Source organism: Myodes glareolus, chromosome 7, assembly GCF_982192425.1.
Source record: "Myodes glareolus chromosome 7, mMyoGla1.1, whole genome shotgun sequence".
Taxonomy (NCBI): domain Eukaryota; kingdom Metazoa; phylum Chordata; class Mammalia; order Rodentia; family Cricetidae; genus Myodes; species Myodes glareolus.
The window spans coordinates 97,534,551-97,606,639 of record NC_142032.1 but is presented as its reverse complement, the minus strand read 5'-3'; the positions used below and the strand labels follow the sequence as shown (position 1 = coordinate 97,606,639).

The following is a 72,089-nucleotide window of genomic DNA, read 5'->3' as shown; positions in this document are numbered from 1 at the left end:
AATTTATTGTTCTGATAAATAAACATGGCATCTGTGTATTGGTTAAAATTATGATTTTAAAAATCCATGCATTGATCTACAACTTCAACCTGCTGCAATTTCAACTATGATGAATTAAAATGAAAAAATGCATTTTGCTATTAACATGCATTATATAAAATAATGGATCTCATGACCCTTTTCCTACATGCATGAAACATGTTTTATCATACACACCCATTATTTTCTCCTGCACTGTACTCACCCTCCCTTTTCCTGCTCCCTCCTCTAACATTCTCCTTTCCACTCCTTTCTCTAGATAGCATACGAATGCCATTGCTACTTTTCTTTCTGGATCTGGTTATTTTATTCCATTTTTCTGCAAACAGAAAAATTCCATTTTACTCTATTCACAAATAATATTCCATTCTTCATACACACCACACTTTCTGTCTTTTTATCCACTCACAGACACCTAAACTGAGTACTTACCTGTCTATTATGAAGTGTATCAATATTTTTAAGTCATCATTAACAACATTTCTGGGGCTTTTCTTCCTATCTTATTCTAAAAGATGGCTAATTTGTGTTTTCCTTTATCCATAATTTACTAAACATTTGTCTTGGGTAATAATTGGTAATAATTTTAGTAGCTTCATTACACAAGCTTGACAGCAACTTTGAAAAGCTTCCTCTTCTTGGCTTCAAGAATATTAACTGAAACTGTAGTGCCATCCTGTGGCTGGAAAGTTTATTGAAATTTTGGTTTGATTTGGTTTTGAATTTTTGATTTTGTTTTGTTTTGTTTCCTTTGAGCTTTTTCTCATCTTTTAGTTAGTATACAAAGTAAAGGGCTTTATAATCTCTTTTCCACGGACATTAACAGGACCTCCAGCTTCAGCATAGATCACAGACATCAACATGGTCTTCTGTGACAGCTCTGATCAACAAAGTCTCCCGAGGCTACTAGATCATGCATAACTTCATGTTTCCCCAAGGGACAACATGTCCATGTCTGTGATTGCAACTGCTACAGGAGACCATGTTAATGTCTGTGGTCTCTGATGCCTCCAGAAGACGTGCTGATGTCCATGATCCATATTGGGACCCTGTGGGTTGTTGCCATTCTGTGTAGCCATGGAAAGCCATGTGGAAGTCCATGTTCCGTACTGACACTAAACATTACACCTGCAAGGAAGCATCTGTCACAGTGTTATAGACAACTCCGTACTCATAGGAGAGACTTTGAAGATTTCTGCGATAACTACCCCCCTCCTCAACAAAATAGAAACAAACAGTCTAGACAGGTTGCCACTGAGGAGAGAGTCCTTTAAAAGTGTAATAAAGATGCTGAAGTGTAGCCCTTCACAAATGTTGGCTTCTGACTGGAGGTGGGAAAAGTATAAGTTATCTGTAAGGGACTGGCCACTGAGAGTCTGACAATGCTCCAATGAGTATATGGGAAACACAAATTTTACTTGGTGTATTTTGGGGAGTGGTTTGGGACAATTGTCTATATTTTGTTAATTATGCTTTAAATAAATGCTGATTGGCCAGTAGCCAGGCAGGAAGTATAACCGTGACAACCAGACAGGATGTAGAGGCAGATAAAGAAGAACACCAGAATTCTGGAAAGAGGGAAGCTCCCTCTGCAGTCCCGTCCAGACACAGAAGAAGTAAGATGTCACTATGCCACTGAAAAAGGTAATGAGCCATGTGGCTAACACAGATAAGAATAATGAGCTAATGTAAGTTATAAGTTCATAAGAAGTTCATAAGAAGCCTGAGCTAATGGGCCAATCATTTTATGATTAATGTAGACCTCTGTGTGATTTCTTTGGGACTTAATGACTGTGGGAACTGGGCAGGACAGAAAACTCAGTCAACAAATGGTGCCCAGCAGGAAGTATAGGTAGGACAACCAGACAGGAAATAAAGGTGGGTCACGGAGAACAGCAGAATTCTGGGAAAAGGGAAGCTCCCTCTGCAATCCTGTCCAGACACAGAAGAAGCAAGATGTCACTATGCCACTGAAAAAGATAATGAGCCATGTGGCTAACACAGATAAGAATAATGGGCTAATGTAAGTTATAAGAGTTAAAAGAAGACTGAGTTAATAGTCTAATCATTTTATGATTAATGTAGAACTCTGTGTGATTTCTTTGGGACTTAATGACTATGGGAACCAGACAAGACAGAAAACTCAGTCAACAAATGGTGCCCACATGGACAACTGCATCCACATAAAGCCTGACAGAGCTTGGGAAGTAATTCTAGGCAAAAAAAATAGAGTTAAGCACAGCTTATTGATAGCAGCATTTTCTCACATGGGCTTTGTTTGCTACAGGCAACTGTATCTTATTTAAAAGAGTCTTCCTGACTCAGCTTTAGCTGTAAAACCTTACAGCTCTTTTAAGAGGTTCTGCCACAAAACACTTAAATGGTGTTGATGAAAAGCTGACTGCTTACTTTTTGCTTTTCAGCCATAGCAGGAAAAAAGCCATGCTGTTTTAAAATGTCAGCTTTCTGTGCCATCCTGCCAGCACAAACTCTGACTCTTTCAGGCAGGAGGTCCAACTAGAGAGCATTTGAGTGTGGTTTGTGAGTAGACTTCTGCAACTTGCTTGCTGGCAGGGACCTTGAAACACCATAGTATTGTGGCAGTAAACATGGCTACAGCCAGTGCCTCAGCCATGAGTCTGAAATCTCAGAAAGCTAAGGAATGGGCTGGATCCAGCCGTCAAAGCTACAGCTTTAGTCCTACCCATATTGCTTAGCAAATTAAAGACTCATGTGGTCAGAAAAAGAGACAGATATGCAGTAAAGATAGATTCAAAGATTTTAAAAAACAACCTTTAAATGGTTTACTGTATGTTAAAAATATATGCTGACTTGGGAGAGAAAAGAAAATAGCTGAAGTCCTTAAAATAAAAAGAGAAAGAGAATAATTGGGTGTGGTAGTACACACCTTTACTCCCAACATTTGGGAAACAGAGGTAGACAGATCTCTGTAACTTCAAAGTGTGGTGGCACATGCCTTCAATCTCGACATTGGCAGACAGAGGCAGAGAGAACTCTGTGAGTTCAAGATGTGGTAACATACAACTTTAATCCCAGTACTTGGGAGGCAGAGGCAGGTGGATATCTGTAAGTTCAATGATAGCCTGATCTACAGAGGAAGTTCCAGGACAAAGACACGAAGAAACCCTCTCTCAAAAAAACAAAAATTAAAAATAGAAGAAATAGAGATTAAAATAAAGCCACATAAAGATAAAAAATACACAGAGAATCTTGATGCTGTATGTTATTATGCTCTCTTTGAATTGTTTGAATGCTGAGGAAGTAGCAACAGCTGCTAAAAGATATTTGCTTATAAATGTTGCTGAATTAATTCAAGATAGGTATTTTAAAAATACCTTGACTCCAAAGTTGAAGTCAAAAGGTATGTTACTTTGAAGAAAACATTTTATTTTGTTTCCACAGGAAATGAGAGGCTGTGGCTTCAATCTGAGTTAAGAAAAATTAGGTTTGATCAAGGAAGACCACCTGAGAAATCTCTGGTAGGAACAGATGACCTGGATGTCTGAGTTCTATATCCAGAACAGATTCAATATACTTCCTGAGATGATCAAGTCCCACAGGATACTTCAATCAGGACTTGATCGTAACTCTAAATTTTCTTTAGGTTCCCATAAGATTATCAGCAACCCTAACCAGCAGGAAGTAGCCTGGAATACTACACCCACATTCCCCAAAAAATGGACCATGGATGTTCTTGCTTTTTTTAAAAAAAAAAAGAAAGAAAGAAAAGGGGGGAGTGGTGCAGCACAATTCTCTATATTCTGTCTATTATGCTTTAAATAAATGCAGATTGGCCAGTAGCCAGGCAGGAAGTATAGTTGGGACAACCAGACAAGAAGTAGAGGCAGGTCAAGGAGAACAGCAGGATTCTGGAAAGAGGGAAACTCCTTCTGCAATCCTGTCCAGACACAGAAGAAGCCTGAGCTTATGGGCCAATCAGTTTATGATTAATGTAGACCTCTGTGTGATTTCTTTGGAACTCAATAACTGCAGGAACTACGCAGGACAGAAAACTCAGTCAACAGGGGAAGACAAGAATAAGAGGTTGAACCTGGTCAAATGGGAAGTGAGTGTGATCTGCATGTATAGCATGCAATTCCCAAATAATCAATAATAATATTATGTTGGGCAAACAAACAATTCTCATTTCATGTACACTTTGTCTCTGTTGAACTGTCAGGCGTGAAGGGCATTCTCTGTAAGTTCTGTTTACATTTCCTTATGGCCAACATGGTAAATACTTTTCATATCTTTTGCCTTCATATCCTTCTTTTGGGAACTCTGTCCATCACTTGCCAACTTACTGAAAGATTGGCTACTTAGCTATCAACATTTTTGGTTTGTTATTAACTCTGGATATTAACCTTCTCCTGGAAAATGACTACCAGAGATTGTCTCCCATCTTCTGGACTCTCTTCTGCTGTTTCCTTTGCCCTTGAGAAGCTTTGGAATATCCTGTAATACTACTTGTGGCTTCTTGCTGTTACTTCCTCGGTTGTGCTGTATTTCAGAGTGTTCCCTCCGCTTTATCTTCTAGTACTTTCAGATTTTCATGTGTTTACATTAAGGGTGTTGACTTTTACAGGATGAGACAGAGAACTCTAGTTTAACTTTTCTACATGAGGACAAGACATTGTCTTCTCTTCAACACAGGTATTTCTATAACTTTTACACCTTTATTGGAAACCAGATGCATTTTGTTGTTACAAATTTCTGGGTTCTATAATCTACTTGTGTGTGTGTGTCTGTTATTATGCCAAACCACACAGACATTTCTTACTAGACATCGCAGTGTATTTTGAAACCAAATGTTTTGACCTGTCTAACGTTGTTGTTGTTGTTGTTGTTGTTGTTGTTGTTATTGTTATTGCTGCTGCTGCTGCTCAGGAATACTTAAGATATTTGGGTTTTTTAGAGTGGGTTCTGTATGGATAATTTTCTCTATTTCTGCAAAAATTGTAGTCTTATGGGAATTTCATTGAATTTGTAATTTAGTTTTAGTAACATAGCCATTATAACTATGCTAATTAATTATGCAAACTTTGAATGGAAAGTCATTCGTTATGAACAATATAAAGACAGATGGAGGGTTGAATTTAGCTCATTAGATATTGTTTTCAAATACCCCAAGAACATTAATCCAAAACTAAAATGCCTAGTCTTTGGTACTGATCTTGTCATTATTCAGTTCTATAGTGCTAGGAAATTTGCTTGGAATCTCTTGTAGTTTGTTCTCTTCTTCCACAAAGAATGACAATCATATCCCTACTTAAGAGTTTCATTAGGAGAATTCTTGAGTCAGCGTGTGCAAATCAGTTTAAAAAATGATTCTAGGCACATTATAATTTCAATAGAAATGTAAGTCGTTATGGTGACATGATTACATGGTATTCCAATTAGTAGGGCCATAGAAAAGAAAACTTGATGATGATGAAGATGGAGAGGTATCAAGAAAACAGATATTGAAAAGATTATATGCCAACTTGTTTGAAAACCATATGTTTAACTATAATAAATTAATTTAGGATGTTATGACAAAGAAATAGATCTCCATATTTAGAAATATCACCTTGCCAGTCACAAAATGCATAGATAACAAGGGAAAATAGCCTGTAAGACAGATAAATCAAAAGAATTCTGTAATGGAACAGAAATAGGTGAGGAGAGTCACTTCTTTATCTCAGAAGTTGAAGTCTCTCATCAATACAAGTCATCAGAGTTGGTACAAAGCAAATCTGGGCACCCAAAGGAAATCCACTACTGTTCTGGACAGCAGCCATTCCTTAAACATGCAGACAGTGGGGGCTTGTGATTTGGAGGTGGCCTCTTGCCAAGGTAAGCTAATCAGGAGATATATTTCTGTTGTCTGTGCCATTAGCCTCTCCAGATCTGATCCTATCTATACACCTAAAGGTCCCCCAGGTCCCATTGTAGGCCACTGGGAGCCTCTGTCAATTGCTCTCCCTGTGCAACAGAGTAGCTCATTAACAACTTTTTAATGAGGTCACAGATAGTGACTGTTCATTAATAAATTGAGTAGTCTGCAGCCCCAGAGACTAAAGAAACTGAGAACAGAAGTCAGTAACAACAGTGCTCAGCTGAAGAGTAGCTGGGTCAGAGAGAAAAGAAAAATAAACTTCTCTTGGAGGCCTCCAGACTTTTACTATTAGACCTTTAGGGTCCTTGACAGCTCCCAGAGACTGTAATTCTGAAAATACAGACCTGCAGGTACAGGACTTTGGTGGCATAAAGGGAAAACAGAGTCCTGTGATCCCAGGCTTGCAGCAACTCTTCCTCTAGAAAGACACTTGAGGAAGTCAGGTGCTCTTCATGCTTCGTGGGATGCTGGGGAAAAAAAGATTTTTATCTCAGAACTATTTAATGTTCTGTCTTCTATATCTATAGATGCTCTTGCTGTTTCCCCTTCATATCCAAGCACAGAGTCCTTTTTTCCTAAGCTATTTTAGTCAGTGTACTAGGGATCCAATAGCCTTCGTTCCTCTCTTGTTTGCATCTCTCAGACATCCCAGTCGTTCTCAGGGTTGGAATGAATCATTCCTATGGAGAAAAATCTCAGGCGTTGCTTTGTACTCCCTACAAGGATCAAGAGTGGAGCATGCTAGTTGGCCTGGCTGCCTTCAGTAATGATGCAAGTTTACAAATCCTTTAATCTTCTCTCCTTATCTACCCTTGAATGCTTTCTAAATTTGCATATATCAGTCATTATCGTGCATAAACTCATTTCCACTCTCTTCAAAATAACTGATGTTCTTAGTCTGCCATATAGGCTTGCATTTCAGTTCTAGTTTCTTTACAACTATATTTCTTATTACATTCATTCATTAGGTGAATGAGAAATCAATTATTATCATGCCACAATTGCAGCATCAATGATTTATCAGGTCTCTTCCTTTATCAAGGGAATACTATTGATTAAAGGTACTAACTTGTAATTGATGCCTCAATATGGACTATATAAACATAATGCTATTTTGGGGTATGAACAAAAAGTACAGAAGATGACAAAGTAATGACTGCAATAGCCTAGATTGAAATCCATGAATACCTACTCCCAAATCCTGTGTTCTTTTCAATATAGCTTATTCTACTCTAATATACAAACACTAACAGGAAGGAAGAACGAAAATAATAGTGTCTGATACGGGATGTCAAAATCTACAGGTGTGTCAGAAGGAGAAAAATGAATCAAAGTCATTAAATACAAATAGATGAACTATTGATGTATACAAAGAACTATTTCTCTGAGGTCATGGAACCTAATATGTATGTATGTATGTATGTATATGTATGTAAGTATATATATGTGTGTGTGTGTTAAGGATAACACTACTTGGAGGAGTGTGGGTCTTCAAAAGAAAGCATATTTTATTATCACATTTTTGTGTCTTTTCTCACTTTTTTGACTACAGTCTATCCCATCTGCCCTATTCCAAGATGACTCTAACATCATTTAAGATTCAGCTCTAAGTTTTCCTTTTTATGACTGCAATTGCACTCGACAAATCTAAAGTCGCCCTCCTTTATGCACATCCTTTTTCATCCTTGTATGGATGGGTAGTAAGTATTAATTACATTGTTCTGTGTTTCAGAGATACCGAAGATACAGTGAGGGCAACTTAAATTTTGTGTCTTTATTTCTAAGATGAAATCTCATATACCTCCAACTTCAGAGGATCTGATACTCCCTTCCAGCCACTATGAATACTACACTCACATATGCACATAAATATGTGTTTATAAACAAAAACCTTTGTTGAAAGTAAATTTCTCTTTCAACACTTTGTGATTCTCTTCCAAGGACAACAGCTACTAACTTTTTATAGATTACATCTGAAATTTCCTAATAACAACTTTTAGATTGATTATTTTCTTTTTATACAATATACACATGAGTGCTGTATCTATGTCTACACTATTCTTCACCTTTATCCTTTACATTTTTACATACTGGTGCTCTTCTCAGTATATGGTGTGGTTTGGGAGCACATGAATGTCATGACATACATGCCAAAGTCAAAGAATAATTTTATGGAGGTGAATCTCTCCATCCATCCACTTTTACATGGTTTCTGGAGATTGAACTTAGTTCATACAGCTTCCCCAGAAGATGCTTTTACCCCTGAATCAAATCGCTCACCCATTTTCTTTACTTTTTAAAAATGAAGATTTAAAAGAAATTACAAGTTGTAGACTTTCAGGAATGGTTCAGTAGCACAACAAATTGTATCAACATAGATGGCCCTGTTGATCACACCTATGTTAACTGAAGTCACTAGTTTAGTCCTATATCCTTAGCTTTCATGACATATTTTCTATTCCAGGATCACATCTAAGATACCCATTCATATGAAGGGGTTCTCTTGGCTGTGCCAGTTTCTCACACATCGCATGAGTAATTCTAGGCAGTTATTTTGAAAAGTATCCATGCTCAGTATTTGTTCTGCAGTCTTTTCTATAACAAGACTGGGTTTATGACTTAAGAGAAGAATTACAAGATTAAAGTGTCACTGTCATGGCATCCGTCAAGGACACCTTATCCACATCTTAGGACTATTGATCAGTGAGTGGAAGCAGTGTTTGTCTGGTGTCTGTTATAGTCTCTCTCTCTCTCTCTCTCTCTCTCTCTCTCTCTCTCTCTCTCTCTCTCTCTCACACACACACACACACACACACACACACACTTGTGTTCACATATACACACATGCACACACTCACACTTCCATACTCCACTGTTTATGGGAAAGTCACTGTTCTGAGTCTCCAGTCAAAAGGTGGGGGATTTGGCTGAAAAGGTGCCTGGGTAAAGCTTTTGTTACAAAAACTTGAAGACTTCAGTTCCAATCACCAGGACCCATGTAAGGCATGGTAGCATGGGGCTCTTCTGTGATCTCCTACTGTGTAATGTAAGGTGGAGTCAGGAGATCCCTAGAGACTGGAAGGCCAGTCTGCCTCTCATACATAGCAGAGAACAACAAAGAGACCTTGCCTCATACAATGAAAAAAAAAATTCCAACACCTGAGGTTGTCCTATGATCTTCTCATATGCATCATGGCACTATACATCTGTACACACTATGCATGTGCATATCATATGCACATACATACACACAGAGGACAAAACCCAAAATGTGAGATATTATATTCTAACACTTGTGTCAACATAAATTCCTTGAATCTTTCTGCAGAAGAAATGTGTTGATTGTCCTCATTTTATTTTTTTCTCACCCGATCATGTGTTAACAGTTTGTTCCAATACTGACGGGACCTAAGAGGTGAGTCAGCAGCCACATGGTCAGACGCCCCACTCTCTAGGACCTGTCCAGTGGAACAAAACCCAGGGGTCCTTCCCAATTCTCTTGGCTTTTCTAGCCAACCAGCAGGGAGTTTTCCTGTACCTAGGCTACCCCCAAACCACCCAGCTCCAAAATCAACCTATTCGCCTGCAAGCTCCATGGAACCCTGTGTTTATATCAATATACACTCATGCAATTTTAATCATTATTATTATCTATTACTACTTTGATTTTCCCCAGAATTATTACAGCTATGGCTATTGAAAGTTCTTTGGGGGGAAGAGGTGGTACTTGCTTAAGAGTTCTTGAGTGGTTAAGAGTACTTGCTGCTCTTCTCAGAGACCCATGTTCATTTCCCAGCACCCACATTAAGCATCTCACAACTGTTCCAGGTCTCTAATTTCTTTCACCTCTATTAGAACCTACATTCATGTACACATGCACAAACACATAAACATACAATCTTACAAATAATAAAGAGAATCTTTTAAAATGCTATCATTTAAAGCTCTTGAAAACCTGGCATCTGTGCCTCTTTGACATGACTCAACAGTGACCTCTTTTTTATTTTAGTACTTTAAGTTATTGATTCCTTAATAATTCCGTGCATGTATATAATATATTTGATCATATTCATATTCAGCTTTCCTTATCCCCTCTACTTAGCTTTTGTTGTGAAATAGTTAACTAATTAAATATTTAACAAAGATGTGCTGCATTTGTTTAACCATGTAAAGATGTGTTACATTTATTTAATTATGTAAAGATGTGTTGCTATTTTACCTTGCCTGCCTAAGGCACCTGATGGGTTTTTAAAAATGTAGAATGGACAATAGAAAGGGAGGAGGTATAGGTGGTACTTCTAGGCAGAGAGAGTAAGTAGGAGGAGGAATTTAGACTCAAGAAAAGAAAGAAATAAAAAAATTAAAGGAAATGACAGGGGCAGCCAAACAGATACAGAGGAAGTAGGAAAGTAGGACATGCAGAATGAAAGAAAGGTAAAAAGCCCGTATGCAAAACATAGATAAATATAAACTGGTTAAATTAAGATAAAAGCACTAGTGAGATAAGCCTAAGTTAAGGCTGAGGATTCATATTTAATAAGTCTCCACATCTTTATTTGGGAGCTGACTGGTAGTCCAAAGAAAATTCCAAATACAGGTTCGCTCTCACTCCTTCTAGATGCCTTCTTATTCCCAATAAGTCTCTTTCTACATTTTTAATGACACACTTACTTTATATAGAGTGGCTTATACAATCATAAATGCAAGGTTACTCATAGGAACATAGGCAACTTACCAACAGATACAACACTAAAGAAAATTGTTCCTACTTCTTCCAGCAGCTGTTAGCACCCAATAGCTCCTAAGCTTGGATGTAGCTTGATAAGTTCCCTATTGCCTATTCTGCAATCTTGAGAGGCTCAATATTATATTGTACAGACATCAGACTCTAAGTTCATGAATGTTGTGGCTGTGTTGTAATGAGGAGACAGCATTTCACCACACTTCTCCACAGTCTCTACCTCTTATATTCTTTCTACTTCTGTTTTCATAATGTCCTCTAAGCCTTGGTGAGAGGATATAGATGTCACATTTAAGGACGAGAACGAAACAGTCACTTATTCTTCATACTTCAATCAGGCATGGATCTCTACATTTCTATCTACTGAAAAAAAGAAATTTATCTGGCTACACCTGAGAGCTGTAGTGATCTACTAGTATAAGCATAAGCATTAACTACAGAGGTGGTTCAGCACTTAAAAGCATATATTGTTCTTGTGGTAGACCCAAGTTCTGTTCCCAACACCCACACAGTGGGTCACAACTGTCTGTAATTCTAGTTCCAGAGAACTTGATGCCCTCGTCTCTCTTCCAAGGATTATAGACATGCACATAAAACCTATCTACTAGCAGGCAAAACATTCTCACACATTAAAAAATTAAAATAAAAGGAGTATTTAAAAAGAAGTTTCATATGTCCACTTAACAAAACAGCACTAGTTGGTGTCCCTATTAGGACCAGAGGTATTTTCCCCAGCCATGTCCCTTTGAAGAGGTTTACAGTAACAAGAACAAATTCCTATCTGTAGATTGGGAGGACTCAAATCCAAACAGACTATGGTTGGTTACTCCCAACACAATTGTACCACTACTTTGTCTGTGGGCACATCTTACCTGGAAGGTCTGTATTGTAGCATGAACTTCTTCCAGTAACTGCACAGCACTTTACAACACCATGAAACATAATAGTCAGGTGGAAGATTCCAGTTAAGTTTCAGTTTGATTTATCTGTGTTCTTTTATTAAAGTGTGGAGAGTCTTCATAAATAATATGTTACTGTCTATGGTGGTTTGAAAGACAATTGCCCCCAAATGGCGTTCCACTATTAGGAAGAGTGGCCTTAGAGAGTAGGTAGGGTCTTGTTGGAGGAAGTGTGTCACTGTGGGGGCTTGCTTTGAGGTCTCTATTGCTCAAGCTTCACTCAATGTGAGACTGAGACCATTTACAGTTGCCTTCTGATGTAGCCAGCACCAAGTCTGCCTGCATGCTGCCACGTACTGCCATGATGATAATGAACTCAACCTCTGGAACTGTGAGCAAGTCATCTCAATTCATTGTTTTTGTAATTGTTGTCATGGTCATGGCGATTTTTCCCAGCAACAGAAACCCTAACTAAACACTGTCTAACTATGGTGGGCAACCAGGAGCATTATCAGTAGTCTGTTTCCTTTGGGGTGCCTCTAGAGCCTCCTCAACAATTCATAAAAAGATATCCCACTCCTGGCCTTATTTTTGCTTAATATCTTATGGCTTCTGGGAGTAATTTGAGAATCCTTTTTTAATTAATTTTTATAAGCACACAAAGTAGTGGTGTTCCTTATGATATTTCATTTCTCCTTAATGATAGCTAACCTAGTTTCTGCCCTCTCTTCTCCTCCATATCCTAATCTCCCTGCTTAGACTTTTCCACCCCCAGGTTCTGACCCCCACTTTCACATAAAATATTTCATTTTATTTTATTTTATTTTATTATATTTCATTTTATTTCCTTTTAGCATTTGCTCTCTGGACCATCAGGGGATCCAAGTTTATATCACAATTTCTAATCAATCCTGAAAACAGCCAGTACTTCAAAGAACACTAATTCTTTTCTTGGAAAGAAGAAGATATTAGACAATTTTGAATATTAGGTTGTGGAGTGTGAATAAGAATGATGCTCATAAACTCATATATTTGAATGCTTAGTCACCAGAGAATAGAACTTTCTGAAAGGATTAGAAGGATAAGGAGGTGTGGTCTTGTTAAAGGAGCTGTGGTGTTGGTGGTAGAAGTGTATTATGAGGGGTAGGCTTTGAGGTTTCAAAAGCCCATAAAAAGCTTTTCCTTTGCCTGATGCTGATGGATCAGGATGAAGTTCTCAGCTACTGCTCTAGGACCACATGTGCCATCATGTTCCCATCATGATGATAACAGACCAACCCTCTGAAACTCTAAACAAGCCCCAAATTAAATGTTTTCTTTCATAAGAGCTGCCTTGAACATGGTGTCTCTTTGAAACAATAAAACAGTGACTAAGATCTAGATCTTCATCTTAATTTTAACATTAATATATATTTACGGTTATAAACTTATAATTTATAAATGTTCCTATTGGTGAATTTAAGATAATTTCTATATTATTTTCAAATTTAATGGCGCATTTATATGATACTGAAATTTAAAACACAATTAGGATTTTTTGCTATGTGCAGTAAAATGACTTTGAAAGCCTCAAAGTCTTAATTCTGCCTTACTTGGTAAACAACAAACAACAGATGACAAACAGGTGTTGCCCCCAAAGAATCAGGAGGGACAGTGGCCTCCACAAAGGCCTTCTGGGCCATGTTCAGTATCTATTTCTGGCCAGGAAGAGAATGATGGTGAAGGCCACAGACAAGGAATGGATCCCAACCAAGCTTATCCACGCAGACGAGAACATGAAGCTCAAGTCCTTGCCCTCTGTGCCCATCAAGGAATCTGAGATTATTGGCTTTTTCTTGTGGGTCTCCCTCCAGGATGAGATTTTGAATATTACACCAGTGCAGAAGAAGATCAGGTTCAATGCCTTTGTTGCTAAGGAGATTACAAGGTTCACACTGAATATTATGTGTTTCAAGGAGGTCATCATCTCCATGTGGAGGATCGTCACCTTGACCAAGTTCTCAATGTCCCTGTGCAAAAGTTAGTAAGGGGAAAATGTAAACATGTACCACACTAACCTATAAATGGTGCCAATCCACTGTAGCTCTGTACAGATAAAAAATATCCAAGATCTAAAGGCACTGGCAACTCAGATGATGCTAATGGCCAGTACTGACGATGCCACACTTCAGCCAGGGACTATATTTCCTCACTGGACAACTTGATCAAGACTCTTATGCCATCTTCATGACCTATAGCTACCTGACCCCTGACCTTGGGAAACAAGGTAATCAAAGTTTCCTGTCAGGAAGTCACCTACCATCTTCTAAAACCCACCCCAGGGTCTCTGAGCACAGGAGACTATATGTCCAGCTATAGCTACAATATAAGATTTTTATACAAGAAAAAAATAAGGTTGCTTAAATATTAATTTAATTCCATTCTATTTCTGTCTTGATCTGTTGACTAGCTCCTTCAAAATCTAATAGCCTCCAGTCACCTGAACACTTAGGGACAAATGTCTCCTCTGTATACATTTTTCCTGGAGAATGATCAGCATAGAACAAGAAAAATAAAAACAAAAAACCTAAGACTAAGATCTATGTATTTAGACCCTCAATGCCCCTACAGGTGAGAAGAAAGCCAATCGGGTCCTTAGGCCCAGACTTGCAGAAAGAAAGACGGGGCCCTCTTATCATTTTAATTAAAAATGGGGCAGAGAAACAGGAGAGATAGAGAAGTAGAATGGTTTATATACCATGGAAAGACACATAAAGCAAGAAATGTAGACAAAGGAGTGCACATATATTGGAGGCCAGCTTGGCACCTGGGTCCATGGTGATAGTGGTGAGGAGTAGACTGCCAAGGAATATCTGCTTGCCACCTGGGACCATGATGTCCAGATCAGACTGCTGCCAAGGACCATGTCTGGATCTGTGGTCCAGCTGCAGACTGGTCTATTTTTGAAGTCTATGGCCAGTATTACCTCAGTAGGCCTTAGGATCCATGCAAGATGGTAACAGAAGGCTATGTTAAGTTGGCCCAGTCCTTCACTATGCTGGAAAAGATGGTCTTGCCTCTCACTGGCCACTACAATAAGTGAGCTGGACCCTGCATTTAGAAGAAAGGGCTCCCACCCCTTACCACAGTTGATGAACCTACCCAAAGGGTATGCATGTAGGGGAACTAACTCTACCCCAATACCCAAGGCTGGTGGCACGAGTGGCTCTACCTGACCTGCCTGGCTAACACTCAAGCCCATAACTGGGCCTTGAGTTGACCCACCCTAGTATCTACCCCACCTGGGACTTTCTGGAGCTCAGGAAGGGCCTGGTCCTTTGGAATACACCCACAAGATGTCCAAGACATGAAACCACTGCAGGATACCTCCGAGGAGCTCTGTTGAGAATCCAGTGAGGATGGTGTATCAAAAACCAGAAGCCTTGACCCAGACCAGTGACTCACTGCAATGAGCATTTGTCAGTTAAGCTGATGGGACAGAGGGGTATATTATATGACACACCAAAGCCTCTAATGCCACCAGGATGAATGAAGAAGTGATGGACAAGCAAAAGAGAAGGAGAAGCAGAAGATTTTCTGTTCCTGGTGCATGTAGTTTTTGTTCTGGTTTGATTTGCTGAGGTTTTTTGTTGCTGCTGTTATTGCTTTTGTTGGCTTGCTTGTTTACCTTGTTTTGTCTTCTTTAATGGGTGCATGTATCAGGGATGAGGTCGGATATGGGTGCAGTGGGTGGTGTGCCTACATAGCATAATTGAAGCTCTGGTTCAACCCTAGAACTGTGCACACTGAGCATGGTGGTCTACAGCCACAATCTCAGTATTTGGGAAATCATGATAAAAGGAACAGTTCAAAGTCACCCAGCTACATAGTGACTTGAAGGCCATCCTGAACTACATGAGAGCCCATTTCAAAGAAAATAAATAAAAGTATAAGCCATCTAAGCACAAGAACCATATTACTTGTATAATGGAATGGGCAAAAGAGTGCGTGATCCATGATATTGTCTGACATAAATATTTATTATATTTATAAACTGTCACATTTTTTAATGAATATATGATACTTTATTTAATTATAGAATCATTTCTTTAGTATTTCATAGCATCCAATGAGAAAATTATCTTTAAAAAATTAAAACTGATGCTCAGAGTGTTTAATAAAATTGCTAAGTACCACAAGCAGAGAGTCCCAGAGCAAGGGTTAAATTTAAGACATTCAGCTGCAGACATGATGATTATGCGTCCCTTCACTAGAGTTTGGTTTTCTTTCTTGAAGTTTATCCTGTTGGCCTTGTAACTTCATCACATCCTCAAGGTACAATAGATTCAAGAAAGTTCAGGTCCCATGGGCAATAAAAGAAAGTCTAGTAACACCTGAGGGAAACCAAGGTTCTAATCCCTTCGTCTAACACCAAAAACAAAAGAGAGACAGCTAAGGACAATTAAACCAGGGGTTTTCTGTCATCTGCATCAGCTTCTTCTGATCCTGTAAGTTCAGTATAGTAGACGAAGCATCTCTTAGTATTTTCTTCTGCCTGCTGCAGCAGGGTCAGTATATCTCATTTAACATTTTTAACTATTAAGAGAATGAGTGCTGTTAAATATATAGGAAGGAAAACAAATTAAATGAGTTTATTACTGGTTATGCTACTTAAATATTGTCACTGATCCTATGTTTCTGTCCAACAAACATGCAGAAGTTTTATAGAAATTTCCAGTCTTCTAAAACAAAACTTCTTATTGACTCATTGTAAGATATGGTCATTTATCATGCCTTCGTTATGATTATTGCCATGTTAATAGTTATTAGGTAACACTCAAAGTAATTAGTTCACTTCAGCAGAACCTCTTTTAAAATGCATTCAAAGCTGATTGATATTCTGGATCTGACAGATTTTTTAGTTTGGTATAAAATTCTGTTTATGATTTTATGTGAATAAGTATTGTACTTTCATGGAAGATATCACCAATTGTGACAACAAACTGTTGTGATGAAGATCTTTCCAAACATCCAGTCACCCCCTCCTCACAATGATTCCTGTACAAAGCTACTTGTTTCCATTTGTTAAACTGTGAACTGTATTTTAAATATGCAGCCTCCCATCTTGTATTTCTTATTTTACTTCCCAAGGTAAATTTGGTTTTGCATTAAGTTGCAGGAAGTGGGCCAGTGAATTCCAGTATATCCTTTCTGCCAAAGATAATAGCTTTAAAAACTGCAATATAATGCCAGACCCAGGGTGGTAACATTTCCTTAAAAATGGGTAACATTAAGCAATTTCTTTTTTTCTAAGTTGTGATTTATATGGATATTTTTATTTATTTTGCATTGTTTAATTTTTTCTAATCAGGACACTTAAAAGAATTTTCCTTATTTACCTCAAAATTAAGTAAAATAAATACAGATGAGTGTATTATAGCCAATGTATAAACATTTTTCATTCATAATTTGTATTACAGAGTTGACTTTTGCCATTCAATGGCAGTAAGAAGGTTTCTACTGCATTATTGATTCTTTTACTGTTTCATATGACTTTTTTTTGGAAAACTCAAGATATTTCCCTCTTCAATTCTCTGTTCCTCTGTAGATGCTCTGGAATTTTAAAGGCAACCTTGATATTCGCATCATCTATCAATAGCATTAAGCTTTCTTCATTGAGTTTTTCTATTGCTTCAGATTTGGTTGGCAGTGAAGACTCATGAGAAAGGTGAGCATGCAACCTGATTCTATATAAACAGCTTTCATCCCTCTCCTTCATTTGCATTATACCACCTGGTCTCCTATTGTCAGTGATCATTTTACATGACATATATGAACAAGTCATTCCACTTCCTTAATTTTCAGGTGGTTTCTTCTTCTACAAAATAAAGTTCAAATGTATTAGCATGGAAAATACATAGCAGTATAAAATACCCAACCAACATCATTATTTTTGCTTTGCATAAATTTTGGTATGCTGGGTTTTTTAATTAGTTTGTTTGTTTTGTTTTGTTTTTGAGACAATCCTTACTCTCCAGCCCAAGCTAGGCTGGGACTCACAGTAGTTCTAGATTGATCTGTAACTTGTAGACATTGGCCTCCAAATGCTGAGATTACAGTCAGACAATTACACCGAGAATCTAAATCTCTGTCTTTCTGTCTTTCACTGTTCATAATGTTTTTCTTTTAGGTTTTTATCCTATGGTGGGTAATTATCTCACCATGTCTAGTTCATTAAATTCTATTTTCCAACTGTATCTCATCATTTTTCCTTTAGATTTCAATATCCTATATTGTAAAACAATGATGCTAAGGACACCTTGCTGGTAATCAACAAAGTTAGAACCATATAATACAGCTAGGATCCAGCTAGGCCTAGGAAAGCTTCGGAACATACTGCTAATGTTAGTGAAATGAGTTCACTTCATTACCTTCTCCTTTATCCTTCTAGCAATTATTTTTATAAATTCCATTAATTCTCTGAAGCATCAATGAACAAGTCCTCAGGTAAAAGCAGAATCCTGTAACATATAATTTAGTAGAAATCAAAACAGGTTTGCAATTCAATAGATATTGTTTGCGTTAAAAAATCTGCCCTATTACAGGAGTAGTAATAGCATACCTTTATTTCCAGCACTAAGATGGATGCAGAGGCAGGAGAATTGTGGGTTTGAGGCCAACTTGGAATACACACTGAGACACAATCTGAGGAAAAATCCTGTCCCTCCCCTCTTTTTAACCATTTCTCTGAGTTCAGTGTGATCACACAGGAAACAGAAATTTCAGGGAGATGGGACACATAAACTGTTTTCAACAGATGCTCACACATCACTCACCTCTCAAAGTCAAGATTCATGAAAAGTAGAACGTTAGCTTGCTTATCTACTATTGCAATTCTATTTCCAGATGTTTAGCAAATGCCTATTTAATGGGTTTTTTGAAATTATGAATAATAGACATATTTCTCAAAAGGTTGTGCATATTCAGAGCCATCATATTTCCAAAAATGGATCCTTCAATGTCCCTTCTACAGACTCAGTGATCTCCCTAAGCTTGTCCTTCCTACACGTGAAAGTGCAAATGGCAGAAATCCACTTCAGAGACTCACCCAGGCAATGGCTCAAATAAGCACTAGGAATTTGTCCTCTTCCACGATATTCTGATTTTGCCTCTTTCCATGAAACTAATCAGTAATTTGGAGGAAAAAAATCCAGAATTTGATTTATGCAATCAAGAATCTGTCTTCTGAGCACACTGGATATTTATACTCACAACTATGGCTGCAGGAAACTGGTCAGGAGTAAATGAGTTTGTCCTCATGAGCTTCTCTTTCCTACCTACTGAAATTCAGGCCTTGCTCTTCCTGGCATTTTTAGTCATCTACCTAATCACTCTGCTGGGAAACAGCCTCATCATTCTGGTGACATTGGCTGACCCTATACTGCAAATCCCATTGTACTTCTTCCTCAGAAATTTGTCCTTCTTAGAGATTGGCTTCAACCTGGTCATTGTGCCCAAAATGTTGGGAACCCTGATTGCCCAGGACACAAGCATCTCCTTCCTTGGCTGTGCCACTCAGATGTATTTCTTTGTCTTCTTTGGAGTGGCTGAATGTTTCCTCCTGGCCACCATGGCCTATGACCGCTATGTAGCCATCTGCAGTCCTTTGCATTACCCAGTCATCATGAACCAAGGGACATGTACCAAACTGGCTGCTGCCTCCTGGTTTCCAGGATTCCCTGTAGCCACTGTGCAGACCACATGGCTCTTCAGTTTTCCTTTCTGTGCCAACAACAAGGTGAACCACTTCTTCTGTGACAGCCCACCTGTGCTGAGGCTGGTCTGCACAGACACAGCACAGTTTGAGGTCTATGCCATTGTAGGCACCATTCTGATCATCATGACACCCTGCCTGCTGATCCTGTGTTCCTACACATGCATTGCTGCATCCATCCTCAAGATTCCATCAGCTAAAGGGAAGCACAAAGCCTTCTCTACCTGCTCCTCACATCTCCTCGTTGTCTCTCTTTTCTATGTGTCTTTAAGCCTCACTTACTTTAGGCCCAAATCAAATAATTCCCCTGAAAACAAAAAACTGTATCATTGGCCTACACTGTTGTGACTCCTCTTTTGAACCCCATCATTTATAGTCTGAGAAACAATGAGATGAAGAATGCTCTCAGCCGGACCTTCCACAAGGCTCTGACCCTCAGAAACTTTATCTTATAGACATTAAAAGGTAAGATTAATGTTTGTTGAATGGAGAACATGTATTTGTGATTTGTAGCTATCTCTGGTTGATCTCTATTATGATGAATTCCAGTTGTCAATATGACTCTTAGAAATCTCATTAGAATGAGAAAAATACAAATGTAATTTAGATCTATTATTGTCATATATTTCCTTTACCTGCCAACTATACCTTACAAAAGTGTATCTTTATTTTTATTTAATTTCTATTCATAATTATAAAGTTAACTCTGAAATTCACCTAGACTTTGAGGCAAATAAGGAAGCAAAGGACCCCTTAGAACTACAGAGAGGTGAACTGTGAGTATTGTGAACAGATGAGATGGGGCTCTCTTGAGTTAAAAGGGTTTGCCCAGTGGTTATGATGTACACAAGTCAGCAGTTGGGGCTACCCATGATGACCTTATTCCTAGCCTTGCCATGTCTGTACTCTAATTGCTCCATGCTTCCAAAATGACCATGCTTTTAACCTTCTCAATAAACACATGCTTGCCATCCAACCATTCCATCTTGGGAAGGCAGACTAACTTGAAACTCTACATGTCCTGAACAAAATACCAGGACCCATATGCTTCAGGATGAAGTGCTCATCTTCAAATTTCTCCCTATGGATGGACTTGCTGATATTGTCATTACAGCATGTGAAGTTACCACTCTGACACCTGAATCTTGGAACAATTTCATGAAAAGCAGAATCTTTATTACCAGGTTCTTCTACAGTGCTCAGAGTATGAAAATTTTTCTGCTGGAACTTTTCTGCAAACATCTTAAAGGAGATGTAGCCCGAAGGTTCAACATCAACCGCAATACCAGAGAACACTGGAGCTGAACAAAACTCAAGTGGCAATAGGGGACAGCAACATCTTCAAAGCCTTTCTATTTCTTTCCTTGCTGATTCTGTTGGCATTTCAATAGTCAGTGCCTAGGATTTCAAGATTCTTTTACTCCTGTGTGCCATACATTTTGAACATTATAAAATGGCTAGTAATTTTAACATAGGATCATATGCAAGAAAAGAGACGAAACCCACCCTGAATTATAGTTATTTCTCTTCCTTTGTGTAATTTTGACTCTCTGCTTATCATATTTAAAATCCTGATCCCTCCCCCAACATCAGTCTCCTCATTACCATGGTTCACTATTCACACCCTTGAAGTAAGGTTAGTTCTAAGGAACTAGAATGGAGCAAGGCTCAATAGCCTTCATAAACATGCAGAAATAACCTCAGTGGCCATTTCCTTAACACTGAAGAAATGTCCTGAGATTCTATATGCACCCTGTCTCACACGTAGGTCCTTACATTTTTTTGAAATGGTATCAGTCCTGTTGCTTTGCGGCGCGCTTCCTGACCAGCAGGAATGAATGGCCACGAAATCGAGATTTCTTCCTAAATCACGCCTTTATTCGGAGCCCTCGGTTGAGGAAAATTGGGGGAAGAGGAAAAGAGAGAAAAGACAGAGAGAGAGAGAGAGAGAGAGAGAGAGTAAGGGAGAGAGGGTGAGAGAGCAGGAAGCAAGAGAGAGAGAGAGACCCAAAGGCAGCCACTTTTCTAGGGTGGAGAGGCTCTAATGCTGATTGGTTGATGCCATTTTGCTAGGGCCTAGGCCACAGGACCAAGGCTCTGAAATGCAAAACAAGGCCCCAAGCACTCTGGCCTGCGCGGCAGCATCAAAGGATATGTATACCTCCAGGCTGTAGGACCACTGGCACTATCTCGCCAAGGCGACATCCTGGCGGATCCTTACATTGCTTCTTTCACCAAAGCCTTAACTAGAGCCTACCTGATTCTAACAGATCTTCTTTAATCAGATTCCTCTTAGGACCTCATGGCACTTCATTTTATAAATGCATCATTTCTTTAGTTAATCATTTACTGTTATAAATCATGCTATCAAGATCAGCCTTTTGGATATGTTCTTTAACATTCCTAACGGTATATGTGACAGATGTAAATTTAGAAATGGAATTTCTGGGGCAAATGTTAAATACAAGTACAGCATTGCATATTGGAAAATCAAACCATTTAAACTTCCTCCAACAATTTTTGAGTATGCTTGTTTCCTTGATACTACATTAATAATATTTGTTATAAAATGATGAACATTGATTATATTGTATGTAAAATAAACTCAATGAATTGTTAGCTTAAATAAAATAAATCTTGAGGAATGAGGAAAATAGATGAATGTGTAAAAGAAAATGTACACATTTCATTTAAATTTCTGAATACACACTTCAGATAATTATCAAAGGTAATGTCTTGGTATTCCATTTTTGTCCTGAAAGATTGTCACCATTAGTTTGGACAAATTCATCTAACCTTTTTAAGATCCACTATAATGTCTCATGTAGTCTCATTACTCTTGTATTCTTATATTCCACATTTATCAATTATTTTTAATTTAAAAGTATTAGTATGTGTTTTTAAATTGTCTTCTCTTGAAGTACCTGTAAATCATTGAAAACTAAAACTTCACAGGTGTTTCTGTTTAGGTATATCCAAAGCCTTATGTTCCACAGAACTGTCATTGACTCAGAAGGACTATTTTGAATAGCCTAGTTAGCTAGCAAGCTCCTGGGATCTACCCAACCTTGATCCACAGTGCTAGGCTTACAGACACATGTAATCATATCTGATTTTTTTACAAGGGTGCTAGGGATTTGAATACAGATCCTCAGATTTGGTAAAGTGAGTCACCTCCCCCATCCCTAATTTTTGTAGTATAAAAATTGATAAGTGGATGGGATAGTCTGACTTTTAGAAATGATTCTGACATGAAGTTGTATGAGACTGAATTACTTCAAAGTAATTTTTTTGAAGAAGAATTGATGGGAAGTGATGGCAGAAAGCATGTGAATAATTGTACTACTCAAAAGTTGAGAGATGATTCTGGAGAAAGACTGACCCTTGCAACAGAACTCAGGTGTCCTGAGAGGCTGGAGAACACACACAAACTACGTAAAAGGAGAAGTTTTTTTTTAAGTGTTTTCCTTCTTACACCTTCTTCTGCCTGTTTAAAACACTGCTGCCCAAACCAACAAGACTTCTGCTTACTGGGAACTATAGAGATGATCATCATACACCATATTGTCCCAGGATTGATCTAGAGTCAGAAAGTCAAGATGATTACATCACTAAAGGAATAGCTGCATAGGTCCAGTACAGCAGATAGGAGACCAAGTGAAACAAAGCTTCAATTTCATGTGAAATTCCGATATTAGTCTGATTCTGCAAGGAACAAAGAAGTTCAAGCAAACCTTTGTGTTTACATTGGATCATGGCATAGGAGGTGGGTTTTTATGCACGCTTCCCATTCGTGATGAAAAGAAGTGAGAAATAGCAAGTTTCCAGGTACCTCAGTCTCAGAGAGGTCTCTTAGGATCCAAGAGCATTCTTCTAAAGGTACCAGAAAATCTGCACGTAAAACTTGTACCAAGTTTAGGGTTGTGGAACATTTTCATATTATAAATATGTTTATTACCTGAATTTTTTATATTAAAGCTTGTAAATGCTGAGGAAGGGTTCACAGTGTCTGTAAAATGGCACAGACAAAGAATGTAAGAGCTAGCAGAGTGAGTGGAATGATGTAAAATGTTATCTTCTGGCCCGCCTGCCATCCCAGCTCCCATCCAGCAGGGGCCCTGACGTCTAGCAGAGGGCCATCGGAGGGCTCAGCTGCCTTGCGAGCTGGGCCTGGGCTGTAGGCACATCCCAGCTGGAGGCAGTTCCTGGGTCTTAAAGGCCTCCCTGAGGACAGGTGGACCAGGTGCCAGCTCAGCCACATTCCTGACCAGCAGGGGCCCTGACTTCTAGCAGAGGGCCATCGGAGGGGTGAGTTTGCTTCGGGCCGTGGCAGGGTCCCGGTGAGGAGGAGCTTGGGCGTTCGCCGACCCCATAGACGCCCAGGTCGCCCTGCAGTGCTGGCTACCCCCTCCCGCCTGCCATCCCAGCTCCCATCCAGGCACGAAATCCTATATTTCTCCCTTCCCCCTGGGGCCATAAAATTTCCCCAGCTCAGCTGCCTTGCAAGCTGAGCCTGCATTGTAAGCGCATCCCGGAAAGAGGGAGTGCCTGTGCTTCAATAGCCTGTCTGAGGAAAGGTGGGCATTCTGTCAGTGAAGTCCCTGCCCAAGAAGGGAACCTGACCCGGTAACAGTGGTTCCAATAGAGAACATTTGAAGTAAGAGATGGGCAGACGCCAAGGCAAGACCTCCTCCAACAATCTGAAAAACAACATGAAAACACCAGATCCCAAGGACCCTACAGTAGAAGGACTTGAACACCTTAACCCAGAAGAAGTGGAAAAAAGTGCCATTATGAAAGCAATAGAGTCCCTTAAACAGGATATGAATAACTCCCTTAAAGAATTGGATGAGAAATATAACAAAAAGTTTGAAGAAATGAGTATAGAAATAGATGAGAAATATAACAAAAAGTTTGAAGAAATAAGTAAATCCGTGAATGAGACCCTGAGAAACCAAGAAAAAACAATCAAACAAGTAAAGGAAACAGTTCAAGAATTGAAAACTGAAATGGAGGCAATGAAGAAAACACAAACCGAGAACCGGCTGGATATGGAAAACCTAGGTAAACGAACGGAGACTACAGAATCAAGCATAACCAATAGAATACAAGAGATAGAAGAATGAATCTCAGATTCTGAAGATACCATAGAGAAAATAAATGCTCTGGTCAAAGAAAACGGCAAATCCAACAAATTCTCTTCACAAAACATTCAGGAAATATGGGACACAATAAAAAAACCAAATCTAAGAATAATAGGGATTGAAGAAGGAGAAGAACTGCAGATCAAAGGCCCAGAAAATTTATTCAACAAAATTATAGAAGAAAACTTTCCCAACCTAAAGAATGATATTCCTATGAAGGTTCAAGAAGCTTACAGAACACCGAATAGACTGGATCAGAAAAAAACATCCCCTCGCCATATAATAATCAAAACACAAAACATACAGATTAAAGAAAAAATTTTAAGAGCTGCAAAGGAAAAAGGTCAAGTAACTTATAAAGGTAAACCTATCAGGCTTACACCGGACTTCTCTATGGAAACCATGAAAGCCAGAAGGTCTTGGATAGAGGTACTGCAGAAACTAAGAGACCATGGATGCAAACCCAGACTACTATACCCAGCCAAGCTATCGTTCACTTTCAACGGAGAAAACAAAATATTCCAGGATAAAAACAAATTTAAACAATACTACTTGTAGCTACTAATCCAGCCTTACAGAGAATATTAGAAGGAAAATCACTACTGAAGGAATCCAACATTCCCAACACTGCCTACAATAACTCAAACATCTAGCGACGATTCACAAGCACAAATCAAAGAAGGAAAACACATACACTCTACTACCTAAAAAAAAAAAAATGACCGGAGTCAACAACCACTGGTCATTAATATCACTTAATATCAATGGACTCAATTCACCTATAAAGAGGCACAGACATAGAGATTGGATACGAAAACAGGATCCAACATTCTGCTGTTTACAAGAAACACACCTCAACCACAAAGACAGACACCTACTCAGAGTAAAGGGTTGGGAAAAGGTTTTCCAAGCAAATGGACCTAAGAAACAAGCGGGTGTGGCCATTCTAATATCTAACAAAATCGACTTCAAACTAAAATCAATCAGAAGAAATGGAGACGGACATTTCATACTCATAACTGGAACAATTCATCAGGAGGAAGTCTCAATCCTGAATATCTATGCTCCTAATATAAATGCACCCACATATGTAAAAGAAACTCTTGTAGAACTCAAGACAGTCATCAAACTACACACACTAATAGTAGGAGACTTCAACACTCCTCTCTCACCAATGGACAGGTCAATCAGACAGAAACCAAACAGAGAATTAAGAGATTTATTGGAGCTATTGAATCAAATGGACTTAACAGACATCTATAGAACACTTCACCCAAATAGGAAAGAATATACCTTTTTCTCTGCAGCTCATGGAACCTTCTCGAAAATTGACCACATACTCGGTAATAAAGCAAATTTCCACAGATACAAAAAAATATTAGTAACCACCTGTGTCTTGTCAGATCACCATGGACTAAAATTAGAATTCAACAACAATGCTTCCCCCAGGAAGCCAACAAATTCATGGAAGTTGAACAGCCAACTACTAAATCACCCCTGGGTCAAGGAAGAAATAAAGAAAGAAATTAAACTCTTCCTTGAATTTAATGAAAACAAAGACACAACATACTCAAACCTATGGGACACTATGAAAGCAGTGCTAAGAGGAAAGTTCATAGCACTAAGTGCACAATTAAAGAAAACGGAGAAAGCACACATTGAAGACTTAACAGCACACTTGAAAGCTCTAGAAAAAAAAGAAGCTGATTCACGCAAGAGGTCTAGAAGACTGGAAATAATCAAACTGAGGGCTGAAATCAACAAAATAGAAACAGAGAAAACAATCCAAAGAATCAATGAATCAAAAAGCTGGTTCTTGGAGAAAATCAACAAGATTGACAAACCCCTATCCAAATTAATCAAACGGCAGAGAGAGAACATGCAAATTAATAAGATCAGAAATGAAAAGGGGGACATAACCACAGACACAGAGGAAATTCAGAGAATCATTAGATCTTACTATGAAAGTTTATATGCCACAAAGTTGGAAAATGTAAAAGAAATGGACATTTTTTTAGATAAGTAACATATACCAAAGTTTAACCAAGAACAGGTGAACAATCTAAATAGACCTGTCAGTCGCGAAGAATTAGAAGCTGTTATCAAAAATCTCCCTACCAAAAAAAGCCCATGTCCAGATGGTTTCAATGCAGAATTCTACCAGAACTTCCAGGAAGAGCTAATACCTATACTCCTTAACGTATTCCACAATATAGAGCCAGAAGAGTCATTGTCTAACTCCTTTTATGAAGCTACAGTTACCCTAATACCAAAACCACACAAAGACACAAACAAGAAAGAGAATTACAGGCCAATCTCACTCATGAACATCGACGCGAAAATTCTCAATAAAATACTGGCAAACCGAATCCAAGAACACATTAGAAAAATTATCCATTATGATCAAGTGGGCTTCATCCCAGAGATGCAGGGCTGGTTCAACATACGCAAATCTATCAATGTAATCCATCATATAAATAAACTGAAAGAAAAAAAACCATATGATCATCTCACTAGATGCTGAAAAAGCATTTGACAAAATTCAACACCCATTTATGATAAAGGTGTTGGAGAGACTGGGGATACAAGGATCATACCTAAATATAACAAAAGCAATATACAACAAGCCGACAGCTAACATCACACTGAATGGAGAGAAACCCAAAGCCTTTCCACTAAAATCAGGAACGTGACAAGGCTGTCAACTCTCTCCATACCTCTTCAATATAGTGCTTGAAGTTCTAGCAATAGCAATAAGACAACATAAGGAGATCAAGGGGTTTCGTATTGGAAAGGATGAAGTTAAACTTTCGTTATTTGTTGACGATATGATAGTATACATAAGTGACCCCAAAAACTCTACCAAAGAACTCCTACAGCTGATAAACACCTTTAGTAACGTGGCAGGATACAAGATCAACTCCAAAAAATCAGTGGCCCTCCTATACACAAAGGATAAAGAAGCAGAGAGGGAAATCAGAGAAACATCACCTTTCATGATAGCCACAAATAGCATAAAATATCTTGGGGTTACTCTAATCAAGGAAGTGAAAGACCTATTTGACAAGAACTTTAAGTCTTTGAAGAAAGAAATTGAGGAGGATACCAGAAAATGGAAAGACCTCCCCTGCTCTTGGATTGGGAGAATCAACATAGTAAAAATGGCAATTCTACCAAAAGCAATCTATAGATTCAATGCAATCCCCATTAATATCCCATCAAACTTCTTCACAGACCTTGAGAGAACAATAATCAAGTTTATATGGCAAAACAAAAAGCCCAGGATAGCCAAAACAATCTTATACAATAAAGGAACCTCAGGAGGCATTACCATCCCTGACTTCAAACTCTATTACAGAGCTACAGTTTTGAAAACAGCTTGGTATTGGTATAAGAACAGAGAAATCGACCTTTGGAATCGAATAGAAGACCCGGATATTAACCCACAAACCTATGAGCACCTAATTTTTGACAAGGGAGCTAAAGGTATACAATGGAAGAAGGAAAGCATTTTTAACAAATGGTGCTGGCATAACTGGATGTCAACCTGTAGAAGGATGAAAGTAGATCCATATCTATCACCATGCACAAAACTCAGGTCCAAATGGATTAAAGACCTCAACATTAATCCATCCACTTTGAACCTGATAGAAGAGAAAGTGAGAAGTAATCTACAAGATATAGGCACAGGAGGCCTCTTCCTAAGTAGGACCCCAGTAGCACAAACAATAAGAGAAACAATGAATAAATGGGATCTACTGAAACTGGAAGCTTCTGTAAAGCAAAGGACACTGTCAGTAAGACAAAAAGGCTGCCTTCTGACTGGGAGAAGATCTTCACCAACCCCTCATCAGACAGAGGTCTGATCTCCAAAATATACAAAGAACTCAAGAAACTAGACACTAAAACTCTAAGTAACCCAATTAAAAAATGGGGTACTGAACTGAACAGAGAATTCACAACAGATGAACTTTGAATGGCCAGAAGACACTTAAGGTCATGCTCAACCTCTTTAGCGATCAGGGAAATGCAAATCAAAACCACTTTGAGATATCATCTTTCACCTGTCAGAATAGCTAAAGTCAAAAACACCAATGATAGCCTATGCTGGAGAGGATGTGGAGAGAGGGGAACTCTCATCCATTGTTGGTGGGAATGCAAACTTGTGCAGCCACTGTGGAAATCAGTGTGGCGGTTTCTCAGGAAACTGGGAGTCAACCTCCCTCAGGACCCAGCAATTCCACTCTTGGGAATATACCCTAGAGATTCCCTAACATACTACAAAAGCATTTGTTCAACTATGTTCATAGCAGCACTATTTGTAATAGTCAGAACCTGGAAACAGCCTAGGTGCCCCTCAATAGAAGAATGGTTAAAAAAAAGGTGTGGAACATATACACATTAGAGTTTTACTCAGCGGTAAAAAACAATGACATCTTGAATTTTGCATGCAAATGGATGGAAATAGAAAACGCATTACTGAGTGAGGTAAGCCAGACCCAAAAAGAGGAACACGGTATGTATTCACTCATAAGTGGATTCTAACCATAATTAAAGGTCTTTGAGCCTATTATTCGTGATCCTAGAGAAGCTAAATAAGAAGATGAACCTGAGGAAGATTATTTAGCTATCCGCCAGGAGGCAGGAAATAGTCAAGAGTCCCAGGTAACCTCGGGCGCATGGGGGGGGGTGGGAGGGTTGTTGGAAGGGGAGAGGGTTAGAGAGAAGGGAGTAGGGGAGGAATGGGGAAAGCTCGGTTGACCAGGATGGGGGGGATGGAGGAAGGATGAACATGGGATCAGGGAAGAATATATTTCTACTAAGGGATCATTTTAGGGTTTACAGGAGACTTGATTATAGATGGGATCCCAGGTCCAAGGAGAGATCCCCAGATTGTTCTCTGGACAGAGGAGAGGGTGCCTGAACCGGCCTTGGCCCATAACCATACTGATGAATATTTTGCTTATCACCATAGATCCTTCATCCGACAATGGATGGCAATACAGACAGAGACCCACATTGGAGCACCGGACTGAGCCCCCCATGGTCCAAATGAGGAGCAGAAGGACGAAGAAAATGAAAAAGGAAATCAGGACTGCGAGGGATGCTATCACCCACTGATACAAGGGGACGGATCTAATGAGAGTTTACCAAGGCCTGTTGGACTGGGACTGAACGAGGACGTGATCTAACCAGATTCTCGGAATTTGGCCGGATTCTCTGAATGTGGCTGGCCCGGAGTCTTTCTGAAAAGCCATTGACAATGACACTGGGACTTGTTTCCTCTGCATATACTGGATTTTGGGGATCCAGTCTGTTTGGATACTCACCTTCCTGGACCTGGAGGGAGGGGGGAGGAACTTGAACTTCCCACAGGGCAGGAAACCCTGACTGCCCTAAGGGACGAAGAGGGAGGAGGAGAGGGAGGAGGGGAGTGGGAGGGTGTTGGGAAGAGGGGCGGAAATGGAAACTTTTATAATTTAATAAAATTACTTTCAAAAAAAATAAAACAGATAAAGCATTTAAGTGATTAAAAAAAATGTTATCTTCTGGACATGGCATGGCTGTTTCACTCATGAACTCATAGCAGTTGCAGGTATCTGGAAAGACCTGTACGAGGTCAAGAAAGTCAAAATTCCAGCATGGGCAAAGAAGTCCCATTCTTTCCCTATCCCTTAATGAGAATTTATTGGCAACTGATAGCTGCTGGGAGAAAGGACAATCACTTATTTGGAAGGTGACACCACTGGTAAGTTTCCCATGCTCTGGTGGGTGGCCTACATATAGACAGCACTTACTGAACTTAGTGGCTTATCAAAAATGAAGTTAGGAAAGGAACACATTGTGTGGTGCATGGGGAGAGTTTGAGGGGAGAAATGGGTGGGTATGATCATATTTAATGTATAGAATTCTCCAGATTAGAGAAACAGTGATCCAAGAAGAGTGAAGGAGAAGTGTACCCGTTGTGCTGTTTGGAATAATTCCTTCAGGAATCTCCATCATCCATGCCTACGAGTTAAGAAGAGAAGAGAGGAGAGAAGAGGAGAGGAGAGGAGAGGAGAGGAGAGGAGAGGAGAGGAGAGGAGAGCAGAGGAGAGGAGAGGAGAGGAGAGGAGAGGAGAGGAGAGGAGAAAACACACCACACACACACACACACACACACACACACACACAGCCTTTAACCAGAATACAAAACAAAAACTCTTTAAAAAATAACGATCACTGAAACTTTAAATACAGAATAGCTGCGTGAAGTTACTTCTCCAAGTTCAACATCTATCCACAATACGAGTTTTCTATGGACACTTCCATAATTTAAACTAAGTATAAACGATGAATTTAAACTAAGTATAAACATTCAAACTCATTTTAGAACAATATGTATTTCTCAACACCAATTATACAACCTAACTCATAAGAAGAACTATGTAGTTTCCTTACTTGATCAATGATTTTTATGACGTGTTTATTTCCACAGTGAATTTATAACCAGACAAACTCTTGCTTAGGGCAGTGACAGGGCTATTTCCTCATCTCCCACTTTGATACAGTGTGACCAAGATAATACACAGACTCTTGATTTGATAAAGGCATCTTTCTTGCCCATTCACAAATATGTCTTCAGCTGACCCACAATGATCTTTTAAATTTTTTTCAATATTCCTTCCTGCTTATCTAGTTTATGTCTAGATAAAAGAAAAATGATAGTGCTATTTTTGTTACTGTATTATTTTCCCTAGTTATATGATCATCACAGTTGTAATTTCATATTTATAAGATTCTTTTGCTTGTTTTCACTCCTAAAGATTCTATTCCATTAAGTGGTGCCCATTTACTACTAAATATATAGTATTTGTGATAAGTATCTGATAAACTCTTATCCGTGAACGACTTTCAGAATAAACTTTCTGCATTTCTTCTTTGGAGATAAGAACCTGTGTTGTGACTGGTCCTCTTGCAAACTCTAGAATGAGGATGGTGTTGAGGAAAGGACTAAGAGATAGAATGACAGAGAGAAGTTGGTTAAACAGAACTATTTTCACATTATAAAGGATTGTAGAAACCATGCTGAAGACCAAACAAGCAGTAATGAACAAGTCATATAGGACTAATGCTTCCAGTGAGAAATTCACAATCAAACACATCCTCCAAAAGCATTTTGAGAAAAGTTTGCACATCCGTTTAAACATTTTGTACAAAAACCCTATTACTCAGTTGCATTTATCTCAAAGCACTGGTTTCACTTTAATTCTTAAAAAAAAAAATTGACCTGCGGAAGAAGCCGGCAACGGAGCACAGACATTTCCCAACCCCCTTAACTTCCTGGTCATTCTGCAGGGGTTGCTCCACCCTGCTATGCCCTCTCTCCTCATATCCCATCCCAACTTTCACCCAGAAACCCCTTTCCCGTCTTCCTCCTTTCCGCTGGGCCATAAAATCCCCAGCTCAGTCTGGTTGGGCACTGGGACAGGTTGGTGAGTGCAACCAGGCAGGTGGGAGTTCCTTTGTTTCAATAGCAGCAAGGTAGGCCTTTTGTCGGCAAGGTCCCTGGCCAACAAGGGAAACTAACCCTGTACCAGAAGATCCATTGGAGAACATTTGAAGGAAGAGAAGGGCAGGCGCCAAGGCAAGAATTCCTCCAACAATCTGAAAAACAACATGAAAACACCAGAACCCAGCGATCTTACAACAGAAGGACTTGAACACCCTAATCCAGAAGAAGTGGAAAAAAGTGGCATTATGAACGCCATAGAGTCCCTTAAACAGGATATGAATAACACCCTTAAAGAAATGGATGAAAAGTATAACAAAAAGTTTGACGAAATGACTAAATCCGTAAATGATACCCTGGGAAACCAAGAAAAAACAAACAGGTAATGGAAACAGTTCAAGAATTGAAAACTGAAATGGAGGCAATGAAGAAAACATGAACCAAGGACCGGGTGGATATGGAAAATCTAGGTAAATGAACAGAGACTACAGAAACAAGCATAACCAATAGAATACAAGAGATAGAAGAGAGAATCTCAGATTCTGAAGACACCATAGAGAAAATACATGCTCTGATCAAAGAAAACAGAAAATCCAACAAATTCTCATCACAAAACATTCAGAAAATCTGGGACACAAGAAAAAGACCAAACCTAAGAGTAATAGGGGTAGAAGAAGGAGATGAATTGCAGATCAAAGACCCAGAAAATATATTCAACAAAATTATAGAAGAAAACTTTCCCAACCTAAAGAACGATATTCCTATGAAGGTTTAAGAAGTATACAGAACACCGAATAGACTGGATAAAAAAAATCCCCTCGCCATATAATAATCAAAACACAAAAAATACAGATTAAAAAAATATTAAGAGCTGCAAAGGAAAAAGGTCAAGTAACTTATAAAGGTAAACCTATCAGACTTATACCAGACTTCTCTATGAAAACCATGAAAACCAGAAGGTCCTGAATAGAGGTACTGCAGAAACTAAGAGACTATGGATGCAAGCCGAGAATGCTATACCCAGAGAAGCTATCATTCATTATCAACAGAGAAAACAAAATATTAAAGGATAAAAACAAATTTAAACAATACATAGCCACAAATCCAGCCTTACAAAAAGTAATAGAAGAAAAATCACATCCAAAAGAATCCAACATTGCCAACACTGCCTACAATAACTCAGACATCTAGCGACCATTCACAAGCACAACTCAAAGAAGGGAAACACACAAACTCTACTACCCAAAATTAAAATTAAAAAAAATGGAGTCAATAACCACTGGTCATTAATATCATTTAATATCAATGGACTCCATTCAACTATAAAAAGGCACAGACTAAGAAATTGGATACAAAAACAGGATCCAACATTCTGCTGTTTACAAGAAACACACCTCAACCACAAAGACAGACATCTACTCAGAGTAAAGGATTGGGAAAAGGTTTTTCAAGCAAATGGACCTACGAAACAAGTGGGTGTGACCATTCTAATTTCCAACAAAATTGACTTCAAACTAAAATCAAGCAGAAGAGATGGAGATGGACATTTTATACTCATAACAGGAACAATTCATCAGGAGGAGGTCTCAATCCTGAATATCTATGCCCCTAATATAAAAGCACCCACTTATGTAAAAGAAAAACTTCTAGAACTCAAGGCAGTCATCAAACCACACACACTAATAGTAGGAGACTTCAACACTCCTCTCTCACCAATGGACAGGTCAATCAGACAGAAACCTAACAGAGAAATAAGAGAATTAATGCAGGTATTGAATCAAATGGACATAACAGACATCTATAGAATATTGCATCCAAATAGGAATGAATATACCTTCTTCTCTGCAGCTCATGGAACCCTCTCGAAAATTGACCATATACTCGGTAAAAAAGCAAACTCCCACAGATACAAAAAAAATTAGTAACCACCTGTGTCTTGTCAGATCACCATGGATTAAAGTTAGAATTCAACAACAGTGCTACCCCCAGAAAGCCTACAAACTCATGGAAGCTGAACAGTCAACTACTCAACCACCCCTGGGTCAAGGAAGAAATAAAGAAAGAAGTTAAAGTCCTCCTTGAATTTAATGAAAATAAAGACACAACATACTCAAACCTATGGGACACTATGAAAGCAGTGCTAAGAGGAAGGTTCATAGCACTAAGTGCCCAATTAAAGAAAACGGAGAAAGCACACATTGGAGACTTAACAGCACACCTGAAAGCTCTGGAAAAAAAGAAGCAGACTAACCCAGGAGGAGTAGAAGACTGGAAATAATCAAACTGAGGGCTGAAATCAACAAAATAGAAACACAGAAAACAATCCAAATAATCAATGAAACAAAAAGTTGGTTCTTGGACAAAATCAACAAGATTGACAAACCCCTATCCAAACTAATCAAACAGCAGAGAGAGAACATGCAAATTAATAAGATCAGAAATGAAAAGGGGGACATAACAACAGACACAGAGGAAATTCAGATAATCATTAGATCCTACTACAAAAGCCTGTATGCCACAAAATTGGAAAATGTAAAAGAAATGGACATTTTTTAGATAAATACCATATACCAAAGTTGAACCAAGAACAGGTGAACAATCTAAATAGACCTGTTAGTCGCGAAGAATTAGAAGTTGTTATCAAACCCTCCCTAACAAAAAAAGCCCAGGACCAGGTGGTTTTAATGCAGAATTCTACCAGAACTTCCAAGAAGAGCTGATACCTATACTCCTTAATGTATGTCACAATATAAAAACAGAAGAGTCATTGCCGAATTCTTTTTATGAAGTTACAGTTACCCTGATACCAAAACCACACAAAGACACAACCAAGAAAGAGAATTACAGGCCAATCTCATTCACGAACATCGAAACAAAAATTCTCAATAAAATACTGGCAAACAGATTCCAAAAACACATCCAAATAATTATACATTATGATCAAGTAGGCTTCACCCCAGAGATGCAAGGCTGGTTCAACATACACAAATCTACTAATGTAATTCATCATATTAATAAACTGAAAGAAAAAATCCATATGATCATTTCATTAGATGCTGAAAAAGCATTTGACAAAATTCAACACCCCTTTATGATAAAGGTGTTGGAGCAATTGGGGATACAAGGATCATACCTAAATATAATAAAAGCTATATACAGCAAGCCGACAGCTAACATCAAATTGAATGGAGAGAAACTCAAAGCCATTCCACTAAAATCAGGAACACAACAAGGTTGTCCACTCTTTCCATACCTCTTCAATATATGGCTTAAAGTTCTAGCAATAACAATAAGACAACATAAGGGGATCAAGGGGATTTGAATTGGAAAGGATGAAGTTAAGCTTTTGTTATTTGCAGTTGATGTGATAGTGTATATAAGCGACCCCAAAAACTCTACGAAAGAACTTCTACAGCTAATAAACAACTTTAGTAATGTGGCAGGATACAAGATCAACTCCAAAAAATCAGTTGCCCTTCTATACACAAAGGACAAAGAAGCAGAGAGGGAAATCAGAGAAGCATCACCTTTCACGATAGCCACAAATAGCATAAACTATCTTGGGATAACTCTAACCAAGGAAGTGAAAAACCTACTTGACAAGAACTTGAAGTCTTTGAAGAAAGAAAGTCTTTGAAGAGAATACCAGAAAATGGAAGGATCTCCCTTGCTTGCTCTTGGATTCAGTGTATCAACATAGTAAAAATGGCAATTCTACCAAAAGCAATCTATAGATTCAATGCAATCCCCATCAAAATCCCATCAAACTTCTTCACAGACCTTGAGAGAACAATAATCAACTTTATATGGCAAAACAAAAAACCCAGGATAGCCAAAACAATCTTATACAATAAAGGAACTTCTGGAGGCATTGCCATCCCTGACTTCACACTCTATTACAGAGCTACAGTATTGAAAACAGCTTGGTATTGGCATAACAACAGAGAAGTTGACCTATGGAATCGAATAGAAGACCTGGATATTAATCCACAAAAATATGAACACCTGATTTTCAACAAGGGAGCTAAAGGTATACAATGGAAGAAGGATAGCATCTTTAACAAATGGTGCTGGCATAACTGGATGCCAACCTGTAGAAGAATGAAAGTAGATCCATATCTTTCACCATTCACAAAACTCAAGTCCAAATGGATTAAAGACCTCAATATTAATCTGACCACATTGAAGCTGATAGAAGAGAAATTGGGAAGTAGTTTACAAGACATGGGCACAGGAGACCTCTTCCTAGGTAGAACCCCAGTAGCAAAGACAATAAGAGCAACAATGAATAAATGGGACCTCCTGAAACTCAGAAGCTTCTGTAAAGCAAAGGACACTGTCATTAAGACAAAAAGGCATCCTTCTGAATGGGAGAAGATCTTCACCAGTCCCTCATCAGACAAAGGGCTGATCTCCAAAATATACAAAGAACTCAAGAAACTAGACACTAAAACTCTAATTAACCCAATTTAAAAATGGGGTACTGAACTTAACAGAGAATTCTCAACAGAAGAACTTCGAATGGCCAAAAGACACTTAAGGTCATGCTCAACCTCCTTAGCGATCAGGGAAATGCAAATCAAAACCACTTTGAGATACCATCTTACACCTGTCAGAATAGCTAAAATCAAAAACACCAATGATAGCTTATGCTGGAGAGGATGTGGAGTAAGGGGACTACTCATCCATTGTTGGTGGGAATGCAAACTTGTGCAGCCACTTTGGAAATAAGTGTGGTGATTTCTCAGGAAACTTGGAGCCAACCTACCTCATGACTGAGCAATTCCACTCTTGGGAATATACGCAAGAGATGCCCTATCATTCCACAAAAGAATTTGTTCAACTATATTCATAGCAGCACTATTTGTAATAGCCAGAACCTGGAAACAGCCTAGGTGCCCCTCAATAGAAGAATGGTTAAAGGAGGTGTGGAACATATACACATTGGAGTTTTACTCAGCGGTAAAAAACAATGACATCTTGGATTTTTCATGCAAACGAATGGAAATAGAAAACACTTTACCAAGTGAGGTAACCCAGACACAAAAAGAGGAATATGGTATGTACTCACTCATAAGTGGATTCTAGCCATAATTAAAGGACATTGAGCCTTTAATTCATGATCCTAGAGTAGCTAAATAAGAAGGTGAACCTGAAGAAAATCATATAGTTATCCTCCTGGATACTGGAAGTGGACAAGATTGCCAGGCAATAGTTGGGTGCACGGGGGTGTTGGGGGTAGATGTAAGGGGAGCTAGGTAGAGAAAAGGGAGAAGGGGAGGATTCGGGAAAGCTTGGGGGAATGGGAAGGTTGGGATGGAGGAAGGGTGAATATGGGAGCAGGGAAGTAAATATCTTAATTAAGGGAGCCATTTTAGGGTTTGCAAGAGACTTGATTCTAGAGGGGTTCCCAGGTCCAAGAAGAGGTCCCCAGATTGTTCCTTGGGCAGCAGAGGAGAGAGTGCCTGAACTGGCCTTGTCCCATAGCCACACTGATGAATATCTTGCATATCACCATAGAACCTTCATGTGCCAATGGATGGAGATAGAGACAGAGACCCACGTTTGAGCACTGGACTTAGCTCCCAAGGTCCAAATGAGGAGCAGAAGGAGGAAGAACATGAGCAAGGAAGTCAGGACCACAAGGGGTGCGTCCAACCACTGAGACAGTGGGACTGATCTAATGGGGGCTCATCAAGGCCAACTGGACTGGAAGCATGTGATCAAACTGTACACTCTGAATGTGGCTGGCAATGAAGGCTGACTGAGAAGCCAAGGACAAAGGAACTCGGTTTTGATTCTACCACATGGACTGACTTTGTGGGGGCCTGGTTTGTTTGAATGCTCACCTTTATAGACCTGGATGGAGCGGGGAGGACCTTGGACTTCCCACGGGGGCAGGGAACCCTGACTGCTCTTAAGACTAGAGAGGGAGGGGAAGGAGGGTAGGCAGGGAGGAGGTGGAAATTTTTAATAAATCAATAAATAAATCTTAAAAAAATTAACACAAAGTTTGTTCATGTACTCTACTCTGATCATATTCTTTCCCCTCCCCCAACTCCTCCCAGATTCTCCACACCTCACTGTTCATTTTGTTTCCTGTCTCAAAAAAAATCAAAACAAACATACTAAGAAAAAGAATACCAATAAGACAAAAATACCAAAACAAAACAAAAAGTACACAAAAAATGGGGAGTGTTTTGTGTTGGCCAGCTAGCTATTCCTGGACATGGGGTCTGCCAAGGCATCGGGTAGATGCACACAGTGAGATTTCATTGGGGAAAAAAACCGATTTTTTTAATGAATGTTTATAACTTCTTAGTTAGGGGTGGAAATTGGATTTTCTCCTCTCTCAACTTCAATTATTGCTCCAGAAGGATTAGAATTTGAGGTTCTTGGTCATACATCCACTTCTTCATCTTGCTGGAAGGTTAGTAACATCTCTGACTGCTTATGCCTGTCATTAATATTCTGCACTTGGTTAGATAGTGAGTAATGGATTCTACTTCCCGTTACTGGAGACTTCTCCTCGGTTCAGTTAAAATCACCCAGAAAACTCTCAAAAGTGAGGAAATGCAAAAATATGCTGAGGCTGCCTTCTAATTACTGTAGTCTATAAATCTTGAAGAATAGATAGACCACTGATTCACAATTGTAGGAAAAGTTGCAGTTGAAAAAAAAGACCTATATTAAATTTTAAAACCATGGGTTCTTCTTGAAGAGAACTGAGAGCTTCCCAAAACTCATATCTGTTGGGAAGTAAATCATTGGCATCACCTGAAGAAGAGAAAGCACTGAGGGAAATCATGTGGCTATGATAAACAGTAGGGAATGAAATAGTCTTGAGACCCAGGTTGGAATCCTCTAGAGTGGCAAAATAGGCCCAGCACAGAGCATCTCTGGAGTGACAAGCACTGCACAGCTCAGAGCCTGCTTACAAGAACTGACCCAGCCACTGCATATGACTTACCTGGGGTGACTGGCACAGTCCTGAAATAAAGCATCTTGGAAACCTTGACAATGGCACAATCCAGAGTCTACCAGCAAAAAGCATGGAGGCAAGCCTAATCCAGAGTGTCTCTGGAATGACTGACACAGAACAACCTGATGCTTATCTGGAATGACTGGCACACTCAAGGCCATAACTTAGGACTTTCCTGGAGTCACTCATTCTCAAATATCCTGAGACTGCTCCACAGTGACTGTCACAGAGGAAAGTTTTCCAGAACTTACATTGACAGATGTCACTCAAAAAAGGTGAGCAAAGGATAAGGGATTGTGGCATAGACTTGAAACCCTGTGAAAAGAAGATCAATAACCACCAAAAATATCTTTTCTTTTACAAATTTCTAAGAGTCAGGAAGACAAATCAGAGGCTCATGCAAAACACCTGGAATTTTACAGAACTTGATAAAGAATAGGTCCTGAGAAAATATGTGAAGCAATAATGACATGTGTGATGTGCTTTAAAATGTTTAAGGTGTTTGTTTACATGTAGATTATCTCATGTGGCCCTTCACCATCACCCTGTAAAGTAGGTAGGGCATTTGGTAGAATGATAAACTTACATATCGGAAAACATATCTCGGAGTAATGTCAGAGCCCAATTTTATGGCTGTCCAAAAGTTGTCTGATCTCAGAACTCTGATGTGCACTTACAACAGAGTCCTCAACAACGAAGGACTATGTTGACAGAAATCATTGGTTATGTGGAAATTTTGCTAAGTACCCATCATAATGCACCTATCAGTTTTTAACAAGACACAGAAACTCCAAAGTGTTAGTCCTGAAAATGGACATTGTGAACAGAGAGAGGTCACTGTCTAAGCTACCAACCTCAACTAAGTTCCTCATTTCTTTCGCTTCCTGCTATAATATAGTGTTCTCTCCCTTTGTCTCTTCTCTCTCTCTCGCTCTCTCTCTCTCTCTCTCTCTCTCTCTCTCTCTCTCTCTCTCTCTCTCGCTCTCTCTCTCTCTCTCCTCTCCTCTCCTTTCCTCTCCTCTCTCATACAGTCACAGCTACAGTTTACAAAAGCTGTGTACTCAATGTTCTCCTGGACTGGTAATATCTTCACAAACAGAACCTCGGCTACAGGAAAGCCATTTTCAAATTCTACTCAGTATTATTTCTCTGCATAGTGGGGAAAATAGAGAATCCAAAACAGAAGTGAAAGATGACAGGTGTGAAAGAAAAAAGTGGGAAGAACAGCTCAAAGGAGGAAATATAAATAGGAAGGTTAGCAAGAGATTGAGACAAATGAAGGAAAGTTACTAATTACAAGGGTGAGGAAGGAGGCCGACAAGAAGTCCTAAATCGGGTTTATCTGTGTGTCTCTTGCAACTCTGGGTCCTTACAGAGATGCACCAGGAGGCATTTTAGAGATCAGAAGAAAAGTAAGGCTGTGTAAAGATAGATCTAAGACCTTGCATTGCGTTATTTCTAAATCCTTGTTCAACTTAAGCATTTCCAGTCCCTGACAGTACTGAAAGAGTGGTCTACCCTTTCCAGAAAGTCAGAGAGCCACAACTAGTCTCCTGTAAGTCCCTGCACTTTTTAAAGTGTTCATTTGTGATACCATTTTCTTCCCACTCCCTTGCCACTTGTTTTCCAGTATCTAACTGGGGTCGTTCTACTGTGTGTCCTTAGAAAATTTTCAAACTAAACCGTGCTTACAGTAGTTCCATCTGTCACTGGCCATAGTTACACTTGACCGGATTACTTTTCAATTATTTAACATTGTTTTACCAGAACATTCGCTGAATCTTTAATGAAACTGTAAAGACTAAAGTTAGCACTTCTTAAATGTTCCATCATGTAAACAAATATCAAAGATCTCTTTATATTGCTGTTCCTCTTTTATTGAAAATTGATATTTTTCTCACACAATATACCCTGATTAGAGTTTCCTCTCCATCTATGCCCGCCCAGTTTCCCACACATCTACCATTCCTTTCATCTGGATCCACACCTTCCTGTCTCTCATCAAAACAAACAGGCAAGCCAGGCAATGAGAGGAAAGAGGATCTCTGTGAGCTCGAGGCCAGCCTGGTCTACAAAGTGAGTTCCAGTACAGTCAGAGATGTTACACAGAGAAACCATGTCTTGAATCTCCCCCCACTCCTCAAAAAAAGTAAGAAAACAAGCAGGGCTTTAAGGGAAAATAATAATGAGATTTAAAAAAAATCTAAGGGGCATTCTGGCGCGGAGCGCGGCGGCGGCGGGCGCAGCTAGCAGGTCGGCTGCAGAGCGGGGGTGCAGCGCGCTTAGCCCCTGTACCTCTCCCCCTCGGACGCAGCCCCACCCCTCCGCCCGCCCGGCAGTCCCAGCCGAACTATCCCGAGGCGCCAGCGCGGGGCGGCTCCGGGCGCCCCCAGCAGACCCCCATCATGGGCAGCCAGAGCTCCAAGGCTCCCCGGGGCGACGTGACCGCCGAGGAGGCAGCGGGCGCTTCCCCCGCGAAGGCCAACGGACAGGAGAATAGCCATGTGAAAAGCAATGGAGACTTAACCCCCAAGGGTGAAGGGGTGTCACCACCCCTGAACGGAACAGATGAGGCAGCTGGGGCTACTGGCGACGCCATCGAGCCAGCGCCCCCTAGCCAGGAAGCTGAGGCCAAGGGGTAGGTCGTCCCCAAGGAGACCCCCAAGAAGAAGAAGAAATTCTCTTTCAAGAAGCCTTTCAAATTGAATGGCCTGTCCTTCAAGAGAAATCGGAAGGAGGGTGGGGGTGATTCTTCGGCGTCCTCACCAACAGAGGAAGACCAGGAGCAGGGGGAGATCAGCGCCTGCAGCGAAGAGGGCACTGCCCAAGAAGGGAAGGCCGCCTCCACCCCTGAAAGCCAAGAGCCCCAGGCCAAGGGGGCAGAGGCTAGTGCAGCCTCCAGGGGAGGAGACACGGAAGAGGAGGCAGGGCCCCAGGCTGCAGAGCCTTCCACTCCCTCGGGGCCAGAGAGTGGCCCTGCATCAGCCAGCGCTGAGCAGAATGAGTAGCTGGGTGGGGGCAGGTGGGTGATCTCCTAAGCTGCAAAAACTGTGCTGTCCTTGTGAGGTCACTGCCTGGACCTGGTGCCCAGGCTGCCTTCTTGTGCCCAGAAAAGAAGGGGCTTGTTGCCCCCTCCCAGCCACGTTCCCTCCCTCCTGTGGATTCTCCCATCAGCCACCTGGTCTTACTCTTAAGGCCAGTTGAAGATGGCCCCTTACGGTTTCCCAAGTTAGGTTAGTGATGTGAAATGCTCCTGTCCCTACCTCCTACCCAGGCCCCACCCCTGCAGAAGGGAATTGCTGGCTTTTCTCCCAATTCTTTTCCAAGTACGTTTTGTTTATTCTACTTCCGAAGCCCCTGAGCCAGAAGTGGGGGCTTATACTCCCAAATCCTGAGTGTCCAGCCTTTCCCCTGTTGAGGTCTTAGTCTCTTGTGCTGTGCCTAGTGGCACCTGGGCTGGGGAGGACATTGCCCCTCTCTGGGTTTTATAACTGTCTTACTCAAGTTCAAACCTCCAGTTTGTGAATCAACAGCCTCTGACTTGATAGGCAAGTATTAGGCTTCGGGGCAGGAGGAAGGTCTGTGATGTGAAACAACTTCTTGTTGTCTTTTCCCCCTCCCATCGTTGTAAATAACTTTTAATGGCCAAACCCCAGATTTGTACTTTTTTTTTTCTAACTGCTAAAACCATTCTCTTCCACCTGGATTTACTGTAACATTTGAAAAAGGAATAAATGTTGTCCCTTTAAAAAAAAATCTAAGGCATCGGAATAGGAAAAAAAACAAATATATGGACCAAAAAGAGACAAGAAAAGGCACAAAAATGGATAGAGATAGAGACCCACATAGAGAAACCAAGGTTGAGTGTTTTTAAACAAATATCAACTAGCAAAATCATTGCGTATTCCCTTCTTCGTATTTCCCTTCACATTTGTTCTTTCCCTGACTCTTGAACCTGCACAGGACTAGAGTGTTTCTTTTCAGTCATTTCTAACCCTTTCTACACCCATACACCTTGCTCACCCACAACTTTATTCTGTAGCTTTGCTCTTATTTACTATCCACATAACACACATTCTTTTAGCAAAATTTACCGATAATATGTCTAATTGTGGAGAAGGCAGCTTCTATGAGAGCAGAGAGTTTTGCTCCAGTCAGTTATGACCTTCGATGACTACCACATAGAACATAATTTGTATTTATTGAATAATTATTCTTCTTTTGTCCTAAAAATTTCACAGTGGTGGCAACACAAAGATTGAGCAATGGGTTGAAAAGATTTACTTTTTATCCTGGAAAGCAGAGATGGCATCATATTGCCATAATAATCATGGTTAACTTTTACTGAGCATATACAATGCATCAGAGAACAGGCTACACGTTTTAATTTTATTCCTTCATCTAAGATTAACATCCTCAAAAATAATTTCAGGTTCTCAATTTTGAAACCTGGTTGTTAACAAAATCTTCTATTTCTTTCTCATAGAAAGTGTTCCGCGGCAGTGGCATCTGGATGTTTGAGGTGGACTTTATTGACATGCAATGTGTGACCATCAAATGCCTTGAAAGCCAAGCACAACTTAACCAAGAGGAAATGATGTAAAGGCTTACACCTGATACATCAGGATTCTCCCATGACACTGATGTTATCTTAATTCTGTTCTCTTTGCTCGTGCACAACTTCCCTGAGAGTTCTTTTTCCATGAGATGCATATACATTCACTTCTGTGTTGTAAGTGCTGACAAGTGTAAACGTGGGGCTTCCCGCAATATTAACTCTTTCTCAGTATTAAGCACCTTGATATTGGGACCTTTTTATGACTATTATTGGGAATCATTTGCATTTAATTGTACTGGCTATTTCTTGAATATTTTTTCCTTGGCTATTTGCTGTACAATATGTACTCAATCAGATCTCATCCTCTTCAATTGAGCAATTGGACTTCAAATACACTTCTCCTGTCTTTCTTAGCACCACTGCCTATTGAGAGTGCTAGAGTCGGAGGGTGAGTGGAACTGTGCCTTTGGGCATTCTCTTTAGAACAGAGAAAAGTTTAGACACGTACAAAAACATGTCGTTAGAGTGAATCTCAGTTTAGTTGGGGGGAAAATCAGGATTATTCTAAAACTATAAATTCAGTAGTTAAAGTTATTTTATACATTTTGGAAAAGCCTGATACCTGGCATTCAGTGATGACAACAAATGTAGTCTCTAGCCAGATAAGGTTCTTATTTATAGTACACTAAGCTCATAACAGAATATGTGGAAGATTTCCTCACCTTCCTGAATCTTGACTGGCCAATGTGCAGAAGAATGACCTGGGGAAACTGGACAACTGTCAGGGAATTTATTCTTGTGAGCTTCTCCACATTGTCCTATGAGCTACAGGCTCTACTGTTTCTCTTGTTTTTGATGATTTACCTAGTCACACTCATGGGCAATGTCCTCATAATCCTGGTTACTACAGCTGACTCTGCCCTGCAAAGTCCTATGTACTTCTTTCTCAGAAACTTATCCTTCCTGGAAATAGGCTTCAACTTGGTCATTGTGCCCAAGATGTTGGGTACTTTGATACTTCAAGACAAAACCATCTCCTTCCTTGGCTGTGGCACTCAGATGTATTTCTTCTTTTTCTTTGGGGCTGCTGAGTGCTGCCTTCTGGCCACAATGGCATATGACCGCTATGTAGCGATCTGTGATCCCTTGCGATACCCAGTAATTATGAGCCGCAGGGCCTGTGCCCAGCTGACAGCAGCCTCTTGGTTCGCAGGATTCCCAGTGGCCACTGTGCAAACCACATGGATTTTCAGTTTCCCTTTCTGTGGCCCCAACAGGGTGAACCACTTCTTCTGTGACAGCCCCCCGGTCATAGCCCTGGTCTGTGCTGATACGTCACTGTTTGAACTGGAGGCTCTGACAGCTACTGTACTATTCATCCTCTTCCCTTTCTTGTTGATCCTGGGTTCTTATGTCCGGATCCTCTCCACCATCTTCAGGATGCCTTCGACTGAGGGGAAGCGCAAGGCCTTCTCCACTTGCTCCTCCCATCTCCTGGTTGTCTCCCTCTTCTACAGCACTGCCATCCTCATGTACTTCAGACCACGCTCAAACACCTCTCCTGAGCACAAGAAAATGGTATCACTCTCCTACACCGTCGTCACTCCCATGCTGAACCCCATCATCTACAGCCTAAGGAATAATGAGGTGAAGGCTGCACTGAGGCGGGTCATTGGCAGAACTCTGAGTCCTCGGAAGCTATGACTGACCAACGGAGGCCGAAACTGGCAAGGGTACGGTGTAAGGGCAAAACAAAGAACACTGAATTCCCCCAAAGTCTTTTAGGGGACACTGTGCATCTACTGAGGTTTTGGACTCTCCACTAGGATCCATTTGAGAATGAAAGAACACAGAGACTAAAGGGCACTGCAGGCTGACTCTAACAGTGAGGTAGTAAGTTCCTTGGGGTATCCTGGTTACTTCAATTAGGATTCTCTGAAAGTTGACAATTTCCTACAATCCATCATTTAAGTTTAACCCTGAACTTCTTTATCCAGTTCATTTTAGAATCTGTTTTACTTCCCTCAATTTGCCCCAACACACTATCCTCATATTTTAAGAGGACTTTCATCAGTTAGTTAAAATAGATATACTAATAAAACAAATAAATGGTTTTCACTCATTGTTTCCAATAGATTTTTCACTTGCACCCTACAATTTGACTCTGAATTCCACATTAGAACCCATCTAGGCCCTGGACACAAAGTCACGAGCAAAGCAAATTTTTATCCTAGTGAGGAAGAGGAGCAATGAAAAGGTACCTTAAAGCTCCAGGGTTTATGATGGTTGGCAATTAAAGAGCTCTGCCTCTGCTACCAAAGTTGCAATGTGTCTCATTTACAGAAAGAATGTTCCACATTTAAAGCTCCTAAGTATCATATGTTCTGCATACATAATCACAAACTGTTTCCTGGAAGAATGAATAATCCTTGGTAGGAAGGATGTAGAGACTCTCCAGCTAAGAATAAGTACAGAATTATGGGGATCTGCTATACAGAACCCAAATGTGTTCTTTTTCCATGCCTTTATTGTGACTTGGTGAATTCAGTTGTCCTTTCAAAACTGCACGCTTGACTAGCAGAGCAATCTCTCCTCAGGGTTCTTCCCTATGAACACACACAAACCTGGACTTGCAGTAGATGGCAGCCTTGGTATACTGACACATACACGTGTGGAAACACAGTCCTGAAAATTCAATATAGTGTTTACTCTACAGAGGTATTTTTCTCTCTACTGACTCTATGATCTGCCCTACCTCTTTCTGTAATGAGGAACTGGAACCACTTATTTCCTGCACAAATGGTCCTTCAGCATTTGATAACAAAGCCCCCCAATAAGGAATAACAGGAGTAAAACACATTATTTAATATAATATATATATATTGATTTTCAACAATTACATCTATATATAAAAACATGTTTTGTATAATGTATAAAATTTAACAACAGACATATCAAAAACAATAGGACTCACAGAAAAAATACGCACATATTGGTGCTAATTTTTCCCTCTATATTGATTACACGAAAACACCTCTGTGTAGTGGTAATGGTCCAATAAGGACTGGACTGGACTGGACTAGTGTTCATGCCAACCCTTATTTAAAATGGTGCTTGGTGATCAATTCTGGGCTTGATGCCAGGTCCAAAGATAATACAATTAATTAGCAGTGAATTACTCTGTAGCAGAGGATCAAGAATGTATTCTAAAGGCATGACATAAGGGATAAAAGGTTGGACTGGTTACTAAATAAGGCTATGTAAAAAGCATCAAAATGCCAGAGATGTGGCCCAAGAAGGGGCACTGCGACCAAGGCTGGTCATCAAGTATAGCAAAGATCTTTGTGAACCCTTTAAATGCACCATCCTCTCTGTCTCTGCATTTAGGATCTCAGTCTTGTCAACAGAATAACTCTGTGAAGAACACAGGATTTGAAAACAGCTAAGAAATGAACTATATTATAAAGTACTAAAGGAAATGACTCCTGCCTCCTTCAAGGGGCTGAATGGTCTGCCCTGGCACAAAAGTCCTTGCATGCACTGCCTAAAGAACCGTTCCTAAAGTGCTACCCGCCGGGATTTGAACTTCAGAAATTTTGACCATTTGAAAATTAGATGGCTTGAGGAATGAATCATCAGGCAAGAGTCTTGCTGTTCTTGCAGAGAACCCAGATTCCATTCTCAGCACCCAGAGTGGCTTACAAGTCCTCTAACTCCAGTACCAAGGGATCTGATACCCTCTTCTGAGCTCCATAGGTTTCTGTACATATGTCATACATTAAATTCACACAAGCACGAGTGAGATTGTGAAAATATGCACAGGAGGACATACTCAATATCTTTGAAAAACTTGAACATTTGGGAACAAAATTTGAACATAAAAACATGTACCTTGCCTGATACTTAAAAAGAATAAAATGAAAAGTACCTAACATGGCGAAAATGCATTCAGTATAACCACTATTGGAAATTCAGTATGGACAGGGAAGTAGTTGTCTAACTCTAGACATTCACCTTTGCCTCCTCTCTTCCAAATCCATTCCCACAATCTCATTGCAGCAGGCCTCCTCTGTAGCCTCCCTTCCTCACTCCCAGTGTATCACATGGATATCACCTCCAAATTTTCTTCATCCAACTCACCCCAATATCCCAGCTCCCAGTTCCAGCAGGCATTCCTTGGGAACTTACTACCCAAGTCTGCCAAGCAAATGGGCCATGAAAGCAGGGAGGCAAGTTTGAGATCTTCACTCTCCCTCCTCTTCTGCATATCCAACCCCACAGTCTCATGTTTAGCCCCTTAGCAGAACAATCCCATAGTCTCATGTTCCGCTCCTTAGCATATTACCTACATTGGCTTCTCTTGACTCTCTGCTCCCGTTACCAGCAGATTAAGCAAATCCTGGTAGAACATCCTCCCTCCTGTGGGCCCCATTATCATTTCTATGAGTTACTCCCAATAGCTAGAAACACATTTTACCTGGAACTCACAGTGGCCATATCTAGTAGGAACTCACAAGAATTCCCTAGTAGGCAACATACAGCCACCCACTCTCCTAAGAATAGAGAGGGCAACAGAAACATCCACCTAACAAAAATAAGACCAGATATCAGTACCTAGATTCACAATCTTCCCAAGCCCAGATACCTAAAAGATAACAAGAAAACATAATCAATAATAGCCAGGACAATAAGTCTCCATGAGAGTCCAGAGACCCTACCACAGTAGATGCTGAGACTTGCAACACAGCTGAGATACAAGACAAAGACTTTAAAATGCCTTTTATGGATATGATAAAGGACTTAAAAGAGGAAATAATAAATACCTTAAAGAAATCTATTAAAATACAACAGTAGAAGAAAATGGATAAGAAACCTCAAAATGAGGGAAATCAGCAGATAAAAGATTCAGAAAGTCAAACAGGAACCTTAGACACAAACCTCTCCAACAGAATACAAGAGATGGAAAAGAGAATCTCAGACACTGAAGACACAATAGAAACAAATGTTAAATCTACAATTTAAAAAATCCTGGCAGAAAAAAAAATCAGGAAATCTGGGACATTATGAGAAGTTCAAATCTAACAAATCTACGGATAACAGGAATAGAGAAAAGAAAAACTCAGGTCAAAGACGCAGAAAATATTTTCAACAAAATCATAGAAGAAAATTTTCCTAACCTAACAAAAGAGATACTTTCTAGGTACAAGAAGCATATAAAATACCAAATAGACTAGACCAGAAAAGAAAGTCCCTTGGGCACATAATAATCAAAACATGTGAAACAAAGAGAGAATATTAAAAGATTCAAGGGAGAAAGACTATGCACCATAAAAGCACACCCACTAGAATGAAACCTGACTTCTCAGTGGAGATCCTCAAAGGCAGGAGGGGCTAGACATTTGGTCTACAAACTATAGGAGATCAAAGATCCCAAGCCAAACTACTATACCTGGCAAAACTTTTGATCAAAATAAATGAAGAAAATAAGTCAATGATAAAAAACAGACAAACAGACAATATCTATTTAGCCTTGCAGAAGGCACTAGAAGGAAAGTCTAACCTAACTACAGAAGATGTTAACAACACCCAAAAAAAATAAGGAATAAATAATAACAGACCAGCAAGTCAAAAGAGAGGAAACACACAACAAAAAGTATCAGGAATCAACAAACACTGTTCATTTATATCTCTCAACATCAATTGTCTCAATGTCCCAATGAAAAAACACAAACTAACAGAATGGATTCCAAAACAGGATGCATTCTTTTGCAGCACCCAAGAAGCACACCCTAACATCAAAGGAGCGATACTGCCTCAGAGTAAAAGGATAGAAAAAGAAAGTTTAAGCAAATGGACCAAAGAAGCAAGCTGGTGTAGCCATTTTAATATTAATATCTGAAAAAATAGACTTCAAATGAAAACTTATCAGAAGATATAGGAAGGACACTATATGTTCATCAAAAAAAAATTCACCAAGAAGACATTGCAATTCTTAACACCTATGTGCCAAACGTCAGCATCTGCCAAGCAAAGACACCTGAGTTTGTAAAAGAAACACTACTCATCTTAGAGCACATTTTGACTCTCACACACTGAAGGTGAGAAGCTTCAATACCCCACTCTTGTCAATAGACAAGTCATCCTGACATAATCTAAAATCAGAAATGCTGGAGCTAACTGACATTATAAACCAAATGGATCCAACAGGTATTTCTGAAGATTTAATCCACATACAAAAGAATATACCTCCTTCTCAGTACCCAGTGCCACTTTCTCCAAAATTGACACATAGCAAACACAAAGCAAGTCTTAACAGATACAACAAATGCATCCTGTCTGACCACTATTGGCTAAAACTAGATATCAGAAATAACAGAAAGCTTGCAAATGCATGGAAACTGCACCAAATGAGAAATGGGCCATTGCTGAAATAAAAATGGGTCAAGAAAAAAAAATAAGAAAGAAGTTAAAAGCATTCTCAAACTGAATAAAAATGAATATCTAAAATACCAAAACTTCAGGGATTCAATGAAGCAGTTCTGAAGTTCATAGCACTAAGTGCCTACATTTAAAAAAAACGGAGAGAATCATAGAAAACTAGAGTAAAATTATAATGCTGCCTTATTGGTTATTTCTATTTCCAAGAACAAATAGGGCTGCTGAAAACCCTGGAGTCAGGGAAGACTGTGTTTGAAATCAAAACGCTTCACAAGCATTAACACTTCTTTGAACACAAGCACTAATTAAACAGAATTAAAAGAAAAATCAACAAAAAGGAATCTATGGGTTTATTTTCGGGAGAGAAATTTTTGGTTACCACTGCCAACAAATTTCCACAAAACGAGGCTAAGGCAGAAACAAATCCATGGAGACAGTTGTAGAACATTATTTTAACGAGGTAAATGTGTGTTACATTGGTTTCTGTTGCTTTAGTTAACGATGCAAAGACACGTTACATTTGTTTGTCTAAATAAAATTAACCTGGGGTCAGGAGGCAGAGTCAGCAACTGACAGGAATTGGTAGGGAGAAACTAAGTGTAGTTTTTTTTTAAGTGGGGGCTGAGCAGAAGGACACCCCATTTTCTATGGAGACATGAGCAGGAAGAGAAGGTTAGCTACTTGCTATTTAACCTCTCTGAGTGAGCAGAATTTCTCCTCAACTTTTGAATCCTGAATTCTAATCCTGAGAGAAATTTAAAGTTTCCTTTAGGTGCCTTCATAGAGCTGTTGCCTGAGGGAACAGAATTCCCGCCTGACTACAGCCCATGTGGTCACTGCTGGGAGCTGCAATTGCAGTTGCAACTGCCAGTTGGGACAGTAGTTGCTTATTTCCTAATCAATTGTCATGTTTTTTTTTTCTTCACTCTTTCTCCTCATTCCTTTGAGTAAATTTGGACAATGCTATCCTTTTAGGTATCAAGCATATGTACTCTCACTATGAAGTCACAATGATAAAGTCATTGATGGAATTTGTTGTTCTGTTGTAGGAAGAAGAGAGAGCCACTCATTGGTTCCTGGCCTTTCAGCCCTGAAATAATCACACAGAAACTGTGTTGATTAAATCACTGCTTGGCCCATTAGCTCTAGCTTCTTATTGCTAACTCTTACATATTAATTTAGCCCATTTCAATTAATCTGTATATCGCCACATAGCTGTGGCTTACCGGGTAAGGTTCCCAGCATCTGTCTCTGGCAGCTTCATGGTTTCTCTCTGACTTCACCCTTCTTTCTCCCAGCATACAGCTTAGCTTTTCCTACCTAGTTCTGTTCTTCCCTGCCATAGGCTCAAAGCAGTGAATAAAGTAAACTTTATTCATTAACCAATAAAAGCAACACATAGACAGAAGGACCTCGCAAACCAGTGTTCTCTTTACTGGAAACATGAATTAATCACTGTACAATGCGCAAATGCATGATGAGGGAAAATAGAGTAAATTCCACCTGTCTTGACCCTTTCAGATGCATCCTCTATCCTCAATACCTTCAATTTGACTCAGAGTACCTGGTGGGTTTATGGGTTGTATAAATAGGTTTCCTTGTTCTCCGGATTTTACTTGGAATACAGTATCAGAGGAGAGAATTACCTTTAAATAACTTTTCTCATGGAATGCTCACACATATAACCTAGTTCATAGTTCTTGCCTGGTGGTTTTTGTACACAGCTACTATCCCTGATTCCTAGTTCCATTCACTTAGTCCTTAAGGACTAATTATGTAGTTAATTACATACTCAAGTATGTAGTTAATTACATACTTGAGGCATTTCACTATTTCTTAATGGTTTTAAATCTTTATATTCACATGTATAAGGCTTATCCTGATAAATAGTATATTTGAGTCTCAAAAAAGAATGCAGACAGTCAAGAGAGGCTCATTTATTCTACTTCAGTGTTCTGGTTCCTTCATTACCCACCCCTGACACAGCCACACCACACATGAATGCACACATAAGTAGCACCTAGAGCATGGTGAAATATTAAGCAATATTTTCAAATTTTTATTTGAAGCTGTAAAGAAATTAAGAAATGACAAAAAAAAACTAAATTAGGATCAGGGATAGACAACAGCATAGACCATAGTTTAAAGATAGATTTTTGTATTAGGAGATTTTCTAATTCTTAGAAAAGACTTCTGGATCATGATGTTAGGGTAATGCAGAGGGTTCAAGATTGCCACATACCAATCATAGAGCATCACTGCTAGAAAGACACATTGTGTATTCACACAAAAAATACAGAAGCTAAAAGGTCTTCACTGTCAAATGATATATCGAGAGGAAGCATGTCTTCCCCCTTTTTGCTCCATGTGTTATTTCCTTCTCCCTCCACAAAGAAAGTATGGGATAAATGTTAAGGTGTGTGTCCATGGACAAGACCCAATGATGAGCATTTTACCATAACTTACATTCATAAGGAAGACTATCTAGCATGTATTATACTTAGGAAGTCAAGAGAAGCTGAGTCAGTGGGTGATTCTAAGCCTGTTTGAGAAGTTCTTCGTGGCTATTTTCCACAGAGCTCCCTTGACATCTTTGTTCCTCAGGCTGTATATGAGGGGGTTAAGCATAGGTGTCACCATTGCATAAAAAACAGACACCAGTTTCTCCTGCTCTTTGGAAGACTTTGGTGTCATGTAGGTGATAATTGCTGACCCGTAAAAAAGGATGACAACCATGAGGTGAGAACCACAGGTAGAAAATGCCTTGAGTCTTCCTGCAGCTGACTTCATCTTGACCACAGTCACTATGATGTGGCCACAGGACACCAGAATTAGGGAGACAGGTATAAGGAGAATCACAATCCCCATGAGGAAAATGGCCATCTCTGAAGTGTGAGTGTCTGTAGATGCCAGGATCAACAGTGCAGGGGCTTCACAAAAGAAATGAGCAATACTGTTGCTGCCTCGATAGGGAAGGCTTAGTGTGAAAGTACTGTCCACCACAGACACTAAAATTCCGCTAGTCCATGATGCTATAGCCAGTTGGATACAAACCCTCCATGTCATGATGCTAGGGTAATGTAGAGGGTTGCAGATAGCCACATACCGGTCATAGGACATCACAGCCAAAAGGGCACATTGTGTACACCCAAAAATGAGAAAGAGCAGAAGCTGAGCCGCACAACGTCTGAATGAAATTACCTTTTTCTGTGAAAGGAGATGGATGAGAGCTTGAGGAACAATGTTGGTAGAAAAGCAGAGATCAGCCAGTGACAAATTACACAGAAAAAAATACATGGGTGTGTGAAGCTGAGAGTCAATCCGAACAAGAAACATGAGAAGTAGATTTCCGAGCACAGTGACCAGATAGACACCCAGGAATAAGATGAATAGCAGTTTCTGGGTGTGGGGGTCATCAGAGAGTCCCAGAAGGAGAAATTCGGTCACCTGAGTGTGATTTGTCTGTCTCATAGTTCATATCCTTTTTCAGCAAGAAGACTCTCTGAATACAGATGTGTATAATATAAACATTCTTTGTTTCAAAGTTTGGAGGACCTAGAGATAACCCCAATCACTAGGAAACATTTCAAAAGTTCACTTTACTTGTTCTTCAGAAGATAATCATGCTACAGCACTTTGGACATTTTCGATGCTTGTATGACAATGCTTTGTGAGATGGAACATCTGTTGTTGGTATCATCTGGCGAGTGGTGAGTAGGTAAGAAGACTCATCTGGATGTCAGATTTCTGATAACACAATGATGAATCAGATTGCATTAATCTGTAAAACTACAATGTGAGGTTCCAGTGTATGATCAATTAACTCCTTGAGGCGTATGCTCTTCTCATCACATTCCATCTATCTTATGATTGTTTAAATTTTTAAAAGATACTTTGGACATGTTGTCTCTTCCCTGAAAGGACAGTCACAAAGGTGTAAGGATTCAAAGAACCAAAATATCTTATCAAACTCACTGCTTTCTTAAGTAGAGAAAATAAGCTCTCTTAAAGGAAAACAACACCTCAATAGGTAAACCCGATTGATAACTTTTGACCATCCTGTCCACAGCATCAGCTGTAGCTCTGTCAGCATGTTATGAATGAAATTCCAAGGTAGTGGACACACCGTCACCATAACAGAAATTCCATTTAAGCCATAGGCTCAGCTGGTTTCCTGGTATTCGCAAACAGTACTAACTCCCTGCATTGAGCCAATAATCTTTCATTTCCTCCTGTTATCTATCATCTACATCTCCCAAAGACTATGAAATGTCCTTTGAGAATGATGTCAGTCTCACCAGCTCCTTTAGAAGACATCGAGTTTATTGTTCAGTCTGTGATCATGAACTGAGTAAACAAAGATACTTTTATTTATACTTGAACAAAGTTTTTAGAAGGCATGCTGATATCGTTAGAGAGATTGAATAAATTTTGAATAATAATCAATTTCATAATGCTTTTCTAAAAATAAAGAAAATTTAAAGTATAAAGTTTAAGGTCTTGTGAAAGGGTTGAGTTATCTAGTCCTTTATCTGGAAAAGGTTTTCAAAATAGTGTTTTAAAATGCACAAAAATAAATATACAAATAATCACTAATGAAATCATTCATATTAAAATACAGTTATCAAGATAGTTTTAGAAAAACAGATACACACACAACTTTGAGCTTTATCAGCACAATAATGAATATGATGTATCTGGATCAGCACATTATTTATAATGGTGGGTCTGGAACAACTTTATTTCAAAATAATTATAGCTTTAAATATTTAGAGACATGGTCAACAAATACATGTAATATAAAATACTTTGGAGTTCTACTGCTGGAAAGTCAGATATTTTAATGCTAATTTAGCTTGGTTCCTGAATTTAGAAGAGGTCAAAGTCTGTTAGAAAGAAGTAAAACAGAGATAGAGATTTCACACCCAGATCAAAGAACACATTTTAGTCCAGACTGAGGACCGCTGAATGCATTTCCCTTTAAAATATGGAAAAGACAAAAGCACATCTCACCTGATCTACTAGCAGGCTCTTAGTATCTGGATGGAGCTGTGAGTCTAAAGTGACACAATGTTTCAACTCAAAACAGGCTTTAAGACTAAAGTTGGGATAGCCCTAAGTGGGAGGGTCCCACTGCACTTGTGTTCAACTAACTAATGCTTTAGTTCCTTATTCACATGTGTGTAGACACTCTTAACAAGACAAGATGGCACAAGCCCTGCGCCACTCTGTCAGATACTTTTATTGTCTTTGTGACAAAATGCCGAACAAAGTCAATGTAGGAAGGAAGGGTCTGTTTGGGCTCACAGGGTGAGGGTTCAGTGCATCATGGTGGGGAAGTTGTGAGAACAGAAGTAAGGGTATGGGTAAGTTCACATTACACCCATAGTCAAGAATCAAGGGAAGAGATAAATGCTGCTAGTTAGTCTGTTTTCCCTATTTATTCTTTCCTAGATCTCAGCCCACAAAATGGCACTGCCTACATCCAGAGTGGGCCTTCTCTCTTCAGTCAGACCTTTCTGGAAATATCCTCACAGGTACACAAAGAGGTGTGCTTCTATGGTGACTTCTAAAAGCAGTCATGCTGACATTGAAGAGTAAGTATTGTTACATTCCTATATGGCAAAATTTTAGCGTATAGCCATATCCCATTTACCCACAGCTGTTCACTCTTAGAATTTTTCCTCACAATATCTTTTCTCATTCTCCACTGTAAACCTCCAGTCACAATAGACACATATACACAAACATACCCACTCACAATACCTACTCTCAGATGCACCAATACGCTGGCATCATTATCTAATTACCTTCTCAGTGCGTATTAATAAATTATATTTGAAAACTTTTGTCTTTCTGGGTACCTGTAGCTGAGCAAGGACAGTGACCACATCAGAATCACCTTCATTCACATCAAATATGATGTGAATCATATAATCAAATATCTGTGGTACATGATAAGAATCTACAATGTTCTTATACTGATTTTAACCTGAGTCAAAATATTCAGAGACAGGTGACTGTGAGTTCGAGACTAATGTGACGATGACTTGGTACATGGTAGGGCTCTGTCTCTGGGATGTCATGACAAAGTGAGACTCCAAACTCCCTCGTTGTCTTAAAAAAAAATCTACCATGCAAATATTAAGGTAAAAATGTTCCCCCGGGTGACGGCAAACTTGTCCCAAAGGCCAAGAAGTTTCTTCTAAAACATTGTTTCCACTGTCAAGATTTCTAACATTTCATTTATCTTTTTCTACAGTTTGGGGGAAAATGTCCATTTCTTTACAGATAAATACCCTTCCAGTAAACACACACACACACACACAAAGACCAAACCTGACTCCATGGAAGTTCTGCTTGTGTCTCTATAGATGAGTATTGCCATTATTCTTCACAGGGAATTTAATGTAGTTATGATTTGATAAGATAGAGCTATCCTAAGAAAAATATGTTGGCTATGTCTAAGACAGAAGATATGTAAACCCTATGAATCTAATGTAAGTAAAAACGATTCATTCCCATTTTGACCTATTTCCCACCTTAGTTTACCTCAGGCCTTGTTTTATTACTTTACCAATCTTGCCAAATGTTCTCTTCTAGAAAAAAAGAAAAACTAAAGATTAAATTAGCATATTAGAATTAATGAGTGCATTTCAACCTTGAAGGAGAAAGCCCTAGAATGGTATTTGTTAAGGATTTATCTAAGCAGAGAGCAGGCATCTTGCCATAAAGGCAAAGAGCTCAGTCAAAACTTGAAAATTAAGACTAAGACAAGGTAGGAAAGAAGATCCTCACTGTCTCTCACAGCCTCCTGCTGTATGGAAAGTTTTATCAGTGTCTTCAGAATATATTGTTTCACAGTAGCTCCTTTTAAATGAGGTGAATGAAGTAAAAAGTGGAGATGTTAGAAGCTGCCTCTGGAGCAGTTATAGTTCTCAGGAGAATTCTGAATTAGTGTGAATGGATCCGGAGCTGTGTTTGCTTGCAAAAGTCTCCCAAATGGCTGTGACGAGGATGGGAAAAAAACACATACGAATGACTCCCATCTTGCTTACAGTTCCTATCACTAGGTCCTCCAGGGCTTCTTTGGAGAAACACTACATAATTCCAATTAAGTATTTAGTTTCTAGAAGGAAAGGAATATTGGATTGAAGATTAGCTTCAACATACACTCCCTGTATGAGTTTGAGAAAGTTTATCTGCAGAATATGAAGATAGTGTGTCCTAGATAACATTACATGAAGATAATTAGCATGTCTGCATATGATTAGAGCATAACAAATACATCTAACTATTATAATCAGGGCTATGAGATTAGATGTCTGAATTTGGGCAAATAGCATGTATTTGACATTATTCTAAAATTTCATACACATTTTCAGAATCCTAAGTTGTCCAGATGAAGGACTGAAAATTCAACACAAATCAATTACTAAGAAAAGTTAAGCATGCTAGGTTGGTGTAAGTGGAAAGAACTATGGTTTGAGACACAATCCTATTTCTAGTCCCTTCAGGATTTTTTTTTAATCATGATATGATATTAGATTTTGTCAGAAGCCTTTTCAGAAACTATGGAAATAAATGATCATGCGATTTCTGTTCTTGGATATATTTATCTGATGTACTTATCGATTTGCGTATGTTTAGCCACCGCTACATGCCTGGTATGAAGCGAAGTTAATCATAAAGAATGATCTCATGGGTTAATCATATAATTTAATGAAACAATTTTTTCTTTTTTTTTTTCAAATATCTGTGCTTTAGATGTAGTTACCAGATGATGGATTTCCCTCATATGCTCAGTAGTCAAAGCATGTAGAGTGAAAAAAAATGATTTTTTGATGTGTTCTTGAATTTGGTTTGTAGCTATTTTATTGAGAAGTTTTGCATCTGTGTTCATCAAGAAGATTGGGCTATACTTTTTCCTTTTGACTGCAGGGATGCTGTGTCATTTTCAGTTGTGATACAAAGATAATACTGGCTTTGTCAAGAGAGGTTAGTAGTTAGTATTTAGGCGTCCGTACTGGCCTGCCCTTAGAGTCCGACAGGATAAGTCCTCAGTTGTAGCCACTAAGAGCACCTCCTGTGCACATTCACTATGTTCCCTTTTAAAAGGTGCGCCTGGCCATTCTCTCTCTCTCTCTCTCTCTCTCTCTCTCTCTCTCTCTCTCTTCTCCACTCCCTTCTCCTTTCCTCTCCTCCCCTCCCCTCCCCCTCCCTCTCTTCCTTTCTCTTCTGCCACTCTTTTCCATAAGGACCAGTCTCTGATCTCCTCTCTGGCCCCTCCTCTCTCCTCTTCCAATAAACCTCCCATGTGAGCCCTGTTGCCTGGTGTGACATCTCTTCGCAGCGTTTTTTAGATTACAACAGTCTCCCTTTTTCTACTTTATGTTAACCTGAAAAGTGTTGGTGTTGATTCTTAAAGGTTAGAATTCAACAGTAAATTCATTGGTGCCTGGACATTTTAGGCAAGATTTGTTTTTTATTGCTGTTCCCATCTAAGTACTTAATGTAGAATTACTTAAGTTATTTATCTTGATTTAATTTTATAGGTCACATACATCTATAAACATATACATTTCTTTGAGATATTCCAACTTAATGAAATTTGTATTTGTTGTGATGTCTCAAATTTCATCTCTTTCAATTTGGGTCTTCTGTCACTGTCTTGTGATAGTTTAGTTTAGCTAAAATTAATTTAGATAAAGTTTGTTCATCTTCTTTATCCTTTGTGAGGATAAATTGTTTGTTTATTGGCTATTTATATTATTTTTATAATTTTCTTTTTTTATTTCAGCCTTGACCTTAATGATTTCTGCCTACTGATTTCGTTTGGCTGTTAATTGTTTTTCCAAGTCCCTAGAGTATATAAATAAGTCATTTATTTGAAATACCTCTGATTATTTTAGTGTAATTGCTTTTGTTTATGGATTTCCTTTTTAGGACTGCTGTCATAATATTTCATAGATGGTGATGTGTTGTGTTCATTTTCATATAATTATAGAAATTATTTAAAGTCCTTCATTTCTTTAGTGACACCTTTGTCATTTAATCACTATAAAAATCATGTGTTCTATTGTTTCTCTTGTTAATTTCTAGTTGCAGCTTATTGTGGTAAGAATAGAATAGTAAATTATTTAAAATTTCCTACATTAATTAGTATTTGCTTTGTGTCATTTTACATGATCTTTTCAGGACAAAGTTTCACCGGATGCAGGTTGGAATGCTTATCCTACAATGTTTGGATGGTTTGTTTGTAGCTATGTGTTGATTGCATTTAAGCTATGATGTCATTTAACTCTACTGTCTGTTTTTGTTTGTTTGTTTGTTCGGGTTTTTGTTTTTGTTTTACTAAGGATGACCTATTCATTGGTGATAATGGTTGATAATTTTTATTGTGTTTCATATGGACTGAGTGTCATAGTTAACTTTTGTCTACCAGCTTGTTAAATATCCTCATTTTATGGCTTTATCCTCCAATATGGTCATAATATTATTTCACAGACACCTTTCCACATATTTCAATTCATATTTCCTCCATTGTTTCAAGTATAGTTTTAACTAGGTATCACAACATTTTTAAATTCTTTTTTCATTTATGAATTTTAACCCTTATATCAAAATTAGCTGAGAGACTTTTTTAATGTCTATTTCTGAGTGTTTTTTTTTCTATATTTGTGGCTATGCACCATATGTGTGCCTCATGCTTGAAGATACTAGCCGAGGCATTCTTATGCTCCAGAACTAGAGTTAAAAACACTGTGTTACCATGTAGCTGCTGAGAATTTAACCTTGGTGTTCTGGAAGAGCAGTCAGTGCTCTTAATATCTGAGCCATATCTCCACCCTTCCCAGGAAGACTTTATACTACATTGCATTTTATCTATTAAAAAACAGCAGTGGTTACAAGAAAGATCTGGGGGGAATGAGGTTGATGTAAACTATACACAAATAATTAAAATAAAAATAAACATATGCATTAATTAGAACATGTCAGATAAAAAATATAAAATCCTAGAAATATCCAATTAGATGTCAGTTTTAACACAAACTCTTTCTATAGGACTTAAATTCATAAAATTATAATATTTTGTTCTTGTTGTTTGTGGCAAACAGATAAACAAACATAAATCTCAATGGAAAGAAAAAAACAGACATTTGTGGATGAGTTTTTGTTACTAGGTCTTTCACAAGATGCACAACTCAGATCCTTCTGTTTGTTCTTTTCTTCATCATTGATGTGCTGACTGGAAACCTGCTCATCTTTATCCTCATCCTCATGCATTCTCAGCTTCATACCCCCATGTACTTTTTTCTCAGAAACATCTCTCTGCAGATCTCTGTCTCTCAAATAACATTGTTCCTCAAGCATTGTTCCACTTCCTTGCAAAAAAGAAAACTCTTTCTTTTCGAAGCTGTGTGACACAGGTAATAGTCACCCTTCAGATGGGATGTACAGAGTGTGCACTGCTAGCAGTGATGTCCTGTGACCAGCACGGGGCTGTGTGTAAGCCCCTGCACTACTCCGCCATTATGACCCAACAACTTTGTCTCCAGTTGGCTCTAGGGTCCTCGGCGAGTGGGCTCCTAGTGTCCCTAATAAAGTACCGCTGCTTTCCATCTTCCCTATAAAGGGCAGAACACAGTCAGACATTAATTTTGTGAACTTCCTGCTTTTTTAAAGGTGGCTTCCGCAGATACTTACAGCACAGAAATGGCCATCTTTGCAATGGGCATAGTGATCCTCTTAGCTCCTGTCTCCTTCATCCTCATCTCCTACTGGAGCATCATCTCTGCTGTGGATCCAGATGCAGTCTGGAGAAGGGAGGTTCCCATCTCACTATTGTCCTCTTCTATGGGTCTGGAATATTTAACTATAAGCAGCCAAACACCAAAACCACAAAGAAGCCGGATAAGATAATATCTATGTTTTACACAGTGGTGACTCCAATGCTAAACCCCATAATTTATAGTCTGGGGAACAAGGATGTCAAAGGAGCCTTTGGGAGACTAGCTGCAAGGATGTCCTTCTTTCACAAGAAATGACCTGTGGGTCTGAGTTTGGTCACCATGGTAACATCTTTGAAAATGGAGGAGGATTTAGGGAGTCATTTAAGTCATTTCAGGAAGAATCATGAAAAAGAAGAACACGCTGTGGAAATGATGACCACTCTAAGTCATAACACAAAGAAAAGAAAAAGGGTGGAAAATTAGGGTTTATTATCATTGTTGTTGCTATTATTATTATTATTATTGTTATTAAAGGTGGGAGGTACTATTTTAATGTGTACATAATTCAGCTGCCATGGACCTGTATTAGGCAAAAGCACAGCTAAATATGATATCACAGTCCACAAATCCCAGTTTTATGTCAATTTGGCAAAATCTCTTGTCATCTGAGGGGACAGGATCTCAGCTGAGAAACTGCCTCCATAAGGCCTGGCTGTAGGGAAATCTCTTAATTAGTAATACGGGAGAGCCCAGTCAGTGTGAGTATAAGCACTTCCTGAGATGGTGCTTTTGGGTTCTGTAAGCAAGCAGGCTAAGGAAACCATGAAGAACAAGTCAGTAAATGGCACTTCTCGTGGCTTCTGCCTCAGCTCCTGACTCCAGGGTCCTGCCCAACTGAGTCCCTGCCTTGGGTTTCCTCGATGGACTGTGAATCTTTTTGCCCTGCATGCATCATAGTCATCTTCCACTGAATGAGCCCAACAAAATTATTTTCTTTCAAAACTGAAGAGGAATCATAATTTAAGAAATTGATGGTTCTATCCTAAATTGATGCCTTCACAAGCTTGGATGCTAGTGTACCGCATCTCACAACATCTTAGCTTCTTATAATGGCCACTTCCAAAGCCCACTTCAGGTTCTCGTACACCCTTGGTCCAAATGATCAGACTAGGAGCTACTTCTATCATCTTTACTTAACTTTCATGTCTGAGGAGGATTCTAAGTCACATGTTTAAAGAGTTCCCCATTAGTAGCCCTTATAAAAGTTTCCATGAATGTGCATGAGGAGTCATAGACTTCAGCTTGGTTCTGCAGTAGAACAGACTCTCCTCAGGGAAGGGCTACATTGGATCTACTTTGACTTCTTTTCTTAATCCATTTATCCACTTTCAAAGCTACTTATTGAACTATTATTTCATTTTATCTTGTCCAACTCTGATTAATGGCTAGGATAAAACATGTTTCAATGACATAGATGTTAAAGCAATAATAATTAGGCATGTCAGTGAAATGTTTAATTTGATGTGATGAAACTGGTATTCTATTCCTGTCCCTGTAACCATTATCGCCAAATGTATAAACTCAGTCTCACCCTGAGAAAAGTACCAGAAAATTTCCAACAAAGGGAGAACACACAAACACCTTGCCAGACTTCCTGGACACTGTTAAGGTTATACAAAAATGGGAAAATTCAGAAAATATCACAGTCATGGAAAACCTACAGATGTACAATAATTACATGGAATATAGTAACCTGGGAGGGATCACAGATTAGGAAAATGTTAATGGGCAGGTGCAAGGTAAACAAATAAAGTAACTAAAGAAATCTGATCAAGTATGTCTGAACTTCAGATAAAAATATGACCAAGGTTATTAATTGCAGCAACTATACTTGATAATGTAAGATAACATAAGAGGAAACACAGCTTATAGTGCATATGCGAAATCTGAAAGTCTATATAAAATAATCTATTTTAAAGATTTCCATAGAGTGGTTTTTTTACATAGCACTATGTTGTTGCAAGGAGATCCAGGCCACTTGTTTGTTCCTGCTGCCCAGCTAGCTTAGCCCTGAAATAACCACACATAAACTGTATTAATGAAAACACTGCTTGGCCCATTAGCTCTAGCTTCTTATTGGCTAACTCTTATGTTAATTTAACCCATTTCTATTAATCTGTATATCACCACGTGGCAGTGACTTACCAGGTAAAATTCCCAGCGTCTGTCTCGGGTGGATCCCTGGCATCTCTCTGACTCTTTCCTTCTCCCAGCATTCAGTTCTGTCTTCTCTGCCTATCTAAGTTCTGACCTATCACCAGGCCAAGGTAGTTTCTTTATTCATTAACCAAGAAAAACAACACAGAGAGGGGACTCCCACATCACCATATGACAGACAGACGTTCTCGTAGGTATTCTTTGTACCTTAAGCATATCTCCCATAAAGTCTTTTTGTAAAAGATTGGCTAAAATTGTCGGCCGATTTTCATTTTGTATGTCACTGCCATATAAGTGTGTTTACTTGACTGAGTCCTTGATATTTGCTGTGCCCTTCTTCAGCAAAGTCAAAGAAAGTGAATTTAGGGTACATTTAGCCTCTGCATAGGCCTGGGAACAGGCTCACTTCCTCCAAGGGTCACATAGGACTATAAGAGCAGAAGTATTCAGATGGTCAGAAGCTAACGTGGGCAAATATCTGTGACACATGACCTCAGGAGCCAAATCATACTAAGGCCTTAACTACCTTTGAATTCTAGAGTGGCCAGTGCAATCCACAATCTATTTAACACTGCATTCTGAGGGCACATAGACATAACACCAAGAGAAAGAATGGAATAATTTAGCATAAGAAATGTATGCCTTGGGTGATGCCCAACAACAGACAAAATGACAATCCCATGAAAGTCTAACTTGAGTTTTTCTGTGCTTATGTAAGGGCATGAGTGAAGCATTACTTTAGGGAGTGTCAGTGACCCTCAAACAGTAACATCACTGAAATGTCTGACCCCAGCATGGATTAATTCCTCATAGTCGCATAGATGGGGATCCCCACAACCACACTTCAGTTGACCGTCCACATTCTTTGTACTCTTAGCACCCCCACAAGACCATGAAACAATGAGCAATTTAGCATAATTATAGACAGGTGAGAGGGCAGTGTAGGCAAGAGTGGCTGGAATCCCTAATCTTACCTAAGGACCCTCTCTGCTCACTTCTATCAGAGAATGCCAAAAGGCCTGATCTTGGGGGGTTGCTTACAAGTAGTCACAGCTACCTGCTCTGCTGAAATCTGTAACAGCTCTTATGCTGTGCAGATAGCATTCTACCAATAAATAGTAAAGCAGACTAATGAATTTCCAAAGTCTCACATAGTACCTGCCACATATTAGGGCCTCAACAAAAATATGAATAAATAGGAGCTCTATTGGCTTGAATCAAGATTTCCTGCATCTTTAAATAAACATAGTCAGGATCCAACCCAGAAGAGATGATTTCATGAAGATAGAAAGGAACAGAGTTTATAGCAAACAATTCCAAGCTCCCATGGACACCAGGATCCTTTACCTTTTTAGTGACAGTCAGAGAGTAGCATGTAGAGAGAACCCTTATCAAATTGTGCCCTTAAGATAGTTGGACCAGGAGGTGACTGCCACCTGAAAATAAGCCTCAAAGAGCACTGTGAGGCTGTCTGGGAACTTCTGAGGCTACCTGGTGAGAAGCTTCACTCCCAGGGGAGGCTTAGTAGAAAGGCTGGTCATTTTCCCACCCTCTGTGCCTTTTTGTGAGTGTGTATGTGCTTTTGACTCATGACCATACTCAAGGCTGTTTACCCACCACCTTTACAAGTTGGGATTTTAAATTTTGACCTGCTTGTTAAATATGTTTGTAAAGATCTAAATCTTGAAACACTGACTGGGTGTTGGGCAAACATGAAGCAAAATGAACTTGAACTCTAGCTCTGCCATTTTTTTCTTTTAATAAATTTTGAAATGATAATTTCTATCTTAAGTGTTGTGGTGATGATTTAATGAGATGGAGAAGTCTACAATTATTAAAATAATGCATGCAGAGTATATTAGTGTATACACACACATAACACACTCACTCACTCCTAAGTACCATCTGCTTTTAACCTAGTGAACTTCTGACATAGATCTAAAGTTCCCTATGGAAAGAAAAATTTTCCAGTTCACTGATTTGACTTTGCTCTGCTCAGGGAGCACTGTGTGCATCCCTCCAAGCACCAATCACATCATCAGACAATACTACTAAGCATTCCCCTCTCTGAGCAAACTTTCCTGCCCTTGTGTCCCCACAGCTATCATGTGGCCTCTTATATCTTAAGTCTCAGACTGATCTTCCCTATCCAGTTATCTGTATTTTGTCCTAGAGCCAATCCTTCTCCCCCTCATAGCATTGCTTCCCAGAATCACACACATTGTATACACATCCAGCCCTGGATCTACCTAAACTACAGACCACATAATCCAAGTGGCTAGTGATAAGGCTTTACACAGTCACAAATCATCTTACCTGCAGCAAGCCAACACTGAATACCTCAAAGATTTTTCACCACCACGCAAAACTGAATGAACTGGTGAAATGATCCATCAATAAAGGCCACTCGATATTTAAAAGTTTGTCAATGGAATATACATCTGTTTTTCAGTTCCAGGTATATAAGAGGCAGCCGACAGTAGGAAAAGTTTGTTCAGTTTTTCCAACTTTTCAGAAAGTTGAATCAGTTTTTCCAGATGAGGAAGGAAATTCCAGCATGTTTGATACAGCTCAACGGCCCACCAGAAGACTCAAATGAATGAATGTCTGGCAGAACCTTAAAGAGAGCAGCGCCTTAAAGAGGCCAGAGCTGAAAGACTCTGGTTACTTCTTGCAGATCAGTTTATATCCACAAGAGGGCGCGGTGGTGAGACTGTGGTGTTTTTGTTTTCTTTTTTTTCCAAGACGGTTTCTCTGTAGCTTTTGGAGACTGTCCTGGAACTAGCTCCTGTAGACCAGGCTGTCCTCAAACTCACAGAGATCCGCCAGCCTCTGCTTTCTGAGTCAGCCTGTGTTTTAAGCGCGAAGTGAGGGCAGAGATTTGCTGTCTTGTTTATTTATTAAGGCCAGCAGTTTTCTTGACTTGTCTCTGGGACCCTACGTGAGTGAAGGAAGCCCTGGACTCACGTTGTGCTCACAAGTGTTTCTGAATTTCTGAGCTTGGGAATCACACAAAATGGGTTCAGGTAGGGAGTGTAGTCCCAGCCTGAGAGGAGGTCAGGTTTTTGTCTTTGTCCTGGGTGCTGAGCTGAGAGAGGGCTAGAAAGGGAGGAAGACACCCATGAGAGCATGAGGTGGAGAGAGAGAGCGGATTGCAGAGTCGCTGCTTCTAGACATGCTTCTCCAGTGCCGGGAGTTGAATTTTACTACTGGTTTCTTTGCGTCTCTGGTAGAAATAATTCTGAGCCGATAGTTTGGGAATGGCTGGTATTAATACCTTACAAAGTGAAGTACCATGTGTGACCGGATTGGTCACCTGGGAAAGGAAGTTGAACTATTTATTATTATTATTATTATTATTATTATTATTATTATTATTATTATTATTATTATTGATATTATAATATAATTTCACTATTTTCCCCTTCTTTGCAAGCCCTCCCATGAATCTACCTCCCATTGCTAATTTTCAAATTCATGATCTCTTTTTCTTCAGTTTTTGTTACATGCATATATTTCCCTAAATACATAACTACAACCTTCTCAGTCTGCTACTTGTATATTTGTTTTCAGTGCTGATCATTTGGTATTGGATAATTAGTCATGTGTTTTTCCCTGGAATACTATTTCCCATTATGCTTTCCCATACATTGCTTTCCCAGACATTCCTAGGCATTCCTAACAAATGTCATAACTTTGGGTATCTTACATTTTTCAAATACTCTGTTTAATAAATTTTCTGCTTTTCAGTAGACTTGTTTGTCAATTGCTCCACCTGTGACCAATTTGATTATATCAACATCCATTTTCAAAGATGTTATTATTTACACTTCACAGCTATTCAAGTTTCTCTAGGGCATAAAATCCATCCAATTTCTGTCAGCTGGTTATATTTATCTAACCAAATTTCTGTCACTTGAACTGTTCTGGTCCAGAGGACCAGTGGGCTTACCTCGACTCTATCTTAAGTCTCACTATCATCTTCAAGGGCGTTCATTCAATGTATTTCTTGTTTTATTTGTTGAGAACAAGCTTTCATGTAAACTTTGAAGTTTTTTTAAAATATGTGTTTTTATTTTGTTTTAGAGGAGGTATTTTACCTGAAAGTATGTGTGTGCATCACGTGCTTATCTGGTATTCACAGAAGAGAGAAGAGGGTTTCAGATCCCCCAGAATTGGAGTTACAGACAGTTGTAAGCCATTATATGGCTACTGGAAATTGAACCTGTGTCCTCTGGGAAAATAGCCAGTGCTCTCAACCACTGAGCCATATCTCCATCCCTAAACCTTGAACTTCTGATCTTAGGGTTAGCACCTCCTCATTCTATTTTTGTGAGGGACTAAAAGACCCCCTAGGCCAGAGGAGCTGGCCAACTTTTCACACCTCCTTCATATTTTCACACCTTTGTTACATAACCAGTCTGCTGCAGAAAAGTGCAGACAGCTGTGGCATAGTTTTCACAGCAATGTGACCGCAAGATATGCCATATAGATTATAGAAGCAAAACAGTTACTTCCTCTTTGACCTGGGCACCTGGGGCTTGGTAGTTTTCCATTCCCCTCTGCCCTCACCCCCTCTCTGCAAAAACTGCCTTATAAAAATGAAACTGTGCCTGCAATAAACGGAGCCTTGACTCATCTCAGACTGACTTTGTCTTTCTTTACGTGCTTGGCTCCCTTTCCCTTTCGCCCCCCATTATTTTCAGGTGATGCCCCCTCGAGACCCATAAATAACCTGGCCTGCTGGACGGGTCAAGTGGCGCCCAACGTGGGGCTCGAGGGACAGTGGTCGCTGGACAGCCCCCATTTACAGAGAGAGACTCCGGAGCATCAACGATAGAGACGTCCTGCATTGCCCGTGCTACGTCTTGAGGTAAGTTCGGCTGTTCGAGTAAAAATGGGGAAGTCGGCTTCTAAAGAGGCCCTCTTTATGAGAGAAATAAAGAGCAGTCTTCGGGAAAGGGGAATAAGGGTTAAGAAAAAGGACCTTTTAAATTTCTTCTGTTATTTGGAGGAGAAGTGCCCTTGGTTGATTGTACATGGGCCAGACATTCATCCCCTGACGTGGAAAAAGGTAGGCAAAGAAATTAATGATCGTTTAAAGAATGGTGAAGAGGTCCCAGAATCATTTTTCAGTTTTTATGGCATAATTAGAGACATCCTTAAGGATTCAGGAAAAGAGGGGCAAGCGTCCCATCTTTTGGCCCTTTATGAGGATTTTATTTCCGGTGGGCAGGAGTCAGAATCGGCGACCTTACTTGAAGATGTGCCTCCGTCTTTTTCATCTAAGAGAGAGGGACTCAGTTCTTCGGCTTCCTCTCTGGTGGATGAGAAGGTCGGAGATAGAAAACTCCACCCACCGCTGATTGACAGACCCTCTGCACCCCCCATCTTCCCTCCGCCTGCCCTATATCCAGTAATTCCTGAGGATAAGAACAATGACTGGTTGGATTCTGGTGATGAGATTGACCTGGAGGGAGAAACAGTTACATATGAGAGGGGCAGACATAATGCATCTATTGTGGCTCCCATAAGGACTCAGGAGGGAAGGGATACTTCCCAGAGACCTAGATGGTCCCAGCCTCCGCCTTATGTGCCCCTCCATAACTGTCAAATTCAGTCAGTTTTGCCCCCCCAAACTCCTGGTGTAGATAACCTACTGGCCACCAAACGGTCCCTTGCCAGGCAAATAACACAGTTAAGGGGCGTCATTTCGCTTCAGAAAGAACTGAAGGATCTGACTAGTCAGATTCAGACCTTGCAGGTTGATCTACTGACACCAGTATCACCTCCCTCTGTATCGCAGGAACCTTCAGATAGGCCTTCCCAGACTAGAGCTGCCAAGGCCCGTCCCCCCAAGACTCGCTCTGTTCCTATTAAACATCGTCTCACCTTCCCGGTGATGACTAGATCTCGGGGAACAGCCCCTGACACCCAAGCAGAATCTTCCACCTCAGACATTGAGGATGAACAGGATGGGGAAGAGTCTCAGTCTGAAGGGGAGGAAGAGGCACGAGAGGACGTTCCAACAAATGGCTCTCGCATTGTTAAGACCCTTAAACTGAAACATTTGAAAGAGCTGCATTCTGCAGTCAAAAACTATGGCCCTGCAGCTCCATTTACACTGTCTATTCTGGAAGGGTTGGGGCAAGGAGGAAATCTTATCCCCATTGAATGGACAAAGGTTGCTCAGTCAGTCCTCTCCCGTGCCCAATATCTAACCTGGAAAGCTGAGCTGGTTGAAACACTGGAAACCCAGGCAGATGTTAACAAACAAAATGCAGCTACAGCCTCATGGACATTGGATAAACTGACGGGTCGAGGGAGGTATGCAGCTGAAAGTAAACAACAAGCGCTGCCCTTAGGGCTACTCAACCAGCTCACACAAGCTGCCTTGGCCGCCTGGTGAACCATCCCTCCCTCTAACTCTGTGGGCACTTCCCTTGCTAAGATCGTGCAGGGGGCCAATGAGTCATATGCACAATTTGTGGCCAGACTTTTAGAAGCTGCAGAAAGAATTTTAGGAGAGAATGGCACTGATGATGTGATTATAAAACAGCTTGCATTTGAGAATGCCAATTTGGCTTGTAAAGCTGCCCTGAGGGGAAAAATGAAAGTGATTGATCTTCATGGCATGATTAGGCTTTGCAATGATGTTGATTCCTTTGAGCATAAACTTTCCAAGTCCATCAGTCTGGCCGTGGGTGCAGCGCTTAACCCTGCGGCCGCAAGACAAGCTCCTCCCAAATCCTGTTTTAAATGTGGGAAGCCCGGACATTTTGCTAGAAACTGCGTTGAGGGAACTAACAATGCAGACTCTCTGCAAGCATTCAATTTGCCTAAGCCGACTGTACCTGGGCTATGCCCACGTTGTAAGCGGGGGGAACCATTGGATGAAGGAATGTCATTCCAAATACGATGCCGCGGGACAGCCTCTTCCTGTGACTCAGGGAATGGACAGGGAACTCCTTCACGGAGCTTTTATCCTCCTGCACAGCAGGTTCCTGTGGTTCAGGGAAACAGGCAAGGGGCCCCCCTGCGGGGCCCCTACCACCCCCCACAGCAGGTCCCACAAATGCAGACCGGATACCACAATCCATTCATCAACCCTCCTCCAGCTCAAGCCTCTGCAGAGCGACAGCAGGGAGTGCAGGATTGGACCTCTGTTCCTCCTCCACCCAGATTTTAACACCAGAGGAGGGAACAGTCATATTGGATACCGGGATCCATGGTCCCCCACCCCCAGGCATGTTTTTTCTAATTATAGGGCGGGCCTCAAGCTCCCTGCAGGGACTTTTAGTAACGCCCACCATAGTAGACAATGATTATCAAGGTGAAATTAAAATCCTGGTGTCAGCCCCTGATGGACCCCTTCTGATATCGCAGGGACAGCATATAGCACAAGCCCTTCCTCTCCCCCTCTGTGGGAATTTTCCTTCTGCCTCCCAGATTCGAGGCCAATCTCAACCAGGATCTTCAAATGTGTATTGGGTCCAAAAATTAACCGAAACTAGACCCACTTTACAATTATGGCTTAATGAGAAACCTTTCCTCGGTTTGCTGGATACCGGGGCAGATGTTACTGTCTTATCTAAAGCCCACTGGCCACAGAATTGGCCCCTACAGGCCACAGCCACTCATCTACAGGGTATAGGGCAAAGCCAAGATACCCTTCAAAGCTCTAAAGTCTTACAATGGAGAGACAAGGAGGGCAATATGGGAACTGTTACGCCCTTCGTAGTGGGAGGTCTACCCATTAATTTATGGGGAAGAGACATATTAACCCAGATGGGGGTCATTATGATGAGCCCTAATGAGACTGTTACCAAAATGATGCTAAAAACAGGATATTTGCCAGGAAAAGGACTGGGAAAGGAGGAACAGGGTATAAAGGAGCCCATTACCCCAAAACAAAAGATGGATAGGCGAGGACTCGGGGAGGATTGGGAATCCACTACCCCTGTTCATTCTTTTTTCCTGAGGGCCACTGCTCCCCCTGCACTCCATGCTGAGAAAATAACCTGGAAATCCGATGATCCAGTATGGATAGATCAGTGGCCCCTAACCCAAGAAAAGGTTCAGGCAGCCCTACTGTTGGTGCAGGAACAGCTAGATCAAGGGCACCTTGAATCATCCACCTCCCCATGGAACACTCCCATATTTGTGATTAAAAAGAAATCAGGAAAATGGAGGCTCCTCCAGGACCTCAGGGAGGTTAATAAAACCATGGTACCTATGGGAGCCCTTCAACCAGGGATGCCAACCCCAGTGGCCATCCCTAGGGGCTATGCTAAAGTCATCATTGATATTAAAGATTGCTTCTTTTCCATTCCGCTTCATGATGACTGTAAGAGATTTGCCTTTTCCATCCCTGTTATTAATCAAATAGGACCAAATCCCAGATACCAATGGAAGACCCTCCCCCAAGGTATGGCCAATTCACCTACTCTTTGTCAAAAGTATGTTGCCCAGACCATTGATCCTTTTAGGATGAGGTATCCTGAAGCCTATATAGTTCATTACATGGATGACATCCTGATAGCCACCAAGACGCCTGAGGAATCTCATGCTTTAGCTCTGATGATGGCACAAGCATTGCAGGAGCGAGGATTTCACATTGCCCCAGATAAGATTCAAACACAATTTCCCTTTTTATTCCTGGGCTTTGAGCTTTATCCTGACCTTTTATATACTCAAAAATTTCAAGTTAGAAAAGATTCTTTAAAGACATTAAATGATTTTCAGAGGTTGTTGGGTGACATTCAATGACTGCGGCCCTATTTGAAACTCACAAAAGGTGATATTCGCCCTCTTGAAGATATTCTTGTTGGTGACGCGGATCCTTTATCCCCTCGGACGCTCACCCAGGAGGCATTGTTGGCACTCAAAAAGGTGGAAGATGCCATTATGGATCAACATGTAGGATATTTTTGTCCTAGTCAGCCTTTGCAGTTAATCATTTTTTCCACCGAATTTTCCCCGACTGGCTTGCTTTGGCAAAACTCAGTCCCACTCCTCTGGGTACATCTTCCCATGGCCAAACGAAAAGTGCTTCCTATCTACCCCCTTTTGGTTTGCCAGCTGATTATGTTGGGTTTAAAAACTGCAACCAAGTATTTTGGTAAAGAACCTGATAAGGTCATACAGCCTTATGATAAAGCTAATTTAGAATGGCTAGCTCTTCATCATCCTGA

The 72,089-nt window shown here is 39.9% G+C and overlaps 2 protein-coding genes and 4 pseudogenes across 2 annotated transcripts; 5 read left to right on the top strand and 1 right to left on the bottom strand.

Moving 5' to 3' along the window:
- The first annotated feature begins 13,293 nt into the window (after positions 1-13,293).
- On the top strand, positions 13,294-13,602 carry LOC146893407 (small ribosomal subunit protein uS5 pseudogene; annotated as a pseudogene).
- Positions 13,603-18,821: 5,219 nt separating this feature from the next.
- On the top strand, positions 18,822-19,786 carry LOC125395258 (olfactory receptor 10A2-like; annotated as a pseudogene).
- A 21,399-nt stretch (positions 19,787-41,185) lies between these two features.
- LOC148121523 (MARCKS-related protein pseudogene) lies at positions 41,186-42,032 on the top strand (annotated as a pseudogene).
- A 2,231-nt stretch (positions 42,033-44,263) lies between these two features.
- On the top strand, positions 44,264-45,211 carry Or10a4 (olfactory receptor family 10 subfamily A member 4). Its single transcript, XM_048426572.3, has one exon. The coding sequence runs from the start codon at positions 44,264-44,266 to the stop codon at positions 45,209-45,211; it is 948 nt and encodes a 315-aa protein (XP_048282529.1).
- Positions 45,212-52,468: 7,257 nt separating this feature from the next.
- On the bottom strand, positions 52,469-53,416 carry Or2d2 (olfactory receptor family 2 subfamily D member 2). The gene has a single exon (XM_087907680.1). The coding sequence runs from the start codon at positions 53,414-53,416 to the stop codon at positions 52,469-52,471; it is 948 nt and encodes a 315-aa protein (XP_087763806.1).
- Positions 53,417-60,083: 6,667 nt separating this feature from the next.
- Positions 60,084-60,993, top strand: Or2d3 (olfactory receptor family 2 subfamily D member 3; annotated as a pseudogene).
- The last annotated feature ends 11,096 nt before the right edge of the window (positions 60,994-72,089 follow it).

What these genes read in the sequence shown, in the direction of transcription:
- Or10a4 (XM_048426572.3), top strand. Translation starts at nt 44,264, where the DNA reads ATGACCTGGGGAAACTGGACAACTGTCAGGGAATTTATTCTTGTGAGC.
- Or2d2 (XM_087907680.1), bottom strand. Translation starts at nt 53,416, where the DNA reads ATGAGACAGACAAATCACACTCAGGTGACCGAATTTCTCCTTCTGGGA.